This window comes from Squalius cephalus, assembly GCF_949319135.1.
Source record: "Squalius cephalus genome assembly, chromosome: 6".
In the NCBI taxonomy this organism is placed as follows: domain Eukaryota; kingdom Metazoa; phylum Chordata; class Actinopteri; order Cypriniformes; family Leuciscidae; genus Squalius; species Squalius cephalus.
In genome coordinates, this window is record NC_137127.1 from 7,486,265 (window position 1) to 7,558,353 (window position 72,089).

General features: G+C 37.0%; 1 protein-coding gene and 1 long non-coding RNA gene across 2 annotated transcripts in view; both read right to left on the reverse strand.

The window, feature by feature from the left end:
• The window catches only part of rgma (repulsive guidance molecule BMP co-receptor a), a 42,851-nt gene extending 39,683 nt beyond the window's left edge, over nt 1–3,168 (reverse strand). The window contains exon 1 of the mRNA XM_079875069.1: nt 3,099–3,168. The gene's annotated coding sequence lies outside the window, so the exon portion shown is untranslated. The remainder of the gene's footprint in view (nt 1–3,098) is intronic.
• A 9,362-nt stretch (nt 3,169–12,530) lies between these two features.
• On the reverse strand, nt 12,531–43,310 carry LOC307160016. The gene is made up of 6 exons (XR_013821487.1): nt 43,251–43,310; nt 41,387–41,619; nt 22,562–22,706; nt 17,815–17,942; nt 15,934–16,021; nt 12,531–12,634 (listed from the first exon to the last, which is right to left on the reverse strand). It is a non-coding gene; the product is annotated as an uncharacterized lncRNA (long non-coding RNA).
• Between the last annotated feature and the right edge of the window lie 28,779 nt (nt 43,311–72,089).

Genomic DNA, 72,089 nt, shown 5'->3' on the forward strand with positions numbered 1-72,089 from the left:
AAATGCAATAGGTGTTCCAGCAAGAATTTTTTTTCAGTGTACAAATTTAGATATGGCCCAAGACAGAGATCCTGTAAATAGAAAATTCCCATCTTTGCATAATACATCATTACTATAAAGGGCTACAGATAAAAAACCACTTCAGTGTCGTTTTGCTCTGACATTGTGGCAGTGAAAAGACTAGAGCTTTACTATATGTCAGCCATGAAATGTTTAATGAAGGATCAAGAGTTATGCAGGGAGAAGTGGGACAGTGCGTATGGGAGTTGCTTTTCCACATTTTCCACAAGTCTGCCATCTGACTGGCATGTCTGAGCACATTCTGCGGAAAAAAACGGTAGGGAGGGGGGTATAAGACGGTACATTGTTTAGAGGATTACTGTCATATCAATTTTAATATATTTCTCAAACATGTTAAATGCAGGCTGTCCACACTGGGCTGCTTCGTTCACAAAACTGTCCTTATGGGAGAAAAGGTGGCCATCAGAGCTGAAATAGATGGGCATGTAAGAAAGACTGGGGCATTGCTCAAGGATGAGTTGTGTCTGTAAGGGGAAGGAATGCTATAAATCTCTCTGGCAATGTTCCGGTAAATGTCTAGAGTCATCTCAAAGGAGCAGTGGAGGAGATGCCTTATGTGTTTTAATCCAGCAAAACACCTTTGATTCTGAATGCTTATTCTTTTGTTCATTCATTCTTTTTTTTAAAACAGTCAATGAGACTTAATTCAACTTAGCTTAATTTAAAACCATAATCATTACTTCAATACAAACTCCGATGTAGCCATACTACTACTCCAGGAAAAGTGAGAAAAAAAAGCAATACAATACAACTGATAATTAGTGGAAATGAAGATCAAAAAAATGTCAAAAAGTAGAAGAACAAAGAGCTGCCAAATATTAAAGAATATTTAAGTTACAAATTCACTTGCTTTTATAAGCAGCCCAATAATAGAGCAATTTTATATGCATGGTAAGTGGGTTTAATTGCAAATCTTATATAAATAAATTGGTATACACCTACAGTGTGACTAACTTGAAAAGATGCAGTAATGCAAAAAATACATTAATAATACTTTGTTTGGTACTGTAGGTTACGTGGTAAAAAATCCTCTGCTTTCCCAAGAAACAGTCTGCTTGGAAAAAAGCCCAAGCATTTAGTTCAAAACATACTTTATGAATTACAGTACTCGTGGATAGGTTAATACATGTACTTCTGCTCTAGTCAAATTGACTTGCAGGTCTAATCAAATACTCAGATGAAAGAAAAGGTCAAAAAGCACATTAATGCTCTAATAACGCAATTTTTGTTGCATCCCAATGGTGCCGTGATCATATAAAATTTGAAATTCTAATGCATTTACATGAATAATTAAACCAGAAAAAAACAGCGCTACAAACTGACTCAATAAATAAAACCCACGATGCATTATTCATATATGTGATGTCTAAATTGGACTTTAATGTGGGTCAGAAAGCTTAGTTTTGGAAAATAACAACAACTTTGTCCTCCTTGCTATTTTCGCTTGTTTTCTCTAATGGTATTCTAACAGGGTCTCACACAGGCACTGCGATCATGGTAGGAAATCCAAATGAAGGGAGAAGTGAATAAAACTGCTGGGTCTCATTGTGCGAGCATCTCCCGTTTTCATTCCAAGACTGCAGTAACTAAGCATCCTCCAAACCTCACAGAAAGCATCTGATGTGTGCCCTGCGTCTCAATTCCACGGCCGGCTCCTCGCTTCTGTCAATCAAACACACAAACTCATACACACAAAACTATCTCATATAATATATTCAAATCAAAAAACAAGTACAAACAACTAATGTTGACAAAGGACCTCAAGTGACACCACAAAAAGGCTCAATCAGGGAGATCAGCACTGCGGCAATGACAGTTTTGTATGGGCGACAGCTGGTTTTGTTAGAGCCGACTGAGAACAAACCCGGTTGTGCTGGGAGCGTGTAAGAAAAGACCCCGGAGATGTCTGAATTTTGGAATGACGGAACGCCTCTATGCTGTCCATTCAGAGAGGCTGGATGGATTTTCCCAACCTAATAGTTCTCACGCTTAGTGCTGCATCTCAAATAAACCTCCTATGGATTCCCAACTTCAGAGAGGAGGCCAAGGAGGGGTTATTGGGGAGTGGGGGGAGGAGTGGGTCACGCGTAAAAAGGCGTTTTATAGAGATGCTGATTTCTCATTCAGCCCAGGCTGAGGGGGTACGGAGGCCCAGGAAGGAATGCAATGTGGAAGAGAAAGAGACAGAGAATGATCGAAGTTCTCTTTTAGGGTATGTTTACACGACAACGCTTTCTTCTTTTTTTCACGTACAGACGACAACGTTGTCAAAACGACCCCGTTCACACGGATCCGAGATAACGACTAAAAATGCTGTATTCTGCTGCCAGACCAGTAGTTGGCGATGTCACGTGGTAAAGAAACACTACGCGCCAATAGACTGAACACCTAATACGCATGCGCATGACGTCACCGTTTTCACAAATTTGCGTTTTTGTTGTTTACACTGAGACGATAACGGTATCATTTTCAATAATTTGCACGTTGAAACCCAATTTCAAAAGCTTGCATTTTCAGGCTGCCAAAATGCCATTGTCATGTAAATAAATGGCAAAAAAGCATATTTTTTCCCCCATTTTTTAGTTGAAAACTGTGTAATGTAAATGGCCCTTTAGAAGTTATAATATGTAAAGTTACCATGAAATCAAAATAGACATTTCCACATTTTTTATGGAATATTGCTGTATTCATTATAATTTTTTATAGTCATGTGCCCTCGTAATCAAAATAACGTCCCCTCCCTCTTGCAATGACTTTGCAAGTGTTCAACCAAATTATAGGATGATATGATATGATGATATATCTTCTCAGATGATGTGTTTCCCAAAATGAGGGTGAGACAACCTGTTTTTGATCACAGCAAAAACAAACCATCCAATCAATTCCCAATGGACAAACTCAAGTCCCATCCTCCATTTTTCTTGCTCGAGAAGCTGTTTCACTCATATGTCACAATAGGGAAGAAAAGACTATCACAACTGTGCCATGCCGACTTTCAGTTTTGAGAAGCAACTTACCGCTGGGAATGGGGTGGCCTTTCAACCCTGCCTGGGAAAACCAGCAATTCTCTGCAAAAGCATTCAAAGGTAGCTTTTTCTCACATGCAGATAGAAAGAAACAGAGAGTGAGAGAGAGGGAAGGAGGAGGAGTGTTTATCACAAGCCCGGCTCTTCTTTTGCAGTCAGGCGAATATATACATGTATAAGTCCCGCTTGATAATGGTGAGATGTGGATTTGCCAGATTGTAATCTCTTTCATTCAGGAATACCATTGAAAAGGCACACAGAACTCCAGGCCTGCGTTTTTCTCCAACTCACTTCCCTTTCTTCGTTTGTTCTGTGGTAGATCAAGCCGTAGACATTACCAAGCATGAAGATGAGCGTGACAAAGAGCTGTCATCCATGATAACGATCGTAAACACAAACACATCCGCTGTGAAACAGGTTACAGCATAAACAAATGCTTTTCCTCCTTCCTTCATCCATATTTAGCTTGGGGAACCTTTTAAACATTTTAGTAGAAGTGAATAAACTTATCTCTCTTCAGCCAAAAGTTTTACCAAACATGATTAGATTTAACAGTCTGCTCGCTGAGTGTCTGATGCATGTTTCTCACAAAAGTGGCTTTAATTTGAATGGCTATATTATGCATCTTCTTGTATACATATATGTTTACAAGGTGTATCAACTTTAAGATATGTCAAAGCTTGCCAGATCACTGGAATGAAATCTTTAATATTTAGAGTTTTGTTTGACTTAAAAGCAAGTTACACTAGTGTTCAAAAGTTTAGGGTTGATAAGCTTTTTTAATGTTTCTTATCTAATCAAAAACCCAGTAAAAAATTTACTCCAGTTTTCAGTGTCACGTGATCCTACAGAAATTATTGTAGTATGCCAATTTAGCGCTCAAGAAACATTTCTTATTATGGTGATTTTTTTTTTTTTAAATGATTTTTGTAACGGTTTACTTTAATTTTTTATCAATGTGTCCTTGCTGAGTAAGAGTATTCATTTCTTAACAAGCAAACAAACTGTATTATCTGTATTAAACAAATGTTTTTCCATCTCTGTTTTTTGAATAGTTGTGAAATAGCTTGTATATTTATTACATTTTCGGCTGTTTCTCCTGTACAACCATTTCAAGAGACGCCCACACCATTACTATTATAATAATTATTATTTTTACTAGTTTGTTATGGCAGTGTCTATTTATATTTGATGCAAAGAGTATCTTCAGTATTCACATTAAAAAGCATCTAGTTTTTTTACGCTTTTTGTAAATAGCTGCTGTTGTCTATCATTGTGGTATAAATTTCAGATAGCCCTAAATGGCACATAAAATCTAAATAAATTGCATTTAGCTGCATTGCATATCACCCAAATGGTGTCTTTCTGTCTTGGGCGGTTCTTGGCCAGATTAATGTGGATCATAGTTATAATGTTTAGTCAAAAGTCTGGATATTCTCTCATTCTATCACAGTCACTCACATTATTCCCAGTCTTCTCCCTGACATATGGCCAGTTTCTTCCTGTATCTGAATTTGCTAAAAGTTCAAATTATGCACGGACACTGACGGGCTTAACAATAATTTACTTTTCCAGCTGACGTGACTGTTAAGCAGATGTTCGCAATGTGGAAAATAATCCCCAGTGGAAAGACGGCAAAAAAAAAGAAATAAAAGAAAATACAGTTCGAAAGGACGAACACATGGCCGTCAAATTGCAAATGTGTGTGTATGAGAGTGTCTGTGCTTGTGTTTGCATGTGTTTACCTCACCGAAGCTCTGTTTACTGGGGCACCCGCAACGGTTTTGCTCACATTGTACTTCACAAAAAACTAAAACTTTGATTTGACTCAGTTTCCAGATTTTTTAACAATAATCGTTTTTTTAATGCACATGAATCAACTGTGAGACATATCATGAATATTTAGAGCTGATATGTGTCGTTTTTTGGTGTTAAATACTTTTTCCTATCCCAGCTTAACATGTTGTGACAACTGTAAGAACATCTTCCTATACTTTCATAGCATGTACTGAATTTGATGAAGAAGGTGCTCTACCATTCTAGGTCAAATAGATATTTTTTTTTAATTAGCACTTTTGATAACACTTTATTTCGATGGTCCACTTTAGACATTCTAAGTGACGCGACGTGATCTGAAGGCCAAGTATGGAACCCCATACTTGGAATTTGTCAGAACTGAATTCACTCCCCCACCTACATTTTCCTGCTGTTGTTGAGAATCGAACTCGCAACCTTCGGGTTACAAGTCTGACTCTCATTAGTAACTTTGCAACTACTTGTCAATTAACAGTCATTAGTATATTAGTAGACTGTCTGCTTAGTATCTGCTAACACTTTATTTTGATGCTCCCCAACAAACATTCTACTGACTATCAGGAACTTTGCAGCTACATGCCAACTTATTCCAACACCTAACCTTAACCAAACAGTCTACTAATACTCTAATGAGAACTAGTTCACACACAGTTGCAAAGTTACTTATAGTTAGTAGATTGTCTTAAGTGGACCTGCATCGAAATAAAGTGTATAACCACACTTCATCTCAGCAAGGTGACAGTAAAGACATTTATAATGTTAAAAAAAAAAAAAAATCAAATCAGCATATTCAAATGATTTCTGAAGAATCATGTGACACTGAAGACTGGAGTAATGATGCTGAAAATTCACAGGAATAAATCACATTTTAAAATATAATAATAATATTTCACAATATTACTTTTTTACTGTATTTTTGAACAAATAATGCAGCCTTGGAGAGTTTATCAGACTTCTTTCAAGAACATAAAAATATCTTTCTAAGCCCAAACTTACTTTTCAACCATAGATGAACATAATAAAACATACATACTACTGCATATCTGCGATAGCCCTTTGACCCATAATGACTCATGACACTGTGTGGAACAAGAACAATTTAACCACAAAGAACACATTTTTTGTTTTGTTTATTGGTAACACTTCAGTTTAGGTTCAATTCTCACAAACTAGTTGCTTATTAGCATGCATATTACTAGGATATCACCTTTTTATTAGTTCTTATATTAATGCCTTATTCTGCATGACCATATCTACATCCCTCAATCCTTACTAACTATTAATAAGCAGTAATTCGAAGTTTACTGAGGCAGAAGTCGTAGTTAATAATTAGTTAGTGAGAATTGGACCCTAATCTAAAGTGTGACCCAAAGGATAATCAAAACATTGCAGAAAGCTCAACAAGCGATGATGTGAGTTTTTGGGTGGGTCTGTCTTTTTTTTTTCCAGCCAATGACAGACAGGGAGAGTGTTCTGGAAACTTGTTTGAAAACAAATTATTTTTTCAAATCTATTTGGTGGCATTCAAATGGTACACTTAAGCTTAACTCTATAATACTACATTTATCTGCCTATATTGATTAAGAAACGAGTAGGATGGAGTTTTTAGGCTGAGAATGGGTGAGACAAGACACAAGAGAACGACTGACAGCCATTGGACACATTTCGGTTTCCTTGGTTACAATGGGGGTCAATGCGAGCTGTACATACAGGCTCACATTAAAGATTCTCTTTATTCTCTCTCCTTTCATGTGGCCAACCCCACGCTCCATTCACCACTTGTTTTTTTTTTTCACGGTCCACCATTAGACGGCTGTCTAATAAAGGTTAGAGCTTTTCTTCCGCCCTCTCTTTTCAAAGATCTCCATGTCCATTTACTGAATCCATATGCTGCATTCTCACCAAAGATCACAGCAAAAAAAGAGAGTGAAAAAAGTGAAAGAGGAACTTATGATGCGTTTCTAACTGAAATGCGTTTCACTCCAAATATTTGAGGGTGTGAAACATAGTGTCTATCAGGGGAGAAATTGCTATTTGATAAAAGACAAAGTAACTGTTACTATGGGACACTTAGATGGATTCAACCGTAACACTTGGAAGAAGAAGAAGAAAATTGGGCTTTGGAAAACCTTAATGAGCAGATGTGCTTCTTATTTACAACAAGGCACGCAGCAGTGCGCTGAGAGCTTCATGTCTAGTCTGGTAATGTGTTAGGGTGGATGCGCAGTCACATACTCGACGGGGCCGTGGGGAGGCGGAACGCTAGATTCACTGACGGGAGGGCACAAGGGGGCTGTCCAAGCCAAAATAAATCAGCCTGCCAATTAGGTACTGGCTGATTTAGCTTTGATGTGGCGTCCGTGCCTAAGAGCCCTCCGTACGCAGCACCTGAGTCTAGAGAGCAACCGAGGGAACGTGGACTCGATCCAGCGCCAATCATCGACTAGGCCTTATTGTTCCCTAGCTGACCTTCCCATCAATTCAGAGATGGGTAAAAGGAATTAAAATTGTAAGGAGAGGAGAGGGAGCTGAGATGCCTGAGAGCTCCTAATGAGCATGTTGAATACAACAGCGCTAGGCAACTAGCAAAGCCCAAAAAACACAAGGACGGAAGCAGGCCTTGAGTCCCGGCTTGTGACAATAGGCCTCTAATTGGGCGGTGGGCTAGTCTTATATGCAGCACTGTGTACACATGACCAGCCAAGTGTGAGAAACTATATTACTCTAAGAGTCTTAGAGATGGAGAGCGCTCTTGTGCTCTCTCTTGACATTCCTTCTTTGAGCATCAACAGATGGCCATGAAGCATTTGGTTTTTCATTCATTCATTCGTTTATTTCTTTTGGACCATTTGGAAATTTAAATGATTGAACACGAGATGAAATTAGTTATCATTATAAACGAATTTGAATCTAAAGTATCTTCTAAATAAGGAGAGCTCGAGGCTAGTTGTCAGACTTTTTACTCCAGTGAATATTTGAAGTCGGTATCAATGGCCTTGAACATTTTTCAGATTCTCATTACAAACAGATATTTGAAACATTTCAAACATTTTATATTTCGAGAAGAAATATAACCTTGTCCTGAGTAAACAGTTCAACACTTATCTCTGTGACAACTAGCCCCAGACTCCCCTACTTAAATTAAACAATTGATTTAGCAGAAGGGTTGAGCTTTACCCAGTTGAATCCAAATATCTGTGGTAGCTGTCTGTCACTCTGAGCTGATCCCTCATAGAAGTGTCTGCCTGTGTGCTATTTAAGTCATAAGATCAGGTCTAAAAAAACATATGGCGGAGTGAAACCGGTTCCTGTCAGCAGTTTCTAGCACCTCTGTGTTGGCCAGGAGAACTTTATGAGCAGAATGGGCCTCCTGTTTTTTTTTCTGTGTGGTGTTAAAGCATGGTATTTGTTGAGGTCACAACAAACAGCGAATGATGTTTTGAAGTTTTTTGTCTTTCATGTGGCCACAAGTTTAAGATGGACGAAAGTGTGCTCAGAAAGAGAATTTGCAGTACATGTTCTTGGAGAACTACTAAGAAAATAAGCTTATGTTTTAAATAGTAAGTTCAGACCTTCATATATTATCGTTTTTGATTTAGAAGACCTCCAAAGAAAGAAAGAAAGAAAAGAAAATCTTACACTTGTTGTCCAAAAAAACATATGTATGCCATGTTAACCGAAGGGAATGCAAATTCATTGTGGCACATTTTTAGAAAGCCTTGAATAATGTCAGCAATGTAGTTGTTTTTAAACCTTAATGTTGTTGCCTCTTTTGGAATAAAACAACCTCTTGTCTGACTAAAATTACCAGCATGTGGTATGTGGGAAAACGTTTGTCACACAAAAGGCATTGCGTGTCAGAGACTTGGGCAGGTGAGGAGCTTTACTGTGTGGCAACTGCTGCAATAAAACAATGGAGCCAAATGAGCACAAGCCGTCAATGTCTGCCTGTCAGACAGATGCTCCGCTCAAGGGACATTAGTCTGCTAAAGCACGTATCTGTAATCTTATGGAACTGTGGGAAGTTTAGGAGACAATGGATTAACAGTTGTGTTCAAATCTCACACACAAATAAGAGAAAATCTGTCTTTTTCTGTGCGTCAGCCAGACAGATGACAGCCATAGAATATTTAGATATTTGATATTTTACTGTTTTTTTTTACTGCATATATATAGGATTCAGGTAAAATATCAAATATCTAAATATTCTAAATAATAAGAAAGTGAAATAAAATAAAAGACAAAAATAATATTTATCTGAGTTATATGAGTTTTCATAGAATATTTGAAATATGAGAGCAAATTTAGACCTTTTTATTGTTCAAGACAAGCTAAATTAAATAAAAGTAAATGAACACTCATGTATATGTTCTGACAACATTGTGTAATGCATTTGTGCTTTCTCAGGTAAATGTATCTTGTTTTAAAGATGTTTGAATATTTGCTAAACAAGACAAGGAATAAGAATAGGAGTGTTGTGCATAATATATTCACCATGTGGTCACTTACAATGTGTGTAATCTGAGATTAAATCGACTAATAGCAAATGTAAGACTTTTTGTTCCTTTAAGTGAACCTTTCAGTCCTTTGCACATGGCAGCGCCAGAGCTTTCACAACCTGTTTTTTGAGTTTGACTGTTGCTGTCATTGAGTATTTGCGCTCTCATATGCATAAGGGAACTTAATGTGCTTTGGGGGCTGCAGAATGAGACGGCTGTTGAGGTGTGAGGAGTGTGTGGAGGTGTGAACAGGTGTCTGGGTTCACTGGAGTGTAGGAATGGAAGCTTCTCCAGGTGCACAGCTGCAGGGAGGGGCACTGCTGACACAAAGACACATATATATCCTTGGGGGAAGTGTGTTTATGCAAGCATGTAGCTGTGTGTAGGTCTGTGTGTAGGGGTATGTGTGTGTGTGTGTGTGTGTGTGTGTGTGTATGGGTGGGTGGGTGGCTAAGGCAGGTGGCTGTGCATGCACTGCAAAAAAAAAAAAAAAAAAAAAAAAAAATTGTCTTATTTTCCAGAACAAATGTCTAAACATTCTTATAATAAATATTTGAAAAGCAAAATTGTCCAATAATATAATAAGACTTGCTTTCAGGAAATATGTCTTGAATTAAATCTATTATTATTTGTCTAATTAATGTGATTAGTTGTTTCAAAGTATAAATGCAACAAAATGTAGTGAGGTTTCCTTTATAAAAGTAGAAAAACAAGTTTAACAAAAATATATCCAAGTTATTTTTGCAGTTTGTGAAGGCTGGGTTAAAAACAGTGAGACGGAGGCAGTTGTATTTGCCTGGTGTGAATATTTGACCTTTTCCCAGTACTTTTTAAATGAGTTCATAATTAAACTGCAAGTTATTTGCAAACTGGCCGTTCATCTGTTTTATTGGAAGCCCGATGCAAATGCCAAGCGTTGCTGTTTTTCTCACAGACCTCATCCATCATAATTTGGGAAGGGTTACGATTAAACAAGCGCTCTCATTGATAAACACTTACAACCTTCCAGTTGCTGTAAGACAATGCGCCAACAGCAAAGGTCAGAGCTGCGCTCACATGCACACACATACTGGCCCGAGAGAGCAAAGATAGCAGCGAATGGTGTGAAGGAATATTTCACGCAAACATGAAAATTATGCAATTATTAACTCCATATAATCATATTTACATTATAAAAATAATCCATCTGCACACTGCAAATCTTTTGAAGTTACAAAACCACTTTTGATGGAAATTTAAGTCACTGTTCACTCGTATATCAAAATGTTCAATATAAAAAAAGCATTTATTTAATAAAGCTCCAAAAACATCTCATTTTGATATTTATCTGTGACGTCACATGGCCAAATACATGACTGCCACCAGAGCAAGACATCGACAAAAAGTTTTACATCATCTCACCATAAGCTCCGCCCTCTGCTTAAAGGGGTGGTATAATACCCTTTTCACAAGATGTAAAATAAGTCTTTGATGTCCCAAGAGTGTGTTTGTGAAGTTTTAGCTCAAAATACCCCACAGATATTTTTTATATAGCATGTTAAAGTTGTCACTTTTTGAGCGTGAGCAAAAACGCACCGTTTTGTGTCTGTTCCTTTAAATGCAAATGAGCTGCTGCTCCCGGCACAGAGGGCGGAGCTTCAACAGCTTGTATCCTTTTACCTCACATAGACATGCACTGAAAATTTCAAAAACTTTTAGCCTTTAATGTTCAAACCGGAGTCAGACAATGATGGAGAGACTCAAGAAGAAGTGACAACATGTCGAAGCAACAGGACATTTCTGAATGGTTAGTTGATGAATTTATGTGTAGTTATCTTCTAGTCATTGATTAGCATATTCTGTCATGATAATATAAATCGCGTTCCCAGGGGCGGCTTTATATAAATTTTAGGGTTCGTGATGTCACTAACCCGGGAGGAAGCTCGTGTAGTCCCTACCAGACGTTTGTTGTAGTCCTTAAAAAACGATTTCTTTAAAAGCAAATATCTCCCTTTGCTTTGAACTTTGAGCATTGCAACTTTGCAGATGTTGTTTATGCTCAAACAGCAACATTACACACTAACTAAAGTTAGAAAAGTGAAATCATAATCAACCACCCCTTTAACATGCTGAAATTTGCTGGATGTGAGCGTCACGTCAAAAGCATATAGAACCCATTATAATCACTGTCACTGTCTACACTGGATACAGAATACAGAAGCGCACTTCTGAGTCTGTCGACAACAGGACAAATGAAGTGAGAAAGAACGTTCGCTTTGACGTGTCCAGTTTAAATAGCTTGTTTGTGTCTCTGTACAGATTTCAGAAGGATCTCAGCGTCGGAAACAAGTGGATGGTTACTTTAATGGCATCATGGATCACGTCTGAGGATATGTTTGTTCGGAGCATTTGACAGCAGACTGTTTTGTAAAGAAGGCATAGTGTAATGGAGAACATTTTGTTGAAATATGAAGCAGTCAGCTGTATTGAATCTGACAGCAGCTGCATCACACACCAAAAGTAAATGATTTCATAATGCTTTGTAAATTAAGGGTTTTCCGCATATATGCAAAAACTTTATTAACATTTTAAGTGAACCTCAAAGAACATATTAAAATAATAAAAAAATATGACCACTTTAAATTTCATTCCATTCATCAGACAATGCTATAATATCAAAATATAATGTCATATGGTGATTGTCCTTTAATAGTGTTGTTGATGTTTTTTGGAGCTTGACAGGTCAATAGTCACTGCACACTGTATGGATAAAGCAGCATGAATATTTTTAAAAATATCTTCTTTTGAGTTCTAGAGAAGAGTGGAAGTCATATGGGTTTGAAATTAGATGTAAAGTAAATATTGAGAAAATTGGGTAAATCTCTCTAGTTGTTATTTAAAGCAGATGGCCAATTGTCCCGACATCACAGAAGATTTTTGAAGTTAATGATCCTGTAACACCAGCAAGTAAATGTGACTGCCTAAATGCTCGTTTCACTAATATTCCTTCCCTTATTTTAATGTAAACTTCAGGCACTGAGCCAGACACGCCCTAACCTCTGGCTGTCCTTGAGACATACATTCATCATTCTCTCATCCAATGAATTTTAACAACATTTTTCACCTTTTTTTTTCTATTTCCATCCCCCATGCCTGTGGTCTCTCATGCCGTGTTTTGACTCAGCTGGATTTATCTTTTGTTATTATCTTCCTGAACTCCAATTACTGTATGTCCTGTGGAGAAACAAAGCTTTAGCGCACAGGCAGAAGAGCTGAAAACTACAATGCATGACAATATCCTGAGGATTGCTCAGAGCACATAGACGGCTCAGCAAAATTAGTTCTCTGACAAATGAGCATAAGACGGCTAAGCTTCAGGGCTGCCTCTAGCTCAGAGGGACAGGAGACAGAATATTATACTAAAGACTCTTAAAGGGACAGTTCACCCCAAAATTAAAAATCTGTCACTATGTACTCACCCTCATTCTGTTCTAAACCTTTATGTAACTTTCTTTCTTCCATGAAATACAAAAACCAAATATCCTTATCACAAAGAAAATAATCATAAAAGTGGTCCATAAAACCTGTGAACTATATAAGTAGCGAACCATATGATAGCTATGTGTGAAGAAGAGACATCCCCCACCCCACCCCACCCCACCCCACCCAAGTCTTCCGAATACTTAAAATCAATTCATAAAGATAAATAGTTATTTGTGGGAAATGTTTGATTCAAATGTTTTAGTGAATCAGTTGATTCAATTCACAATCAATAAATTGAAAGGTGAATAGATAAATATTAAAATGTATATATATTCATGTATACAAATATTCATGAGAGCATACAATACATATGGTGCATTACAAGACATAATTAATGCATTTAAAATATTTGTATATATATTAAAAAGGCTGTGATTCATATGGAACCATAATTTGCAACAAACGTATGCCAACCGCATGTTTGACCAGTTGACAAGTCATTCTAATCACTCTTTAATAGAATACAACAAGCAGGGATGGTTCTTACCAGCACAAGAAAGTAACAGAGGGCTGTAGAACAGGCCAATGGACAAATGAGAATGAAAAATTCCATTAGCCCAGGTCAAAAAAGTGACCAGTCCTGGAAGTAAAGGTTGTATGCAAATCAGCATTCAGGCAGACAGATAATATGACGGCCTACATTGCACATTTCAAGAATGTCAGAATCTATTAGAAGTGGGAAGCTAATTACCACAGACTCTGAGGTTGATTAAAAGAAATCACTAAGCAGCAGCATAGCGCATTATGCTAATGATCACTCATTTAGATGTGTCATGGTCTGCAGCTTTTAAGAGGATTTGGGTAAGTGTGCTTCAGTCGAACATCATGTTCTGTTTGGAGGCTCATTCAAGATGATATATCCAAGATGATAAGTGTATATTATTGGTGTTGTTTACTGTATGTAGTTTTTTAGGCGAGAATGTAGTTATTTAGACCTCAAATATAGACATAGTGCATATTTGATGAATATTTTAGACGATTTTTGGAGATTGATTGTTCAGCGCTCATGTACCCGCAGAGAGCAGCTTCGTCTCGGCTCTTATGTATTGTTTGAACATGAGGTATAATTTATTTTAGGTATATCAAAATGGGCAATTTTTGGTCTTAATCATCTATTACTTGTTCCAGAGCAATTGATTTGGCTAAGGGCTACGAGTGTGATATTGCTCATATACTGTATGGCCACACTACTATACTATATACTCACATTATATACATCAGTACTAGAAACCAAAAATTTTGATTTTTGACCAACAATATGCAAAATCAATAACATAAATAGCATCAGCAAAGGACAAATGTCAATTTTGTTCAAATTTGTAAATGCATACATTTTGTAAATGTTTTCAATAATTGAAAAAAATAACAGCTTTTATTATTTTCATTTAGCATTGTCTTTCAGAACAGACGTGTGACCCACTTGAGGTCCACTGATGTACTGTAGAAAACATGGTCCTACTTTGTCGGATGTTCAGATTGCATTTACAATATTCATTTGTTGTTATGAAGGCAATAAATCATCCATCTAATCTAAATAACCTTTTCATCATAGTATACTTGCTTATTTTACGAACATGCATCACCACATGACATGATCTTACGGGATGAATTGCCAGAATATTTGTCATTAAGGAAGCTAAATTAGCCTTGAAATATTCCAATGTGAACGAAGCCAATCATCTGCAACTTTGACACTTACACAAAAAGAAAGACAGAAAGAAATCAGCACCATTCAAGTTTCGCCTAAAGGCATTACGAATCACACAAAAGGAAAAGGTAAAGGACTGTCCAATCTACGTTCCAGAGGCTTTTCAAACAGAAGTGTGTTGTAAGTAATGCATTTAGTGCTAAATACTTGTGATGTGTGTTCATGTATTTCAACATCATTCATTAAGTTAGTTATTCACCTTAGAAATTACATACTGATGTCCTTAAAGGCACACTGCTCAATTTGATCACCTATACAGTGTTTCGTCAATCACAGGTGCCTGATATTATGAAACGAATAGTATTCACTGCAAGTACGATAATATACCTAGCGGAAAAAGTTGGCATTAATCAAATATTTAAAATATAGGCTACTGTTTTTGTGTTGTTTCTACATTCATTTGGAGATTAAATGTGAAATTATTACAATATAAAAATATATTAAAAATGTTAGGTGCGATTAATCACGATCAATTACAGAAAAACGTGTGATTAATTAGTTAATTTTGTTTATTCGATGTACTATATATGTATATAGCTACATATATATTTCTCAGTTAATATGAGGTCATAAAATCTTCACACATAATATAATCATAAAATAACTGTAAAAAGTTTAAGTCAACTTACCAAAAGTGTTTTGAAGTACCCTATGTTTTATTTCTCCACATTAAGCAATACGTCATATATCAGGACAAACATTCTATAAACAGTGGGGTAACAATATACTGAAGTAAGCATGTAACTCACTAAAGAATTAAATGTGATACTTTTTAAAGCCCTGAAGGAGGTAAACAGTCAGAGTCAGAGGAAGTCATGAGCTAAAGGCCCCCACACAAGGATACAATCAGTTAGCTATCAGCAATTCGGAACACACATTGTATGCACTTCACACCCATTGTGTTTACTCTGGTTAGTCAATAACGAATGAAGAATAGCAAAGCTTTCCCCTTCATTTGATAATGCAAATAAATACTGTTTGGCAGAGATATTCCAGTTCCATATGAAACTATACACACACGTGTTCACATGCCACGGCCGCACAAACATTTATACTGTATGCATAGTGCACACATGCACACTACAATGATTAAGAACAAACAGGGCCTTAAATAAATAAAACATAAATAATTTCTGTGTATTTGAACCACGTTCGATATTTGGATATTCACTTCCTCTATATGGAGTCCTGTTTTCATCCGCAAAGACGCCGGAACGGGGGACTTTGTTTAGGTTTTTCAACCCTGTAGGGGTTAATCCACTGACTGAAAAGAATCACTTACCACTCTGCCTGCTTCCTTGGCCTTTCACGATGCCCCCTCAGTAATCCCATAATACCCATGCCTTTCATCACGAGTCCTGTACTGTGTGCTGTCTCAAAGAAAGGGATGAGGGAGGGGAAGAGAAAGCAAAACATATCTTGAAGAGGTAGTGTGTTGGGCAATTTGACATGCATACCCCCTTTTTTATATTTGCTCATTCCACAAGACTGGAGCAATTTCCCTTCCGGGGACTCGACCTTATGGACTCAAAGTGCAACAAAGAGAGCAACTGGGGAGTGGATTTCTCAACCACAGATTGCTTCTTTACGCACTGAGTCAGACTATGTGCATACAGAAAAAGAGTGACAAATTATTACAATCGGATACCAACAGAAAGCACTGTATCACTCAATTAGGAAATCCATTATCATGTTTGCTTGTGCAATCCATCAAGTTACTTTAGAGGACAGAGAGAGAGAGAATGGAAAATCATTGCTTTTATGACCAATACCTATTCAGATGACTTTTTAAATGTAAATATCTGATAACCACAACCTGATGAGCGTTTTTGTCACAATAATAATTTAATGATCACTGTACAACTGTACAAAAGTAAAAAACTAATATGCAGTATTAAAATGCTGCTACTAGTACTACTACTAATTTAACAGATTTTAAATAATTGTTTTATCTATTATTGTGTTTAAAAATGAAAAATAAAAAATCATTATACTGCAAAAATGAAAACACTATAACACTATTACATTTTAAAAATAGAATTATTATTATTATTAATTACAACAGATTATTAATGATTTATTTATTTATTATTATTTGTCAAAAATCAGTAATAATAATAATTATTAATCAGGGCTCTAAAAGTATTATTAATAACAACAACAACAATAATAATAATAATAATATATTGTTTTGCATAATGTTTTATATTGTTTTCTTGCAGTCTAAATGGTCCCAAATGAATCTATTATTTGTTAATTATATAATTATTTTATTTTATTATTTATTTTCTTTATTTACACAAAACATATTTCTCACTTGAGAATGAATTTCTATGTAGTTAAAGCTAAATATCGGTAATACCAGTCCAGTGTTCCAGGCAGCGGGGCATTATTCAAGTCATGCCCAAGACAGTGCATCCTCCCTGGGATGACATTTCAATAAGTCAGCCGGTCAATTCCTGGAGGTTTCGTACTCCCAGAGCTCTCACCCACCAGAGTGAGCCTAACGAGCTTGGGTCTCTTAAAGAAACGATTATCGGTTAATCTTTATATGAACACCCTCTATGAATACCTAAAACATTTTGATATTTCAATGACTAATCAAAAACTTAATATAAATCATTATTCTTAATGAGTTGTACCTAAACCTTGTGAATCCTGCTGACATAACGTATTTAAAAGTTCCAGTATTGTTCATGCCCTCAATATAAAAGAGGGCCTAAAAGAGCCTGCTTTTAGTGAGCTGCCACATCTGTGTGGCCCCCCAGAATCCCCTTCATCTGTCTGAGTGCCCTCGGGGCAGGGCAAGCAGCCCCAGCTGCAGTCATGGCTGTCCCGAAGGCCCTTGTGAAGGCCAGTATTGTCCATTCATAGGGATCACTGTGTGAGAGGTCACAGCAGAGAGAGAGGGGGCAAAAATGGCAGGAAATGGAGGTGGTTTGGCCCTGTGGGCTAATGAAGGCTGCAACTAACAGAATAAACAAGCAAAAGACTCTCACGGTTTTGTCTTTTGTTGCCCTGTAAATATTCTTACTATGCAGGGGGAGAAACAGAGAAAGAGAGAGTTGTATTTATGTCACCCGGTCATCTCCCCACCTACATTCTCAGTCTGCTCCTGTTTGTAGCTTCCCACCGTCTATTTGAGGGCAGTTAAGATACACACCATGGTTGGGTCTGTGGAGCGCTTCGCAGATGTGCAGATAAATCTTCATTTTTCAGCCAGTTAAGCAGACGTAGGCTGCCGCCGCCACGCTGGCTCTGGCCAAAGGCACCTTGCAGGAGCCAGATATCCTGCAGAACAAATTGGGGAACAAACAGAACCACAGGGTCACTCGCACTGTCCTTTATCTACAAAGTTAAGAGGCCCTAGTGGTAGGGAGCCACGACTACACAATGGTCAATAACAGACATGTTATGAAAGTACCCCACTGGGGTTGTTAAAGATGACTGTTTATTATAGACTGTTGCATTAGACAGTCTAAATCACACATGATAAAAGATGTCTGGCTGACAGTTTAATGTTGTGAAACATAACTTTTCCAGTAAGACTTAATATTGAGGAAATATATAAAAAAAAAAAAAAAATATTGATCTCCTCAAAATATGTAACCGTTCAAATGTTTAGGGTGACTGTATATTTTTGTTTTGTATTTAGTCACTTAAGGCTGCATTTATTTGATCAAAATACAGTAAAACAGTAGGCTAATATTGTGAAATATTACATAAAAAAATTATTTTCTATTTTAATCTATTGCAAAATGTTAATTATTCCTGTAATGCAACCAAATTTTCAGGATCATTATTCAAGTCTTCAGTGTCACATGATCCTTCTAATATGCTGATTTGCAGCTCAAAAAACATTTATTCTTATTCTCAATGCATGTTGAAAACATACATGTTTTGAAGCTTAATGTTTTGTTTGAAGACATGATACTTTTTTCAAGATTCTGATTAATAAAAAAGTTCAAAAGAAGAGCATTAATTCATAAAAGATTTTTTTTTGTAACAATGTGAAAATGTCTTTACTGTCACTTTTGATCAATTTAATACATCCTTAATAAAAGTATTAATTTCTTAAATTCCCAAACCTTTGAACTGTAGCTATATAAATATAATTTTGATGGTTAATGTAAATATTATTTTATCAATGGTTGTCCAATACAATCGATCGATAGATAGATAGATGGATGGATGGATGGATGGATGGATGGATATTGATGTCTTTGTTTATTATAAGTGTATTAAGGTTATTAAGGTGATTCAATCTAACCAGCATCAAACAATAATTCTAAAGCATTCTTACCTAATTATGATGCATGTTTTTTGATGCATATTTCATGTGATGTAATCATCAAATTGTGACACTCTTTTCACAGAACTCTTCTCAGTGGAGTCTCTAGAGCCCACCGCTTGTGAGGTCTGTGAACAAACAGAGAGTCGTTCTAATCCTTCATCAAACTGCAGTGCTTTTCATGATGCTGTGCCTTAATGGAAAAGGAAGATGTTTAAATACACTTAAAAGACTTTAAAGAATCAGGAAGGCCTCAGATATTATAAAGGCTATTCAACAGTTTGGCCAGAAAACATCAGAGTAATTTGTTACCCTGACAAGACAATTTCAGGAGCATTTGTGAAGCTTTGAGCCTAATAACCCAGTACTACTGCTGGCAGATCATGTCTTGTCTAGACACGGTTGAACACAGTAGTGTTACATGATTCTAATACTTTACAAACCGTGTTGGTTTCTATTAACAATCATGTTCACCCATTTACAGCAAACATAGTTGAGTAATGCTGAGTCTCTAATGAGATTTACAATTAAGGTAGAGTGTTCAACAAAGATTCAACAATAATGGTGGGAACTCCACTTGAGAATGATTGCAAATGCCCAGGTCTGTGGACATAATACACCTAATTACTTCTTTGTAAGCAGTCTCTTTTCATAGACAAACAAAAGCCGCTCAAAAAGGGAGCAAAATACTATGTTATGCCCAGAGAATGTAAGACATGGGGGATTTTAAAGCTCAGCAAGATTTCAAAGAAAGAAAGAAAGAAAGAAAGAAAGAAAGAAAGAAAGAAAGAAAGAAAGAAAGAACATAGAATGTAATGAGACAATGCGAGTTGAAAAAAGAGTTGTGACTGCTGACCAACTGACTCCTCAGTCCAACAGTGACTGATAATAAATCAGAGTAATTATCAAGCCTCTCAGTATGTTTGTTCTGATCTCCAAAAGACCCAGACAGTGATAATTACCCCCCTCACGAGCACACTGAAGCATGGCACAAAACAAAGCATACCAGTTAACATATACACAACTTATGAATACCCATTTTTAGCCATAGAAGTTCTGAGGGTTAATTTGACTTCATCAAAAGCACAAGGTTTGTAAAATATTGATATGAAGAACATTTCACCGGCATGACTTGTATAACTATATATTTGTACTTGTATATATGTACTTAGACTAGCGTTCAAAAGTTTGGGGTCAGTAAGGTTTGTTTTAGTAAGAAATTAGGGTTAACAACCTCATCCCAGCTCAGCTTAGCGTGAACTGGGAGAGGTGAGAATGCGGCCAAAGTTAAGGATCTCTTAAAGTGACAGTACACTTCATTACTAATGTATAATATGAACTCCAAACCCATGCATATCAGTATAATTAAATCAAAAGACAATGCAATGACATAGAACAATTAATAGATTCAAAACTAAAAGAATCACAATAGTTTTAATACAATACAATCATAGGGAAAATTAGGATTTTGAGTGAAAATAATAAAGCCGATTTTACATTGTTTATATACTTTTGAAATAAGCATTAAAAAAAGAATGCATGAAGCTAGAAAAAAATGTGTTTGTTGCTGTTGTTTAAAAGCAAATTCTCTGTTTTTCTTTTGATACATTGCTTGTTCGGATATTCATACAACAAAATATTCTGGGGGCCATGACATTTTTGTGAAAATGATCAAAAAGGCTGGTGGTGGCTGACAACTTAAAAAAAAAAAAAAAAAAAAAAACCCTGGTGGGGAAAGAGTTAAAAGCAGAGGCTCTTAATTTCTTTAGATATATTGCATGTTCAGATATTCATACATCACAATATTCTGTGGGCCATCAAAGTTTTGTGTTGTGTTGTCTAGCAACTTAAAAAAAAAAATGCTGGCAAGGAAAGAGTTCAAATGAATATTCAATGTTTTAAGAAAATAATGCATCAAAAGTTAGATAACACTAATACAGTGACAAGAAAAACTTTTGAATTTAGGTATAAGAATCTGAATTATGATGCAGTGCTTTGGTCTTGACAGTGAAAACTTCACATATCAACATTTAATAAATAATCAGGCTCAACTCCTGTTAAAAGCAACTGTTCTGCTCCATGAACTGACATTTAAATTTCAAAGTGGCTGAAAAGAGACAGCCAGAGCAAATCCCAGGCTGCTGCCATCGTTTCACACTGAATCTCCAGGTGCCAGAGAGAAACCCCAATCATGGCAGCTGTGCGCCATTACACACACACACACACACACACACACACACGACGCACCCCGGGAGAGAGCAGGACAGGCAGAGACCAGGGGGATTTGTTGACATGTCTCGCATTCAGGAGAGAAAATCACATCCACAATTTTTTACATATCCACACAAAAATGCGCAGCCTTCAATGTCACTGCACTTGTTTTATTCCTCTGAGAGAAAACCCAGTAATTACAAAGGTTAGGCTACAGTAAAAGCAGTCTGATGGGCTGTCAGACAACATTCGCGCCACAGCACAGGGGAAAGACTGTCAGACAGTAATCTGGCAATATGAGGTTTTCACATGTCTTTGTAAAGAGATTATGCAGCTGCATGTAATTGACATGGATAATTATGATTGGTTGGACAAAAGGCCATGTAATTTCACCACATCAAATCCCCGAAGGTGATCTAGTGCTCAACACTGCAATCACAGGGTGCTAATTTTGTAAGTCCTGTAAGTGTAGCACAGAGTGTTTTCAGAGATATTCTCCAAACAAACTGTTGCTTTTTGCGTCAGTAGGAACTATCAATGTAGGAATGAAAGATTTACAGATTGGCGGAGGAATAAGATCATTCCAAAACAAATGGGTGTCATTTGTGTCCCTCACACATGTTAAAAAGATTATGTTCACAATCCCCAGCAGATGCTGTCTGCAAACTGAATGAATAACCAGACCCCAGAGGTCTATCAGAAATATATATAATTACTTATTTTTATATGATATTTGACAGACCTCTTGGGTCTGGTTATTCATTCAGTATGCAGACAGCGTCTTGCTTGGGATTTTGAACACTTAATTATGTCATGTCCAAATTTTTTTTTTTTTTTTTTTTTTAGATTGTCATCAAACATTTTGCATAAGAAAATGTTTTTGAAAGAAATCTCTTATGTTAAAAAAGGCTGCATTTATGTGATCAAAAATACAGTAAAAACAGTAACATTGTGAAATATTATTACATATACAGTACATTTTATATAATTATTTTTCATTTAATTTTACTAAGGGCAAGCCTGGAGATCATTTGATCATCATTTGATCAATGTATATATATACACATATTACGACAGGGTGGTAATGACTTCATTTATAGTGGTAGAGATGGAATATCTATCAGTGCTGCCCAATCGAAATCTAGCCCGGTCGTGTCATGAAAGTCTTCCTAAATCAAATTAAAGTTCTCATAGATCTATACAGAAAGTTTGTGGTGTCAACTGAGGCTCAGATTTCAACATATTTCTCAAGGGCAGTTAAAAAGATCAATTCCACCGGTAAAGAACTGTTCCATCTCATTAAATTAAAACTAATTCCAACATAATGTGCTACAACACCATTTATTTAGTGCACCATTGATTTTAGCAGCTCAGTGAAGGATTCATTAGACTTGTGTTCGACTGATACCTCAGTACCACCTGGCTCCTAGAGCAGTCCCTGGCACATCGACAGCTGAAACCTAACGCTGGCGAGCTGCAGTGTGAATAGGCTTTCAGCAGTCTGCTTCTCTCCAATGGCTCCTTTAACTGCAAGTCTCATGGTCTTCACATCCCTAGGTGAATTGAAAAAGTGTCAAAACAGACAAAGAGCTAAGTGCATTTCTGTGATTTGATTACAAATATTTCAGTTAAAGTCCTTATGCTTACACTTTATTTTGACTAACTAACTATAAGTAACTTTGCAACTACATGTCAACTAACTCTCATTAGAGTACAAGTAGACTTTAAGTAGACTGTTATGTAGACTGTTATAGTAGACTATTAAAGTTATGTGTTAGGGTTCAGGTTAGTAGGATAAGTTGGCATGTAGCTGCAAAGTTACTTTTAGTCAGTAGAATGTCTTTTGGAGGAGCATCAAAAAGTGTTAGCAGATATTAAACAGTATAGTAATACTGTAATTGACGTGCATCTTTGTTTTTTTGTTTTTTGTTATTTTTTGTTAATGTGCCCCTAACAAGTCCCTTTAAGACAATTCATTTCACTCGGCAGCCATCTTTAAAACGCCTCTCGGGGATGCAAGTGCAGTTCCTATCTCTTTAAATGGGGAAACATCAATTCTCCTAAACTGTTAGCCAAGCTTACGATGAAATGCATTTTTCAGGCTGGACCAAGCTAATGCGCATACGCAGTCTCATGCGCGCAAACACAAAGCTTCGAACAGCAGCTGCAGTGACGCGATCACTTTACCAATTGGCGATTGGCTCTTTTCTTTAGAAGGCGGGACTTATTCTACCATATTGTGCGTTGCACTTTCCCCCATTCATAGTAATATGAGTGCACCGTCTTTTTGTACATAAAGTCTTTGTCTTTAATCAAAACAATCATTAACTCTCTGATGACATGTTTACTGGTGTGAGGGCAGGGCAACCTGTCACTCACATGAGATCACAGCAACAGCAAATGACAATGATCCAATGAATTCCCAATGGACAAAATCACAGCCCGTCCTACATTTTTTCTTGTCCTCACTCTGATATACGTCACAATAGGGAAGCAAAGACTATAGCAACTTTTGTTTCATGGAGACTTTAAGGGGTACGTTTACTCAACAGCAATGTCCTAAAGACAGAAAAGTTTTTCCTATGATTTTTTTTTTCAATAAAGATGACAATGTTGTCAAAACGATCCCTGTTCACACGGATCCGTGAAAACGACTAAAAACGCTGAATTATGCTGCAAGGCCAGTAGTTGGCGATGTCACTTAGAAACACTACACGCCTATATAGACAGAACGCATGCGCATGACATCACTGTTTTCACAAATTCGCATTTTTGTAGTTTATACAGAGGCAGTAATGGTATCGTTTTCAAAAACCTGCACTTTGAAGTTTTCAAAAGTTTGCGCTTTCAGTCCACCAAAACGCTGTTGTTATGTGCAGTAAATGGACGGAGTCTTCCGTTTTTAGTTGAAAACGGCGTCGTGTAAACGGCCCCTGAGTAATCAAGATAAATTAAATTTGTTTTAATGCCGTCACTTTATTCAAATGTTAAGCAGAAAGCAAAACGTGATTTTTAATAGTTATAACCATTAAATATGAATCATAATTCCCTAACAAGATCATCAAATGAACTTCCATATTTTCTTTCAATGAAAGACCATAAAGCAGATTATTATATTTGAAATAAAACCAAAATGAATAATAGATTAATAATGGGAAGACTTCTAAAGCGAAACCTGTAATGAGATGCAATCAATTCTGACATATCTCTCTAGTGGAACGACACCCTGGTGATGAGCCCAAATCTGAATCTCATGTTCACCTCACACCTGCCTGTCCTCGACAGCTCTCCGACCTGCACACTGCAATAGACATAATGCTCAGTTCATCCACAAATGCTTCATACTGAATGTCTATGTTCAGGAAGGGAATTATAAAGAGAAAGACATTGTGTGAACAAGCCTGGAGACGCTTTGCTGCATAATGCAAGAAAATTAGATTAGCAATCAACTTGTGAGGGAAAAACATCTACCGTCAAATTGAATTTGATTGGATATGTTTGGCAGAAACCTGATATTGTGAATAACAATAAGCTTAGCTTATTTCAAGGGAAAAAAGTGAAATTTCATACAGATGATTCCACTTCATGAACAAACTACATGAATTATGTATTAGATTGAGATAAAGACATTTCCTGCTTTTGAAACACATTGCTAAGAACTTACATTTACAATTTCAATAAACTTTACAGATGCGTTTCTCTAAAATGAATAGCCAGGAAGAAAAATATAAGTAATAATACATTTATTTCGGCAGTTTTGCACTGTATTGATATTTCTCAAACATTTTGATTTTGTCCTAATCCCCAAAAACCATACAGTACATTTAACCTGAACTGCTTAACATGAGCATGACACTCATTAGTTGTGTTTGTCCTATGGAGCTGATGATAAACGTTACAGTGAAATATAGACAGAAAGTCTTTAGATTTCCCAAAAATATCTTCTTTGTGTTCTGTAGGAGAAAGAAATGCATATGCGTTTGGAATGACATGAGGATGAGTAAATGATGACAGAATTTTCTTTTTTTTTTTGAGTAATCTATCCTTTTAAATGTATTGAAATAACAAGCCAAATCAAATCAAATCAAATCAAATCAACCAAAATGGATGAAACTTGCTTTGAGGATGAAAAGTCGGGCTTAAAAAGCTACAAATGTGAAAGTTTTTTATTTTAAATGATATAAACATAATAAAGACCACTGAAACTGGGGTTGAAGGAAGCTGTTATTTGATGCAATTTCTACATAGCAAAACGAATTAGGTTTTTGGATCTGAAGTGGAAGAATGGATCAGTTAAGATGTGGTTATTTGTTTGATATATCCATTCATAATCTCCATTTTAGAACTTGATATATGTGGAAGATTCACCAAATCCCACAAATGCACTATTGATAGTTTCTTCAAACCACAATTTTAGTGCTTCATTGCTTCGGTTTGCATGTAGAGCTCTTTACCTGATGCAGTTTATTGGCCCACTGCAATGCATCTTGTTAAACCGATACAGATTGCTGCTGTTGGACATGTCTCTTTTCATTACCTGAATCCTGACTCCCAGAGGCTTTCCACCTTTGCAGCTTTCTAATGGTAGGTTTACAAGACGGAAAAAAATGTCCTTTGCGTTTTTGCAGATTCAGACGACAACGTTAAAATGATCCCTGATCTGTGAAAACGACTAAAATGCTGTATTCTGCTGTCAGGCCAGTAGTTGACAATGTAACTTTGTATAGACACACTACGCGCCTATAGACTGAACACGTAATATGCATGTGCTTGGTCATCGTTTTCATAAACTCACGTTTTCGATATTGATATTGGTATCATTTTCAAAAACTTGCACTTTAAAACCAGTTTTCAAAAGTTTGTGTTTTCAGGCCCCCAAAGCGCCGTTGTCATGTAAATGAGTGGTCAAAATGCAAAAAAAGTTTTCCGTTTTTAGTTGAAACCGGTGCAGTGTAACTGGCCCCTAGGCTGTTGCCACTGACTACTTTGCTTTTATCAAAGAGGTTTCATTCAAGGATGGCGATAAACCGTCGGTCTTTCAAAAATATGCATAAAATATCTGATTAAGAGAAAGATATAAATTTAATACAATTGAGATATTTGCACTTAAAGACTCATTTGTGATGTGCACATAATATACTCTTGGCTGACCTTCAGAGAACGAGTGTGTCATGCTAAAAGGACAAACAAAACTAGTATGATTAAAATGTAGCCTTTTTTATTTATTTATTTAAAACTTGTAGGGCAAGTGCTATATGGTTTGTTCCATTAATATGATAACATCTATTTCCACTCAGCTGATCTCTAATGAGTTTTCTGCCATTTTCAAACAGAGGTGTAATTGAAAGCTGGTCATGCAAGACACTGCAAAGGAAGCATTCTGTCACATTACAAGCTCCAAGACAATCATTGAAACATTTTATGCTATTTTAATAACTAGTAATTGAAGTTCAGTTACTGAACTTCATTGCTCAGGAAATAAATGTAATATATATATATATATATATATATATATATATATATATATATATATATATATATATATATATATATACACACACACACAAATACATATACATTTACATATATATATACATATACATATATATATATACACATATATACATTTATATATATATATATTATATATACTGAATATATAATCTCTCTCTCACACACACACACACACACACACACACACACACACACACACACACACACATATAAATTCAGAATTAAATAGTGAAATATAACATTTAAAATAGGAGGAATAGTTAGTAATTGTATGTAGCATTTAAAGAATAACATAAATATCAAATATTATATTTTTTAAATGATTTGTAAGTTTATGACTAGGCTCTGGACAAACAATCCTTTTTAGTTTTCTATTACTCTCTCTCTGATCTAATTACATGCAAATAGCTTGTTTTCTCCTGTTGCAACACGTCTATTCTTCTAAAGAGCAAACTGCTGTAACGGTAGCAGTCCATTTAGCAAGATATGATTAAACTGTAAAATGTTTTAATTTCAAGCAGTCAGCAGTCACATATTAAACACTACAGAGAACTATCTACATACAAAGCCAAATGGGGAATCGAGGACATTTCATTTGCATTTTTACAGATGAAGCAACCCAACCCCCATAACCCTGATTCTGTGCCTTTTGAAGTCTACACTGGAAAACCATAAGAGCCAGTGGAAAATCTGTATACATATCCTCTTACATCCTTTTAATATCATCAGGTAGCATTTATACTGCTTATTGTGTAGGTGTGAATGTACTTCGATTTCAGGAAACAAGAAGTATTAAATAACAACAAAACAAACAAAATAGTAGCAACAAGCACACCTGTTATGAGCGTCTATTTAACTTGAATTGATTGAATATTTAATGTCAGCCCACAATAAACATTTTCTGATGTGTATTAAAACCCCTTCTGTCAATTTGTCTTCACTTTGTAGTGTAAGGCGGATATGAAATATTGATGGACTAAGCATCATCGAAGCACTATGGAGAAAGGTCTAGCCCTTTCATCGCCGCAGCACAAAGGGAGCTATCATTTAGTGAAGTCTTTGTTGCTCCCCACCAAATCAATATTCGCTGACATTTTTAGTAAGGGTTGGGCCTATCGGGGGGTGTAGAGCCAAGCAGTGCTGGAACAAAGGCAGTGCTTTTGAAACTATGACAGGCATTGCATGGCCATTAGCTTCTCTCTGAATCCTGCCGAGAGATGGAGGAGGAGGAGGGGGTGGCCGCCATGGAGAGACTGTCATTTCAGGTCTTTCTGTTTCATCAATATTCAACACTCAGTGACACTAACACCTACCAGGATGCAACTCAGTCTATGGAAGAGGTGCAAATAATTAAATATGGATTAAAACACCTGTTTAGATTTAAATCAACAATCATAGCCAACAAAAATACAATTTAATCAAATCAAGTTTTTTGTGCAAAATAATGTAATGGGACCCTGTTAAAGGCGTCATGGCATGGGAAATCAAATTTGCCTTGATCTTTGGACATGTAAGAGGTCTTAAAACATCCTGCAAGTTTCTTTTATTAGATCAAGCTACAATACTGGTTTGTTTATAGATATTGTGGGATTTGTGACGTCACACGGGCAAATACGTTTGCATAATAAACCGATTGATAGTTATACATCACCAAATGGCATGAAGTCGCTTAACGGCTGAAACTCTTGTGTCAAAAGCAAATAAAACCTGTTATAATCTACAATCTAATCTAGCTAGAACCATCTAGCTGTCAGAAAAACTATAACACACAGAAAGGATTTCCATCTTTTTTTCTGCTCCGGACAGATAGCCATATGTCAAGACGCATGTCATTATCTGCCGCAATACATGATGTCCTAGTCCAGTTATTAAGTAAATATAAATCATTGAGTATTAGAAAAAAGAAATTTCCACAAGATTCTGAATTCTGAAGTTGAATTCTAAATGCTGAAGTTGATGTTGTAAAAAATGTGTTTACATTACATAGTGATATGCTACTTATAAATAATATTTATATAATTAAATAATATCAAATAATATTGGGTAGTAATGGGTCCCACTGGTCGTTAAAAAAAGATCATTTTAGACGGAGGGAATTGATAATAATCGTTTTTCCACATTTTTTTTTTTTTTTTTTTTTGTGTGCAAAAAACGGTATTAACATTATAAGTGAACCTCAAGGAACATATTAAAATAATAAAAGAGCCATGTCATGACCCCTTTAATTTATTTAAATCCTTCAGGAGTCTGTCTCATGCAGTATGCTTGGATTATTATATCCTCAAATTAAAATGCAATCATTCATTTAAAGAATCTTAATGTAGAATACAAAATGCATGGATGCTCTCAGTTATGTAAATAGTATTTACATAATTATTGGGCATGAAAATCTAATTATGAACACCCCCTCCCCCCACGCACACACAATAAAAAGTTAATTTAATAACAAAACAAATGACACACAAATTATATGTAATTACAAACCACCTTAGAGTATGATCCCTGTGTAGATTCACCAATACTTGTACATTTGACTCCAGATATCTGGAATAACATATTTGGTATGTATGTCTAGGGGCATTTTTTACTGACATGAAAGCGAGAGATAGCACAGTGAATGTAACTGTGGATTTCAATATCGATTGGTGCTGGAGCAAGAAAGTTTATCTTTATTATGCACAGAGTGTCCCAGGCGAGTGACGAGATCGAAGCCGGTCATACTGTTGGAGTTTGCCACCGGGCTTCCCTCGAGGCAACCTCTCCTGCAAAGGTATAAAGTAATGAGGGGTAGTGAGAGGGGCAACATTAATGATTGAAAATCTGTTCCTGTCAAAGCCCTTGCTGATTCAGTGGAACTTTACAGGGTTTTTTATTAACATGTTGTGTGCTATCGGTGTCAGAGGCTGTCTGCTGAATGGACAGGCTAGCCGTGGGCTACTCGTGTGAGAGGTTGCTGCATTTCTCACTTTTTGACCTCCACACTAGGCTGACAATTCACTCTCTGCAAATGACAAGAAACTGCCTCAGGCCCTTCCTCGCTCCACACATAAAAACATACATGAGCCAGACTCATTTTATATTTATTGGATTGTGAGGTGTTTATCCATGCATTTGGAGAGACCCGTATCTCCTTCCCTACTAAACACAAACATACTGTAGAAGCCTGTTTCTGCCTCGAAGTAAAAAATAAATAAGACAAGATAAAATTGTGAGATAAAATGAAGATATGAGATATGAAGTCACACTGTGAGATATAAAGACATAATTGTGAGATATAAAGCTGCCCTGTCAAGAAATAAAGCCACAATTGCAAGATATGAAGTCATATAGCAAGATATAAAGTCACTTTGTGGGATATAAAGTCATAACTGTGAGACAAAGCCGCAATTGTAAAGTCATTGAGTGGTAAAAAGTTGCAATTACAAGAAATAAAGCCGCAATTGCAAGATATGAAGACAAAGTCATAAACATTTTTTAACAGCAATATAGGTTGAAAATGGTTTTATGTATTTGTTTTCCATTCTTCCATGCAATCATCCAAAAACTGATATTTAATCCCACCTGATGTCCCTAAGCAAGAGCACATACCTATTCATTTACAGAGGCGAGAGTATTCTTCGTGTGCATGGCAGATGAAGGTTCCAATATTTCACTTGTGCCAGTGAAACCTGGGAGATAATCAATATGACATGCCAAACAATAGAACACAATGATTGGAGTTTAATACCCTCAACTCGAGAATCGCTAATGTTCCTGTTGTAGAAAATCGATCCTTCTAACACCACAGCAATTCGAACTTAAACGCACACTGCTGGAGGATTAGAGCACCATCGATGAGTCTCAATAAAAAACAATAGTAATGAGATTGAATATTTTAAAGGGGAAGTTTCACCACAGTAACAAGGGCATTTCTCTTTTATAAAAACAAATGCTCAGCTCCTGTTTATCAAGAGACTGTGAAACGTCCAGAAAATGGTATTATGATATGTGCCTGAGGGATTGATACAGAGATAGACGAATGAGCTGTCATTTTAAGAGAGGATACTGTAATACAATATATTTACTTTGTCTTTCGCTCTTGATACAGCTACAAATCTTATTATAAGCTCTTACATAAAAAATACATTTGACTAAAACTAAGCCTGTTGCACTACCTCGCAGTCTTTAAAGCTAAAAGATGATGTGTTCAGACATGTCTTTGGGATTAAGGGAAGCGTTTAAAGAGGGGCTCGATCAGGGGGGCTACAGATAATTAATTAAACACAACCAAGGGGAAGCTGATGACAGCCATATTGCTCTTCTTCTATAATAGGGTGTTGAATTCCCTGCCCCCGAGGCGGGCTGCCGCTCTAGAACCTTTTTCCAATATCATGGAGGTGATAAATATTCAATGACGCAGAGACTTGTGGGCAACAATTGGATCCATTTCTCTCCGCGTTTGAAGGAGGGCGCTGGCGGAGTGACATAATGTGGTGATTCTGTGTGAAAGCTGAAGTCAAGACTTTTATCAACGCCCCCTGGGATACTTGCTCTGATCTCCAAATCCAGAGACGCCAGTGACCAATCCCCAGATGTCAGTAACCAAACCCCAGAGCTCACTATTCCTACTCTTCACTGGCAGATGCTAAACACACTAGTATTACTGATAGACTGGTCAGAAAGAAAAGAAGAAGAAAAAAGAATTTTTTTTTTTTACTTTTCACTGCTTTTCCTTCATTCCAGTGGACTTACTAACAGCTGTTAGTGTTAAAGCTTGAAGTCTGTTGATTAAATGCTGCTACTTCACACCAAATCTGTTTATTTTCCTTTTGTTTTGTTCCTTAAAAATGCTGATTTGACAGTCCAACAGCACTGGGATTTTTCTGTTCATCCGCCTGTGCAAAGATAGAAGTAGCTAAACATTTAATATTTGACAACAGTTTTAGGATAGAAATGTTAAACTACTGACAGCAAACTACTTTATTTGGTTTCACTTTATTTTGATGGTCCCTTTAACACATTCTGTTGACTATAAGTAATGTTGCACCTACATGTCTACTAACTCTCAGAGTGTAAGTTGAGTATTAGTAGACTGTTAAGGCTAGATTAAGTTGACATGGAGTTGCAAAATGACTTATAGTCAGTAGAATGTCTGTTGGAGGACCATTACAATAAAGAGTTAGCAGATATGAAGCAGACAGTCTACTAATACTCTAATGAGAGTTAGTCGACATATAGTTGCAAAGTTATTTGTCAAAAGCACGTTCAAAAGGGACCACCAAAATAAAGCGTTACCCTTTATTTTCATAAAATTTCACCATTTTGAATTGAAAATACATAATCTACGTGATTCATGCAATGTAATTCGTAATTATCAGTAAGATGAGACAAGAAACATTAACAGAGCCATATGAAACATAATAAAAAAAAAATTTTCTACTCGGTTGCAACTCTATTTCACTATGAAATCAAAATGGACAATTCTTATTTTTAAGTAAATGATTTTAGCAACATCTCTTCTCTTCTCGGATAATATATTTTTCAGCGCGAGGGCGGGACAACCTGTCACTCACATGAGATCACCGCAATAGCAAACCTCAATGATCCAAACAATTCCCAATGGACAAAATCAAGTTTCGCCCTACATTTTTCACAATAGGGAAGAAAAGACTATTTCAACTTCCGTTTCATGCCAACTTTAACTAATTGAGCCAAAATCCAGAATTTATTACATTTGTGGCCTTTATCGCAGTTAGAACCAAATGTGATAAACCTCAGACCTCTGTATTTCTAAAACCAATCAATGTCTTTATGAGTGAGTCATTGAATCTGTCCCTTAATCGATTCCTTTAAAAAAGCTGATTAATTCAGAAACAGAAGACCACTGCTTGGAAATGCTCAATTATGCTTTGACTTTGTTAGGATGTAGACAGAGAAAAAAAATTGTTTTTTAAAAAATGTTTAAACAGTTTAACAACTGTTTTATAAAAGCAATATCACACTCACAATCGTGCTGTAGGTCAGAATTTTTCTTTTTTTCAGAACAACAGCACTCTTTGTGTAATATTACTTCAATGTATAGCACATTTTTTAATTATCAAAAAGAAGCACTGAGTACACCTTTAAGATTATGGAAGGAAAGAAATCTATACAAGTCGATAAAAGTAAAGGTTTGCACTGGAAAAATCATTTCTTGTAAATGTAATGGGTTAATGGATGTGTGCCTGGCCTTTTTACTGACTGAAGTCACTGGCTGACAGGCTGATCAATAGAACAGATTAGTTCCCACTGTCAGCTATCACCTTTCTCTTGGTGTAGGGTATTTGAGCTCGGACCAGTGGTTTTGGGAAGAAGGGGTAGTTGTAGGAGGATTTGAAAGACAGGACAAAAGAAAGAGAGAGAAAACAGGGTGTAAATGAAAAAAAAGTGTTATGTTACTGTTGAACTACTTAAAAAAGTTTCAATCCAATTTCAATGCAGAACTATAAGAAAATAATAAAAGAAGAATAAATTCAATTCCTAAAATGAATGAAGGCGTTATATAGGCGAATGTAAGAAGCATTATAAACAAAACTGGTAGAAAAAAGCATTAATTTTTGTTACTTGACAAAAGCATATCTGGTGCTGTCACATGAACAAAGACAGAGTATGAAATGCTGATAGCGCCCATCCCAGACTGCTTTTGTCCCTCAGTCGGCCAGTGTCCCAGACTCTGACCCTAATTAAGTCATCAGACACAGACACTTGACCAGGGGTCGCCCTCTCCACTGCAGTCTGGATCCATGCGGCTCAGTCTGAATGCTAAAAACACTTATAAATCAGCTCTGATAACCTGCTCTTCTCATCACCTTCCCTGTCAGCGGCTCTGGTTGTGCTCGATTACAATAATCTTTGGGTTCACTGACTGTATTACTTATGCTCCGAGTTTTAATAAAATGTTTCATACGTACTGAGAATGAAAAAGCAGCTTTAATTATGGCTCCAGCTTGACAAGGCTCTGACCCTCTCATTGGGTTCAGTGCCATAATCAAATGATCAACAATAAAGCTGTTCCTAATAAAAGATGATGAAATGATTTGCTTTTATTAAAACAATGTGGCGTAATTTCAATATGTTTATAGTGTAATCATGTACACTACCATTCAAAGGTTTGGTGTAAGTAAGATTTTTAAATGTTTTTGAAAGACGTCTGTTAGACTCACCAAGGCTGCATTTATTTTTATCAAACGTACAATAAAAACAGCAATATTGTGAAATATTATTACACTTTAAATTTTGTATTTTTTAAAATGTAATTTATTTCTGTGATGCCAATCCAAAATTTTTGGCAGCCATTACTCAATTTTTCAGTGTCATGTAAAAAAATTCTAATCATAATCAATGTTGAAAACTGTTGTGCTGATTAATATTTTAAAATGTTTATAATATTATAAATGTCTTTACTGTCACTTTTGATCAATGTAATGTGTCTTTTATGAATAAAAGTATTAATTCCTTTAAAAAACATCTTAATGACCCAAATTTTATAATGATAGTGTACATTTCCTCTACATGTATTCTTTAATCTCTTTAGGGTATAAAAGCGGTACCGGGTCTTGAATTACATTACACTCCTATGGAAATTTAAGACATTTTCAGAAGAAAATATGGGTAGAAAACATGAGGGGTTGTGGAAGGTTTCCAGGACATTGCTAAGTCGTTGCTAGCAGTTTAAAATAGATTTTTAAAGGATTGCTATGCTGTTGCTAGGGTGTTCTGATTTGTATATAATAAGCCTTAAGGCACCCACACACAACAAGATAATCGGGCTGATTTTGGGCCCAATTCTCCCCTTCTGACAATCCTAGGCAAAGTCACGATTATCTTGATGGTTCTTATCAGATTTTCCGGAATCTGCTCGGAATAACGTTGGGCCCACACCGATCTCGAATTGTAAATATTCAACATGTTGATCAGAAGTCCTGTTGTGTGGACCCCGAGGACAAACACGCACACACTTTGTAGATTGTCACGTGGAATGAAACGATACCCAATCAGAAAGTGAGTTGACGAAAGACAGAAACATAATACGACTTCAACCAAACTTTTTTGTAAAAAGTAGTCCAAAGTAAACGCCTTTTCTTCTTGCCCGTCGTCCGCCATGTTTGTTTACTCTAAAGTCACCTTTGTCCGCGAGAGATTTTGCGAGATTTCCCATGTTCACAGTCGGGACTCTGGTTGTTTGTGAATGGAATCTGGTGTGCTGTCTTGGTCACATTGTGGCACTCCACACACAATAGGAACAAAACTGTTAAATCTATGTTTTTTTTTTTTATTGTCATGTTTGTGATCTCTCACTTTTTGAAAAAATCAAAAAGATTAAAAGATTTTAAAAATCTTTTAGTGTGTGCCAGCCTTAACTGTCTCAACTCAAAAGAGCCCAACACCCATTTCCCAAGGGGCCATTACATATGGTCAGATTTGCCTTTGAGGGCTGCAGTCTTCAGTACGTAAGACAAGCACTCACTGCTTAAAAAAAGCTACACGATTAATTCTACAATAGTAATGCTGGTAAACAATCAATAAAACAAATCAACAGCAGAGATAGTAGCCCAATACATCAAATATATCATTACTAGAACAAAATTAAGATATATTTTTCACTCCATAATATTGTACTTTAACACAACATAATACGCCGCATGAAATAGGATCAATTCATCCTAGCATTGCTGACAAGCAGTTTTCCTCATCTAATTTCAGTTGATCTGGAGAGTGACCATATGAAGGGGTAAAACACAGCAAGTTCTTTGCACTATAATCCTATTAACATAGATCACTAACACATTGTACACCAACAAGTCAATGGGAACAAGGACATGTGTAATCGCATTGCTTGAGAAAAAGAGAGATTGCCCCGAAGATACCTAAAGCGGTGTTTATTTCATGCTATTGATGCAATGGGTGGAGGCTTTTGACACACACATAAGGAGCTGTATGGCTGCTATGTCAAACATTTAATCACATCCACTAAACGGCAATTTACAGTATTTAAAATGTGTCAAAATCACAAAGAAACACTGTAATTACCATTCACCTGCACCATTATTTGTCACTCACATTTACACTGGTTTAGTCTTATTGTATACCAGAAAATTCAGTGTTCTGAGTCCCTCATATGTTTAGGAATCTATATTAGATTTACCTTTAAACAACATCCACCCTTTGACCTGCATCATATTGATCGCTGCTTATCCTGCACCTTCTGTTTCCATAGTTACAGTGTTAACCCTTGGGAATGACCTTTTAACAGACAGGCACTATTGGTTAGTTTTCAGTTTGTAGGACAAGCACTCATACACAGTTCAGGTGTCAAAATTGGCAATGCATTTAATTACTAGCTGATTCATCTCCATCCAAACTGTGGATAATGGTACCGGTGACTAATGACTCCATCAGCCTGTCATCCATGACACCAAGCATCTGCATATGATATGACAAAGAACTTAGCTACAACAGGACAGGTCAGCTGTATGACCCCTATTGACCATCTCATTGATTTGAGAGCAAGATAAAACCCAAATGTCTTTATCTAGTCTTGTATCTCCATAAAAACAATAATATTTGACACAAATGTGTTTTAAGCTGGTAACACTTTACAGTAAGGTTCAATTTGGCATTAGGTTAAACATTAAGAAGCATGAACTAACAACAACAAACTTTTTTTTACAGCATTTATTAATTTAGGTTAATGTAAGATCGGTGAAAAGTTTGGGTTCAGTAAGATTTTTTTATTACACAGACCTTTACAAACATTTACATTGTGGGGACACAAATTAGACTGCACTCTTTTCAACATTGATAATAAATGTTTGTTGAACAGCAAATCAGCATATTAGAATAATTTCTGAAGGATCATGTGACACTGAAGACTGGAGTAATGATGCTGAAAATTCTATAATTTTTAATTCTAAATATTAGAATTTTACTGTATTTTGATCAAATAAATGCAGCCTTGATGAGCAGAAGAGACATCTTTCAAAAATATTTTTTAAAAAGCATTACTTTACTTCGAAAGGTAGTGAATATTTTCACTAAAAAAGGCTTGTTTGGGTAAAATATGGACAAACCCAACTGTTGGGTTTAAAAACTTAATGTAACAATTTGAACCAACGGTTGGGTTTGTCCATATTTTACCCAAACATGGGCTGATACAACCCAGCATTTTTATATATAAATATATACTTAATTTATATTTTATTAGAATTATCAGTAATGTATATTTATTATTTATGTCCTATAATAAATTATACATTTTAATAGATTGTTGTTCATTGTTAAAGACCAAAACAAAAATATTGTAATTCTGTCATAATTTTGTCATCATTTACTCACTTTTGGGTGCACTATCCCTTTAATTCAGGCTTGTTCATAATAAATTAACTATTGTGAAATGTAATGAAATGTAAAACACATTAAATGGAAAATGCTATAAAAGAACTGTTCTTACCGTATGCATTGATGTTTTGTGTGAGTTAATTGAACCTTATTGTAATGTGTTACCATTAAGCCTAACTTAAAATCAGTTTCTTAAAACTAATTTGTGGATTACATGACATTTTAGAATGGGATTAATGTCCTCAGCAACATACCATAGAATTTCCACCACAGCTTTTTTGTGTGTGTGTTTGTGGTAGATTAGAAAATGGCTTTCCTGGATTCAAATACCAAGAATGGAGGCTCCAAATGACAGTCGATAGCTGTAATAGTAAAAATTTTCGAGAGAGTTCCACATGTAATGCTAGCTATTTCATATGCAAGCATATAAGCCAATCACAGCAGTGGGCGTTTACACTGAAGTCTCAGAGCAGACACGCCCCTTCAAACAGAGCGCTCAAATCAGAGGCTAAAATCAGGGTATTATTTCTAAATTATGACAATTTTTTTTGATCTAAAAAAAACACACTAACATTATAAGGGCACCCCAGGTAACATTATAAAATAATAAAATAATACATGCCATGGGACCTTTAAGAAAGAAGACCTGAGAATAAATGTACCACAAACCACTGGAACAGTCGAGAAACTAGCATGAGACACAGCCTGCAGCTATGCCTGTTGTTTATGAGTTAGAGAGGAAAAGAAAAAGAGAGTGAAAGAGAGAGAGTTTTATAATTAATCTGTCTGACTGTGTGACTCAGATTTAGGTGACAAGAATCAAGGGATGAAGGGATACAATGACCCATATAACTGTGGATAAAAGCCAAAGTAAGACATGCACTGTAGCAGATGTCGTTGATTACTGTGTTTTCCTCCCAATAACAGCTTTAAAAGCCTTTATTAAAAAATTATAAAAAATAAAAAAAATCCAACAAAAGGTCTTAGGACGTACCTTGTTTATGATATATGACATTAGAGGTGTCGAGCATTTTAATAATACAAATTTTCTAGTGTATCGCTAATGTTTCTGTCACAAGGCTGTTGGTGTTAAAGGGATAGTTTACCCAAAAATGAAAATTCTGTCATTAGAGATCCCTTCATCTGATCTGATTTTTGAAGGCAGCATAGATGTATCCTTCGCTACTTTTGACATCCCACATTCCTGTGTGTTCCATTCCATGACAGTTGGACTAAAAAAATTAATATGGCTTCTAAAAATAGCTGTTGGTGGTCAGTTTGAGACACTTACTTCCTGTTGTGTGCACACGCTCTCAAGTGGCCAAGACCGCAAGTGTGGGTATTTAGACAGGCCCATTGTCTGGCCCTTGTCTTGAGTTATGGACTCACTTACCTGGATACTTACTTCGTGAGTCTTACCTGAAAGATCTCCCACGCTTTATCTTCGATATTTGTTTCAAGTCATCTCCTTGTCTCCACGTCTGCTTCTGGTGATCCTGCCCACAATGTTACTGCATGTCGTTGGTTCAATAAACGTACAATTATTGCAGTACTCCCATTCCTCTCGTTTCTGTGTCTGTGATATATCCTACATTCTCTTCTCTGATAACGAGTTTTTCGGCACAAGGGCGAGACAACCCATCACTCACATTTGATAACAGCAATAGCAAACCACAACCATCCAACGATTCAGTCAATTCCCGATGGACAAAATCAAGTCCCGCCCAACATTTTTTTTCTTGTTCGAGAAGCCGTTTCACTCGGATGTGTGTCACATTAGGGAAGTAAAGACTATTGCAACTTATGTTTCATACTGACTCTTAGTCAATAGAGGACAATTGAAGATGAGTGAAAATGTGAATGTTAACAGCTAAGCTATGTCTAGATAATACAAACCTTCTTGACTAGCATAAAGTTGGGACATCTCTGTTAATTTAGCTAAAAATGGAAAGTGAGATACAGCATAAACTGATAGTTCTCCTGTCGAAAACGTTAGTTCTGGAGCCAACTATCTCAGCTGTGGTGCTCAGTTATGCTAATGAGCTATGGGAGTTTCTGATTCAGACAGTATTTGGACTTCCCTAGCAAGCACTGAATATGTGACATGTTTTTAAACTGCCAGTTTGACATGGAAAGTCTGAGTGAAGACATTAATTAATTATGTCTATAGTGTCCATACAGGGGTGTCTTTCTATGCCATGGCTGCAGACTACATGCAGCTCTTTCATTATTGTACTCCATGGTGTCTAACCTCACATAATGAACTCCTTGTTGGTGCTAATGGTTACTATTATAAGAAACTGTCAAAAGTTCCACTTACAACAGCCCTCTATTACATTTACATCACAAATGTCTAAGAAATTACCCACACTAGAGCAGGCTATTGTGAAAGGCTTTGTGTCATGAATTTAATCCCTATACCTATTTGTTTTCTTTGGTTACATAATCAATACTTTTTTATTTATTAAAGTTGCAATGTAATATAGTGTCAGATTTTTTTTCTTCCACATTGTGATGTACATCCAAGTGAAGTGGATTAACCAAGAAAAAAAATAAAAATAAATGTTTCTCTCCATCGGTTGCTCATGGGATAAAGGCAGATCTGAATGAGTTTGCAGTCGATTGTAAGAAAGGGGCGGGGTTTAAGCAGACAAAATGATTGGAGAAGTCTGGCATACGTCACCAGAGAGAAAAGTGACATTTCACTGTAAGATCGAGTTATGATATTTTGATTAAATAATTAGGTACATTTTCTTTTAAATGCACAAATGAATTGTGAACTTTCATTTAATGCCAACTGCAATGTAATAGTTAACTAGTATTGCAATATTTCTGTTTGCTCATGTTATTTGCGACTGCTCAAAAGAGAAATTGTTCTATGGTAAAATATGCATAGACTCATTTGCTTGAGTACTGAATCCTATTTAAATCCCCCTATTCAATGGCCTCTTCAGATGGCCTGAAATGCAAATTGGCTTAAATACGGGTGTGATTTCTATTATTTGTTTGGGCACTAGAGAAAATGCAAGTGGTTCCACTTACAAATATGAGAGCCCTTCAGAATCCCTGTTTTATATCCTATGCTTATCCCTTCTTGTGTTCAAACACCATTTTAGGTTTGATGACAATTTCAAATGCATTCCTACAAATTAGACTGGCACCCAGACACATCACACAGCAGGGAAGACCGGGACACAAAAATCAGCATCACAGTTTTGCTATGCTAGAATAAAGGGATTATCATAAAAGCTTTTAATCTCCTCTAGACACGAGTAAACATTCATTCTTGCATTGCTTCATCATGCAATTAGTTTTCATAGTTTTCATCCTGTGAAAAGGAAAATCTTAATCGATTACAGTTGAAGGGGGGCAGTTGAAGAGTTTAGTTTGGTTTATCTACAGTTGCCTTGATAACTAACTGAAATGAAAAAGTTTAGGTTGAAGTATTAAAATTACTAAAATTAAAACTGAAATAAAAATAAAGCTAAATAGAAATATTATGCTGCCTTCACGTGCAATCGGAAATTTCTTACTTTCCACGCATTCGTCACATTCAAGTGCTTTGTTGTACATGAAAGAACAGGAATCATTGAGTATACCAGGTTTATTCCTGCCTATTTATTGGGAAATTCTTATTAAAGCAAAAATTATATTTAAGCGTCGCATTCATTGACAACTGTAAACATTCACCACACTTTCTATCTGGTCAGCTTGCTGACAATTCTGGAATTTGGGTCAAACACAGGCTATTTTTGCTGTGTATAAAGCATACACTACTCTTCAAATGATTATTCATATATAAATATGCACTACTTCAGTGACAACAACACAAGGCGATGAAGCTGCTGTGGAAAAAACTACAGATTACCAATCCCACCAGCAATATTTAAAGCCCTCCAACATGTTTAAAGTTTATGGCCCGCCCAACTCGGGAACTTGGGTATCAAAATTGTTCCCAAGCTTTCGTTCATGTCCAATTTTTAACTTCTTTAAATTCTTAACAACTTTAAATTCTGATAGCATGTGAAGGCAGCATTAAAAAAACGAAATGATTATTAATTAATTAATATTAATAAATACATTCATATTTATTAATAATTAAATCATATTGAATAATTAATTAAATTAAACTTTAAACAGATTTGAAAAAAGCACAATAGTGATTTACCCTTGCTGCAAATTTTAAATAGGTTAAAATGATTTTGTTAAAATTCGACAACACTTTCAGGTCTCCCCTACTGCAGTCATATAATATGAACAGGGCTGTAAAGTTAAAAATACTCTTTTCTTGTGTCTTTTTCTATTGCTTAGCAAGAACATGTATGAACAAGAACATACCCATATACAAGTATTATACACACACCTCATCCGTTCCATCTTCTCACTCTCACACTGGCCCCATCTGAAAAAGCTGGTTTGGCAAAGCAGCCGCATGTCCTCTGAGCACCTGCAGTCTGTCCAACAAGGTCATTGGCAGCATAGAAGAGGCCTGTCTAAGGTTTGCCAGCAGCAGGACAAATGGGAGGAAAGTGTTTCTTGTTCCAATCCAGCTCTCCAGCAGAGGTGACAATGGTTAAAGCAGCATGCCAATCGGCTCTGTGCAAAGAGACAAAATCACTTGAATTTTTGATATCTTTGGCCACCTTTAGAGATTTCCTAAATCAAGCCTGTTTCAAAGAGCCTGCGGAACTGTGATTTAAAGGTCTATGAGAAGCCAGTTTGATTACAGACCTCTAAAAAAGACATTAAAACAAACTCAGTGCCTTTATCATGGTAAGTGCATTTTACTAATGCAATTTGTGCAAGTGTTGCCAGTCATTAGTTAGTGCAGATAAAAGTTTGCATTATCCATCATATTTGGAAATGGAAGTCATTTGATTGCCAAGCACAGTAATTGCAAACAGGTGTACCGGCTAATTAAATATAAGAAAGATCTTCATAAAAGCAACAACTTACAGTATATTAGATTCTCAGTATTATTATAATTCCATAAACACTGAGAGATCATTGCACTTGTACTTTTTGTGGTTTAAGTGGATCAGCATGAGTGATGACTTAATTATAGGAGAGATTTTGTTTGCATTTTGTGCGGTTTTCACAGTCTCTGGCTATGTTCATTATATCATATCACCACCTTACTGTTTCTGCAGGAAATAGTTTGTATAATGTGGATAGTATGCAAATGTATGAACTACATTTATTAAAGTGTGTAGTATAGCATACTATACAGTACATCAACTTGACCTACACATTTTGTGTTATTAATATAATATAATCTATGTATAAAGAATGAAAAATAACATGCATGTAATGAGATTGTGACAAACATCATAAGGTGATAACAATGTAGCATATTGTTTGAAATGTGTCTCGCTGCATAATGCATTGAATTCCACATATGTTTTTTTTAAATAGTAGTCAGCATTCAATATATGCTGCATGTAGCAGTAGGCTAGTAAGAGGCTGTGGTGCAGTCCTATTAATCCCTATCAAATGTGCTTTGATTTGAAGGCAGGCTACAGTTTATCTTTCCCGGAGGCTTGTGGGTTAAAAGCGATCCTCTTAGAATCTCTCTGAATTTTGGCTGAAGGAATATTTTTAAGGAATTATATGCTGATCCTCTTGAACACTCCAGACGACACATGTGCATGAAAACAAAGGAACAGAACTCATGACCCAATCAGAAGAGCAGTTTCTGAGAATTCTTCATATGGATGCAATCCAGAATTATCTAAATGCTTTGCTCTAACCAGCCCATGCAAGTGATTTTGTGTGATTAACATTGAAACCATAACGCAATGACAGTAGTAGTTTGAGGTCTGGCCATGATATAAATACTACTATCATCTTTTCCAACTGTCAGCTTTTATTCTGTTCAACATGCATGATGTTATACCATCATTCTCAGTTTTGTTTTCGTATAAGAACAGTATTTAATTCACAATGTTAAGTTTATATTAGTGTTGTCACTCATACTAAACATGAAATTTGTCAAAAATGTGTAGAAATAACTGGTCTTACTTTAGTGTTTCGTGGTAGTTAAAGGGATAGTTCACCCAAAAAAATAATATGCAAGTCAATGACTACCGTCACTTTGAAAGTAAAAAAAAAAGCATATGCAGGCAAAACTAAATTAATACCCGTGGCTCCCGACGATACACTGAGGTCTTATAAAGCGAAACGATCGGTCTGTCCAAGAAACTGAACATAATTTACAACATTTTTACCTGTAATCCACAGCCTCGGCATGCGGTCCTGAGCGCGTGGGAGCGCGAAGTCCACAGTAGTCGATTGTCGAGTTCACGCGCATAGGTTTAGTTACCTATGATCACGCGCGTGAACTCGACAATCGACTACTGTGGACTTCGACCGAAAACAGGAAGAAAATACAGGTATGTGCGCTGGCTGAATTAACATCACTTTTATTCCTTTCACATCTACTGCAGTCAGATTCACCGTGTTCACTCTGAAGGAATCACTCACATGGCTGGGCACTTGTAATGACACATCAAGGATGTTAAGAGGCTAAAAGCAGGTTTAAAACTTGCCCCATTGAAGTCAACAGGGTGCAAATTTTAAAAAGAGGATAACACGGTGTAGGCAACACCGATTTTTGTCGTTGTTCTCTGTATTGACAGCACTCCAAATTTACAAAAAAATGAGCTCAATGTTAAAATTGACCGGAGTTCTCCTTTAACAAGGTCTCATTTGTTAACATTAGTTAATGCATTCAACTAACATGAACTAACAATGATCAATTCATTTGTTACAGTATTTATTAATCTTTGTTTATAAAAAAAATAGTTCATAGTTCATGTTAGTTCACAGTGCATTAATGTTAACAAATACAACTTTTGATTTTAATAATGTAGCCTATTAGTAAATGCTGAAATTAAGATTAATAAATGTTGTAGAAGCATTGTTCATGATTAGTTCATGTTAACTAAAGTAGTTAACTAATGAAACCTTATTGTAAAGTGTTACCAAAAAAAATATTGTAATAAGTAATGAGATATGAAACGTATTTTCTGCTAATTTTAAATTAATCAAATTGAACCAAATTAACCATTTACTTATTTAAAAAGTGTCTGCAAAGTATACATGCCAAAATAAAATAAATTATAATCACAAATTTGTAACTTTAGAAACTTTGCAATTTCCAGCTGTCTTCCTCAAAATCAGTCCAAAAACCAAAACTGAAACATTTTGGTCAGTAGCTCAGGTTAAGTTTCATCCTTACTACAACTACTACCACTGAAGTAGATGAAAAAAAAGTTTTTTTTTTCAAGTTTTTTAGAGGGTAGAACTCAAAAGTGATCAAAGGGCATAAAGAGAATTTCTATTAAGCTATATGGCAAAGCACCTAAATGGCTACACTTTACACAGAGCAAGCAAAACTTCAATTTGCTGAAGAAACTTTAAAATAGAGCCCAGAGGTACTTAGCTAAAAATATAGCTGTTTACTACACCGAATTGTAACAGATCATGGACAAAAAGCCATTCTAGCTAATGTAGTCCATCTCTCAGACGGCCAGGCCACACCCAGCCAATAGTCCTTTCTCTCGTGTCCCAGTATGTCTATAACCGCTGATTGATTGATCCCTTCAGGCAAAGCAACTAAAGATCCTTAGCTTCACTGCTTACAAAAACTGGAGTATAGAGTTGCACAGCTTAGAACTTTAAAGGGTTAGTTCATCCAAAAATGAAAGTTTCCATTAAATACTCACCCTCATGTCGTTCCAAACACGTAAGACTTTCACTCATTTTCGGAACACAAATTAAGGTCTTTTTGACCTAGTGGTAGTTGTGTATCTCTCAACGGAGGGACAGAAAGCTCTCAGATTTCATCAAAAAGTGTTCCGAAGATGAACGAAAGTATTATGGGTTTGGAACGACATGAGGGTGAGTAATTAATGACAGAATTATCATTTTTGGTTGAACTATCTCTTTAAAGTGATTGTATATGGAAAATTATCTAGAGTTGATATCCCAATAACGCATATATGACAGTATATTTTCACTTATATGTTGACTTATGCAAATGGCCATATAAATAACATTACATTCAACATTACTTTTACAAAATAATATACATTTCAGATTCACCCAGTACTTTGAACATGCTTTAATCTATTTGTTCAAACAAATTCTTTGTAGCTTTACTCACTTTGTATTTTCTGATATGTGACTTATCTTGATTCTATTCTTTTCTCTGACTCCTTTTTCATTAATCAAACAAGACTTAACAGTGATAACTATGTTTTCAAAAGAGTGAGATCACAGGTATAGCTCTAATGTTTGTTTAGTCCTGCCAAAAATGGATGAATTGCAATGTTTCCATTATGATGCATGTTTACTTATGATGGTATTTTACTCATGAACAGATTTTCTGGGTCAACTTATACAAACTTCTTACCTAATTAATCTACAAGTAGTTGTGCAGCATGAATGGTCTTGCCCCTGCAGGTTTGAAATATTAGAATGGGAAAGAGGTATTGGGATTTGGCTGGGTGGAGGGTTAGGAGAGTCTATGGGGGATTACTTTTTGTTTCATATCAGACTCTGTTAACAGCTGTCATTCATCAAAGTTCAGCGATCTTCTTAAAGAAGACTTGGACACCAGCGCGTTTCTGTATTTGGTTGTGTTGTGAGTATTTGGAGCACACAATGTGTTGTAAAACTGATGAAGATGTTTTCTTAATTTGCGGGTATTTTTTCTATTTGCATGTGTTTTCTTCAGATGCAGCGTGTTGAGCTCTCTCGGCCACCGTACAAATGCAAACCCATCTTTAGTCCAAATACCAAGTGTCAGCTGTGTTGCCTTTATATGGAGAGTGAAATTTATCTCTCATCTTGAAAGCATCAGTGTTGTATAAAGTGCATGATGAGCATCAAAAGTCTAATTAATTGCATACGTCTGCCTGTTAATAAGTTTCCAGAGACAGTATTATTCCATTAAATAGGCTAACTGAAGCCTCAGTCTCTGTTAACTGGAGATATTGGGGTTGCTGCTTCTATGATCGTTTCCATCCAGTCAGCCATAGTGGACTTTTGACATTTACAGAAATGCAGTTTTGCAGTCTGACCTTACTCTGTTTGGGTTATACTTCAACTGAGACCCCTTTCATTGGGTCCTTCTTTCAATAAGAAAGGTCTTAGATGAAATTCACATTGGCCTTTATAAAGGGCAGGTGCTCAGAAGAGTGATGGTCACCAAAAGATTTCAGAAATTTATTTATCCCATATAATTAATGAGTAAAGACAACATATTTGGGCTATGACTTATACATTTCAGGATTACAGTTTTGTACTATAAATACTGGGCCAGATTACAGATAAAGTCCCCATATCCACACAATATTATCATTAGAATCCTCAAATTTTATATAGAAGAAAAAAGAAAGAAAGATGCTTGCATCTCCTTGCCATGACCTCTTCAGCTGCTGTAAGCAATCACAACATTACACTGAATTTCAATGAAGCTATTTTCTCTTTCTTTATCATTGTGTAAAATACTGCAGAGCTGTTGTTTTACATGTCCCTCGCTCTGTCTTTTGTCCATTCATGTTTTAAAAACGTTAATATTATTATTATTATTATATTTGAACACCATACCATAGTGACCACCCTGTCCTGGACAGTCCCGAAATCGTAACGTTTGTCTCGCTTCTTGTAATTAAAAAGCAATGAACCGCATTTAAATTTTGGCTATATGATTTAATTTCCCCATAAAACTACAATACCACAGTAAAAAGTTAACAATTACAAAATGGAATTATTGGTGGAATTATCGGCGATTTGTGTCGCCGTCTAGTTAGAGCGGGAAAAATAGCCAACCAATGCATTCGGAGAGGTTGTTTTTGCCAATGATGGCTTCGTGGGCAGCAAAGGAACAGAGCCGGTGTGAACCTTATCAAAAGTGAACTAGTGAAGGTTTGCTATAGGACATACAGTATACAGACACATCCTGGATGAGAAGACTCTGCTTGAAGCATAAGACCATAAGAGTGAGCATAAGAGATTTCTTATAATTAAAAAAATAATAATTCTTACCGATCCAAAACCTTTGAACGGTAGTCCAGCATTCAAAATAGTACCAAGCAAGCTTGACACAAAACTGTGGACCTGAACATCTCCCTGCGCATCTCCATTACAAACATCTGGCTAGAAAAACAAGGAAACAAAGGAATTTTATTGCAGATGATATTAGAGTACATCACCTATGGTATTCTACGGTCTGTTTCTGCAACTTCATTTTGAAACTGGATGATTACTTGAGGTGGTAAGCTGAGCAGCAAGAGCAAAATGTATTGTTTTGGATTTGAGCAACATACAGACACAATCCCACAAGGCATTATGATGTGGGTAGTAGAGTTTATTCGCACACAATCGCACAACCCTGCATGTGTGTGGAATATTAATTTAGGAATTGCAATAACTTGCACAATCCCATAGGACTAACCAGGACCAGCAAGTATTCCTTCCTCATAGAAAAAAACAAAGTAATATTTTGCCATGTTTACTTTAGGTATTGGTTTTTAGAGTCATTTCCATCGACAGAATTATGTTGTTGTGGTAAAATGAGCCTTCTATGATGCTTTGTTTTGCAAAGCTTTTTGTCAAAGCAGGGCTGCAGTGAACACTAGACTCAAGAACACTTTCCATCCCACTCACAACCTCAACAATTAACTGTAGTGCACTTTTTATTGTATTTAATGTTTATTTGTTCTGTGCACTTTACAAAAATACAGTAAAAACAAATGTTTTATATTTTAATGTATTTTAAAATGTAATGTGTTCTTGTGATGCAGAGCTGAATTTTCAGCATCATTACTCCAGACTTCAGTGTCACACGATCCTTCAGAAATCATTCTAATATGCTGATTTGACACTCAAGAAACATTTATTATTATTGTGAATGCTGAAAATGTTGTGCTGCTTAATATTTTTGTGGATTGTGAAGTATTCATTTCTTTAAAAAAAAAAAACTTTTAAAACTTTAAAACTGTAGTGTAGTGTATGTGTATTTGCGTAACACATTTTAGATGGTTTAACTCTCTCAAATACTTGATTCTGATTAGTAACAGCATATCTGTAAATTGCTAAATGCCATTGAATGATTAAAAACAATCCAAAGATTTTGACTGTTTTTGTTAATATTTAAAACAGAACCAACTAAAGCCTGGGACTAACTGAAGGATTTATATGTGAACAACAAGAATATATGCAATGCTGCATTTTGTTGTAGCAGAAGTAAATGGTCCCCTTTAATGAACAAATGGTCTTCATAAGTTTCTGACTAATTCTCAGGAAAAATAGACGGTCATGTCTGAACAAACTGTTGCCATGGCAGCAAAAAAAAAAAAAAATCTAAACTTTTGATTGGACAAGTCTGTGGTAAGAGCCTGTGTGCCTAGCAACTACGAACTTTTGTTTAGTTAGCACAAACAAAAACACAACTGTCACCTGTTGACACAAAAAATTGCTACACAGAGGTGTGGCTAAAGCTATACTTGCACTGCAAGTGCATGTTAAAAAGAGAAAGGTACAGGTAAAAAAAAAAAAAAGGAAAAAAAAGTTAAATTATCAAATATTTGACTAAACTAAAATACACCTAAATCGAAACACAGAAAGCTATTACTTAGATAAAAGAAAATTAATAAAATCACTTAGTTTAATTATGTATTAAACTGCATATTAACTCATTGTAATTATACTATATTTAGCATTTTACAGTACGGTTACTGTATATATGTTTACATTTGTTAATTCAATGACTTCCATTAAATATAAAACCAACAATACTTTTACAGCATTTATTAATCCTGGTTAATGTTAATTTCCAAATATATATTTTTTAACATTTTAAGTTGCATAATTGAACATTAGTAAGTGTATTAACAATGTTTCATAAATTAACATTAATCTAGATTAATAAACGCTGTAAATAGTGATACCTAATGCATTAACTAATGCTTGCAAATTGAGCCTTACTGTAAAGTTTTATCAGTATTTTTAGTTTGATTTGAATGGACAAAAGCAGTCGTATCCCCACAGCAGATTTTGAAATCAGACCTGTTCTGTGTTTTCCTCAGAAGTGAGTCGAGCACTGGAGTGCAAAACAGTGTAGTGTGTGCAGTGGAGAGGTCCTGAAGTCATCTATTTATTAACAGGGCCGGCTGGAGGAAATCCTCAGGGGCACAAGGCTCACTTTCAGAAGGAGGGGAGAAACACTTAACACTGAAATAGACATCCACGCTTGGCATACATCCCCCAAAGGGTGTGTGCTCCAGGGTGGGTTGGGTAACTGCTATGGCAGAAGGCAGAAGTTAACAGTAGGAACCTTTCACGTTTACAAGCTGTGCTTAATTAATTATATCAGGTTTATTTTGATTAGCTTAACACTTGAAATTGTTAAATAGAAGTTCATGATGAACCCCCTGGTGCTCTTTGGTCATTAACTCCTGATTACGTTCATGGAAATGGTACAAAACTTGGTGTGGTACTTGCTATATGAACACACACACACACACACGTTGGGTTTCCATGTTTTATGGGGACTTTCCATAGACATAATGATTTTTATACTTTAATTAAAAATGTATATTCAATCCCCTAACCCTACCCAATCACAGAAAACTTAACTTTTACATTTACATATTTTACGAGTTGCCCAATTTGTATGAATTCTTATGAAGGACCTTCCCCTGACCCCGCCCCTAAACCTACCCATCATGGGGGTTTAGACAAATCACATGAATTCGTACGAGTGAGGTCGAACGAATACGTACGAATTAGCCACCTTTTAATCACTCGTACAAATTCGTACGAATTGGTCGAGAGATAGCGTTGAGATAATCATATGCTTCTAACTATGGTTGCAGATGCAGTCAATTTGCTCTCGAGTGTTCACATTGACTGTTCCAATATATGTATATATATATATATATATATATATATATATATATATATATATATATATATGGCTAATAGCTTACAACGCTAATAGCTAATGCAGATCTTACAAAGATGCTAGTTGAGGAGGTTTTTTAACACATTGACTCTAAAGATGTTATGGGTGTGTTTTAATTATTTAGAGATTAAGAAATGCTTGGAGTGGGCTTTATGAACCCCACAAACACTACATATTTTCCTAAACTCACATCAATGCTTAGTCTAAAAGACTATGTAATTGGATCTCAATGGGATATTGATTTCAGCAGGCAAACAATTAGGCTTAATTTGTTTCTGGGAAAATCAACTCTAAACAGTTCACACATTTTACCAAATGTAGCATTTCACTCAAAGGCCTTCCAATGGTTTAAATACCACTTACAGTGGTGCTGATTGGCCCACATATTCTAAAACTCATATGAACTGTATAAACTAATGAAATAAACATAGTGTGCAATTATTGTGAAAAGTACAAGTCACCTCAAAAGCATTATTCTACAGTTCAATGAAATAAGTGGTGTGGTTTAATTAAGTACGATCAGATTGACTCACCAATGAAGTTCCTTTGAAAGTGAAAATACTGCAATGGCTTTCCTTTCAGGATCTGTCTGTCCATTTATGAATCCATTAACATTTGAAAACGTTAAGCAAATGTGTTTAACCTCAGTACTCATTGTAGGAAACTGGCCACTCCAAGTGTTTAGCATGAGCAAAAATGGTTCAGGCAATGAGAAAGAGCAGAATTTTATTGGAATGGATGAAGTTCTTCTGGAAGTGACCTACTTCTTTTATTATCTTGTATCTGCATGGATGGAACATGTTTCACATGGCTTGAGGAATGTATGCAGAGCTAACAGTAAGATCTCCGATGAGTTCCCAAATGCAAATTCCTCTTGGGAGCTCACAATTACCATGGTGGGACTGTGCGTCTTAGAGACTGAAACTCCTGGTATTTTACTGACACGTTGCATATGTCTCAGCTGCCAGAGTCAATGTGTAATGGTCAGAAGAACAGCATATCCAAATTTGACTTAAAATGCACAACAATGCATTTCAAGATGTTCCCAAGAAGACTCTCATTCTCATTCTCTCTCCCTCTCAGAGATAATTTTTTTACAACGTCATTTTCTTTGAGTTAGAGGTATAATCAGAGATGAAAATGTGCTTATTGCTAAAAAAGCAGCATGTATTAGCCTGCTCTTTGGGTAGACCCACATTTATTATTACACTCTTTTGGATCCTATTACATTCTCTGCTCCAGGGTAACCAAATAAATGATGTGTGCAAGAGAAGCAGAGAGCTTCACACTTTCATTTAAGACCCCTTCCGCCGGTGTGACAAGGTCCATCAGTTTTAAGACCTATCTGCTGTCCAGCTCAGGCCCAGCAGCCTCAGCGAAGGGTGTTCAGGGTAGCATGGTGACAAATTACATTTCATAAAGCTTTATATTAAACTAGCCTGCTATCCGGGGATACTCGTGGTGTCCCTGGAGAGAAAGCCATCGTTCATTCCTTCCTCTACAACACAATCTAACCTCAGTTAATGCAGCAAATGTCTCAAAGGGGTGTTTGTGTCTCCTACATTCATATAATCCAGCATGACATGAAATGTATTAGTTTAAACCACAAATCTCAGTTCTACTACTGATCCTGAAGCCTGTCACTGTCTTGACAGTTGTCATGTAATTGGAAGGATATCGCAGTGAAGTCATAATGGTGAAGAGAGTAATTTTTGGGCAAGCTGTTATTTCCTTGTAAATGTAACATATAGGAAAGCCTCTCTGGTGTTCAACCTGCAGATATTAAAGTGAGAGAGAGAAAGGAAGTATATATCTGAATCTCTACAGCCTGTACAGAATCTGCACATACAGTTGTCTCTCTATTACTTTCCACCGGTTTCACAGACAAGGCTTGAGCTAAGTCTCAGGCTAACATGCTGTTTTAGTGCATTAACTGAAAACAGCTTGCACTGACATATCTTAAAATGTCACTGGCATTGTTTTGTCTCAAGATGCACACCAGTAATGTTTTTTTCTATAAGGCCCGTTTATAAAAGCTATTAAATGTCCTAATTGAACTAAGGTCTAACCCTGGCTTAATCTAAGCCCTGTCTGTGAAACGAGGCTATTATTACGTGAAACTTATAAACATGAATGAGCTAAAGATTATGAGTTGCTCACCATAAACCTCTGTGCCTGAGCAGCTTCACAAGACTTTTCAGTTAAACATTATAGCAGGAAAAGTGTTTGCAGATGTTTGATCATTTCAGCTCTGAGAGTTTGATGTGTTTCATGAGCAACTGTAGACTTGATAGAGTTGCAGTTTGGATTTAACTCAATTCAGATTCTTTACATTTCATTCTGGGGACAGTGAGCAGTGCTCCTAACAGATGCTGATGTAAACCAGCTGTTAAATAGCTTTAAATTCCTTTTTGAAATATATTTCATGTAAGCTGAGAGTATATACATAGCTACACTACCGTTCAAAAGTTTGAGGTCAGTAAGATTTCTTACATTTTTTGAAGATTTCTCATGCTCATCAAATACTTGATCAAAAAATACAACTGTAATATTGTGAAATATATATATTTAAAATAACTGTTTTCTATTTTAATATATTTTAAAATGTATTCCTGTGGCCATAACTCCAGTCTTCAGTGCCATATGATCCTTCAGAAATCATTCAACATTAAGTGATAAATGGTTAATATTACAATGAACTCAAAGCTAAAGTCAACCATTTTAAATGCTACAAATGAGTTTAGACATGATTATAATTACAATGTACAAAAAAATGAGAAATCAGCATATTTAAACAATTAAACAGCGAAATAAATGATCCAATAATGGCTAAATTAAGATAGGACCAAACATGTCTTGGCCCCACAAAACAGTTCTCTGGCAATGATGCTGTATGGTGCTGTTTTAGGCAATTTTAGGTATTTCAAAACATCTGTGTACACAGAATGCCTCACTAAATATCAAGTTGAGTTCAGAACAGACAAGTGAGCAGGGTAAAGTCTCAGCTGAATGTACCAAAGCCATATGCCTGCCATGTTTGACAGACGAACCGTTATACTTCATCTAGACATTTACAGTGTCTTTCTACACAATGTTCTTTTGCAGTCTGGTACAGGCTGATCTCTTGACAGAAAGTGATCGCCACAGTCGTTCCTCATGATTTAAAGACTCCGTATCATGGATTGTCCTTGCACTTTTGAAGTAAAAGATTTTAAAGTACTACCTTGACATACTCTGAGGTACTGTACACAATGCACAGCTTTATCCATCCCCAGTCCATTTACTGAAACGAAGCTGCAAAAATGGCTCAATTGAGTCTCAGAAAGTCTCAGAAGAGATCTAAAAATGACTTTGACACTGTACAACAGAAGAAACATACAATGATCTGGAGATCCAGAAAATGATGATCATAAAATCATGCTTAAAAGAGTCTCTATGGCATTTCATTTTTAACTTACTAAATTGCGCACATGCAAAATCATGGTCTGTTTTATGACTTTACTTCATAATTGCCATCTTTGAGTTGACTCTATCCATTGTTGAAACCACGTTTAGTAGATGTTCATGTGGCGTTTGGACATTTGCCCAATCAAGTTCAATAACAGCCCCTTGCTAAGGCTCTTCAAAAAGTCACTTTAAGTTAAGGATTAATGCTGATGTGAATTTTCAAGGGAACATATTACCTTTTAGTAATGATGAGATTATTCTGCTTTTCTTGTTCGCAGACACAATGGTTACAACAGATTAAATCCTCAGTGTATTGTGAAATCAGTCAGGTAATAAAAAAGGCACGTTTGTGAAATGAACCGATCTGAGCTCAATGGATTCGGCTGTTCTCACAGTGACGGTGTGAGTGTATATGAAGATGTGCAGCTGTCTTGCGTTGACAGTATTACCGGCACATTACTGCAGCCTCCCACTGGCTAGATCAGGTGTCTGCTGCTCAGGATGTGGTGAGACAATTCATCCTCAGATTGATTCACTTCCTATTGAATTGCTCTCCAAACCTGAGGTGTAATTTAAGCTGTCCTTGTGAGTCATTCTGCTTTGCTTCACTTGAAAAGATGAGGTTATGTTTTCATGTTGTCTTTTTTCTCACCGTGCCTAACATAAGCTGAAAGAAGATAATATTTGTCTGCAGTGACAAAATTTTCTTACGGAAGAACGATCAGCGGCAACAACAAATATCAGGGGTTGCATGTAGTCACTAAAAGAAAAAGATGACCGTAATATCACACAGAATAAATTTGCCAGATTCTAATTATTTTCAAGGATATGCATGTTGGCTTTTGTTCAAATCAGTATCAGTTTCATTAAATGAGAAAGCTAAGCTAATAAATGTATCTCCTTAAGGTCAGGAATTGTCAGGCGGAGTGTGTGGTGTTAATTTGAGCCGAAGGCATTCAAACTTGGAAAGTCAAATAATGCGTCCTACCTGTGAGCCGCTCTCTGTCGATGAACATCGCCCCAGGCTGCTGTTTTAACTTATGCCAATTCTAGATTACTAATGGGAGATACCTGTTTTCAGTGCCTTGAAAACACACAAAGCTAAACAACAAAATCAATGGAGCATTGTGCAAAGTAAAGCAACATTAATATTAAACACCATCTGGGATAGTGAGTCATTGAGAAAGAATTGCTTACTGAAGTGGTGAACTGCTGTACAAAATAAAAAAAAGGAGCAAAACAGCATGTTGCTTGATGGCAAGATTTATGTATGCATCAAAAGGGAACAGAAAGTGTTTTAGTCCCTGGCTCATGTTATTCCTGTTTTTTTTTCAGCAATATAATATCATAGTTGAAATATAACATTTTTAAAATTCACCATCTTCAAGAATTGTACAACTTTGATTAAATTCCGAGAAAAAAAAAAAATCCCATTATTATTATTTTTCTTCTCCTTGCCAAAGAAACCAATCGGCCTTATTCATGAAACAAGGATAATTCATTTCTGTGTAACTGTAAACTACTCGTAAGTTTATTCTTGAGTAAATAGCCGCATTGAATGTGACAATTTCACCTAAGAATAAACTTAGGAACGGTTTACACAGAAATCCGTTCTGCTCGTGTTTCATGACTGAGGCCCATTGATCATTTTGAGGTGTTTTCTGACCGTCCAGAACTGACAGAAACTGTACAGCTTATGTTAAGTTGTATGATTAACCAATAGTACTTCAACATACTGAGCGTTTGAAGGCTGTCCTCCTCACAGCTCTGCACTAGGCCAGCATTGCATCTTCATGCTTTTCATTTCACTTCCTTCTTTTTTAAGTTCTTCATTCTTCCATTGCCAAATCCACTTACTTCCATGCCAAACTAAATTCCAAAATGCTATACAACAAAAGAAAATGGTAACCCAGGTAACAACACCCTTCAAAGGCAATGCATTTTTCAAAATCGTCTCATCTCCATTCAGAGAGGACCGGGGGGCGTGAGCATGCGTTGCTCTTTGATCTCTCTGGGTTCTTTGCCTTTCGTAACTGCCTTACAAGCTCATGGAGGAGCCATGACACTCTCACTAATTCGACCTGAACGTGCTGCACTGTAACCTCACCTCAACATTCCTGAAAATAAATCATCACCATCCAACCATCCAAGAACAATTATTCACATTTCATCTTGAGGACAGACACAGCCACAGTGATCTTCATGTGAACTGAAATTGTTAATATTATATATATATATGTATGCATATAATATGCAGACCAAATGGTTTAAAAACATACTAAACAGTGTATGTTTACATTACAAATGTTTTTGTGATGGGTAGGTTTAGGGGTTAGTTTAGTGTAAGGGGATAGAATATACAGTTTGTACAGTATAAAAATCATTATGTCCATGAAGAGTCCCCATAAATCACATATACATGTGTGTGTGTGTGTATCCTGGAAAACCCTACAATATAGGGACAAAATGTCCCCACAAAGATGGATATATCCGAAATCCTTGTCCTTGTGGGGACATTTTTTGGTCCCCATGAGGAAAACATCTTATAAATCATACTAAGTGATGTAAAAATGTTTTCTGTGATGGGTAGGTTTATAGGGTTAGTGCAAGGGTTTAATATACAGCTTGTACAGCTTGTAATATACAGCATGTACAGTATAAAAATCATTATGTTTAGATCCAATTCTCATTCTCCTGGATCTGTCTGCTGCCTTCAACACTGTGAATCATCAGATCCTTATGTCCACCCTCTCATCACTGGGCATCACAGGTACTTCCCTCCACTGGTTTGAATCCTATCTCACAGATAGGTCCTTCAGGGTTGCATGGAGAGGCGAGGTATCCAGAGCACATCAACTGACAACAGGGGTTCTTCAGGGTTCAATTCTTGGTCCCCTCCTCTTCTCCGTCTACACCACATCACTGGGACACATCATACAGGCACATGGTTTCTCTTACCATTGCTATGCTGATGACACACAGCTCTTCCTCTCATTTCAACCAGATGATCCCACAGTAGCTCCACGGATCTCAAGTTGTCTGGCGGACATCTCGGCATGGATGAAGGAACATCACCTGCAGCTCAACCTGGCAAAGACTGAGCTTCTCGTCCTCCCTGCCAATCCGTCTCTACAGCACGACTTCACTATCCAGCTAGATTCATCATCAATCACCCCATCAACGTCGGTCAGAAATCTTGGAGTAATATTGAATGACCAGCTGACCTTCACAGACCACATTTCAAAGACAGCTCGGTTTGCACTGCACAACATCAGGAAGATAAGGCCTTTCCTAACTGAGCATGCAACACAACTTCTCGTCCAGGCCCTGGTCATTTCTAGGCTTGACTACTGCAATGCTCTTCTGGCTGGACTTCCATCATTTGCAAATAAACCTCTACAAATGATTCAGAATGCTGCAGCTCGTCTTGTCTTCAACGAGCCAAAAAGGGCCCACATCACTCCTCTGCTCATCTCTCTGCACTGGCTACCTCTCGCTGCTCTCATCAAGTTCAAGGCATTGACGCTTGCTTACAGATCTATCACAGGCTCAGCTCCCTACTTTCAATCACTCCTACGAGTCTACATCCCTACCAGAAGCCTACGATCGGTCAACGAGCGATGTCTTGTGGTTCCATCACAGAGAGCCACAAAATCACTTTCCAGAACATTCTCATTCACGGTTCCATGCTGGTGGAAAGCTCTTCCCACCCTCATCCGGAATGCAGAATCCCTGACAACATTCAAAAGACAGCTGAAAACCCATCTCTTCAGTGAGCACTTGACCTCAAAAAAAAAAAAAAATAAAAAAAAAAAAATATATATATATATATATATTTCTTTCCTTTCCTTTAATCCTTCCTTATCGGGCTTATGCTGATCTGAACAATGCCTGAACTTCATATTTTGAGCACTTCTTGCGTTGTTTTTTGCCTCTTCACGATGACTCGCTTAATTTAGTCCTAAGTCGCTTTGGACAAAAGCGTCTGCTACATGACTAAATGTATGTCTATATGGATCATTATGTCCCCATAAAAGATGAAACCACAAAATTATATATAATATCATTATATATTGTAAAACATTAGACCAGTTTTGCTTAAGCAGTTTGCAAGTGTCTGAGTAAAATGGTAACTTTTAAGGATAGTGAGCTCAGATGCAGACGCTATTTTTTTTAATAGTTTTATGTTATCTAAACTGCGCAGTGAATGTTCTCGTAAAATGAGCAAGCAAATGAGAAAACTGGTGCAGGGGTTTTTAATTGCAGCTAAAGCACTTAGTGATAATTACGGCACAACAAGTCAATCAGAGAAAAGCAAACATGCCTCAAGGTTTGTTCAGAGGAGCACCAGCAAGGCTTGCTGGGGTTGCAGGGGGCTCTGGGCCTCTAGAGATGTAGGCTAATTAAACAGACTTTTGTGGTGATCGCTGGGAGGGTATGCTAAAGGTTGCAGGATAGCAGGGGGAGTTCTCCTCTAACATGAGCAGATTTTGTAGAGGATGGAAGGGGGGAAAATGTTGCCTTCTGTGGCAGTGGGAAATGGTGGATCATGCCCACACTGGTGTGCACAATTTGCAGCAATTTCCTGCTGCTGTTTGTACAAAGCTTGAGGCTGTGTTTAAAGGGTTAGGATGGAAAAGCAATCCTGACTCCCACCCGGGCAAACTCCCTGTGTGCCCACACCAACATGTAACCCAGACTAATTCAGTATTATAAAATATATTTTTGTAAATGAATGGGGTTCACAAAAACGTAAATAATTAAAGATTGGTGATGTCAACAAACCCTTTTCGTTGAATAAATTATGTGGGAAAAATAATTTGTAATATTTAGGGTTATTGGTTCAGCCAATCAGAATACTGTTGATGTGATCCGCCCACTGAGCAGATGCGCGAGACCGGAGAGTGGAGAAGTCTGAGAGAAATTCGTCTAGTTTAGTCATAAAGAAAATTGAGAAATAATTGAGTAAAACTATAAAAATAGTCTTTACATCTCTTCAGGATTGTTAAAAGAGGAAGATATTGAGTGGATTCTGTAGTTGTTTTACTCCTGTGACGATCGATGGGTTAATTACATCGTCGTATTGCTGGAAAGTGAATATCTGGATGTGGTGAGTTCATTTATGTGTGTATGCTGAATTTAATGTTTAAATAAGAAACACAACACTACTTTTGTGAGAAAAACAGAAGTTTATTTCATTTGTTATGTTCATAAGATTTATGTTGTATTTTTGGAGTATTTTTATTTATTGTACAATTTCATTGTGCTGAGTGAGTTCAGTCATTTTCAATTGGAGTCAAATTGCTTCACGTGCATGTCTCGTGCGCATGCCTGAAAAGAGAAATGTTTATTAGCAATGTAATATTGTAAAAGGTACAATATTGTAAAACACTGATTACTTTTATTTGTATGGTTAAATGTTAATTTACTCTGATGATGAGATACTTACCTTATGTGATGCCATTGTTGACTAAATGCGGTGGTGCATTTCTGGCCTTTTGAACAGGTCAGGTTTTTTTTCTGAGTGGAGTTGATTCTCATGGATGGCGAGCCAACCTAATCGGATACTGGACGAAAAAGAAGAAAATTCATCTTAAAGGACCAAGAGAGTATCTTGATTTCATATTTTGTTTTCCCTGCTCAAGGTAAAACTTTTCCTGCACAGAGACTGTTTTTTTTCCTTCTCCATACGGGACTGAGAACTGAGATATCTAATAGAAAAGACTGATATCAGTGATTGAGTATTTGGAAATTGAACCTATCGTCGACGTGAGCGTGATATTTCAAAATTATGGTTGAGTCTGAACAGGTTTTGTCAATTTGCTGTTGGGTACATTATTAATGTATTTCTAGTGTAAAACTGACAGTGATTTGTTCAGTGACTTATTCTATTTCTTTTCATTGAATTTAAGTAATTCACTTCTAATTGTTTATTTATTTTATTTTATTGTGTTTACTTTAAAAGGGGAAAGGCCTGTGTGTTCAAACAAACATTTATAAAAGTTATATACTTACCTTAACTGTGGTGTCCTGTCATCCCTCAGCAATAACTCTCCATCTCCGTAGTCGAACATAACAATCTTCTGATCTCCTAATTGGTTCATAAAGTGAAGTCCAAATTTATAAGTAATAACCCGTTACATAACATTGGCGAGCCAGCCAGGAGATGGCGATGTGTTGCTGAGGACAGGCAGCTGAAATTTAAACCCATTTTAGTGCTCAGACAAATCAACCAGTTCACTGTCAAAATGGATGTAATTGACCAAGAAGGTATCAAAATCCCAAATGCTGTAATAGTTAGTGGGGTAACTGGAACAACAGAGGATGACGAACTGATAAAACTTCTGCAAGAACATGGTTCTATTGATAGGTCAGTGAAAATTCAGGACCCTGAATCTGAGTTTTATCATGACTTAATTATTGAGTTTGACAGTGGCAGTGCTTTACAGTCGTTAGAGCCCATGCTGCCATTTACTTACCAACTAACCAGTGATCCAAATGTCACTTACATAGTGAGATCATTATCTAGTGTTTACACCCGACAATTGGGGGGTAGTGCTACTAGATCTTACCTCAAAGGGTTAAAAGAAATTGCAAAACTCAGTGGGGCAAATTTTGAAGTGATGCTAAGTGAAATGCTGGCAGAAATGAGTTCTGTGGTTCTCCCAGCAAGCACTACATCTGAAGCTGCTGACAAAGACCCGATTAGATTATCTGGTCAAGAACCGCTTGAAGGCAAAGCAACTCCATTCACCGCTCAGCCTTACAAAGGAGGAACCCAGCAGACCCAACCTGCTGCTTCTTATGTGGCTGACACCTCAGTTCTTACCTCTCCCACAATACTTAACCCACCTGAAGTCCAGAGGTTGGTTGTTGAACACGTGGTGAGGAGTGGAGAAGCTATTACTCAGGTGCACGCGCCTATGCGACTCAGATTATTTTCTGGGAGAAAACCTAGACCTGCCAATGAAACGGATTATGACTCATGGCGTTCTAGTGTTGATCTTGTTCTGAAAGATCCTGCAATATCTGATCTTCATACGTCAAGAAAGATCCTGGACAGTCTTTTGTCTCCAGCTGCTGATGTTATTAAACACTTGAGCCCTGATTCTTCTCCATCAGCTTACCTGCAGTTACTGGATTCTGCTTTCGGCACAGTAGAAGACGGTGACGAGCTCTTTGCTAGATTTATGAATACCTTGCAGGATGCAGGGGAGAGACCTTCAGCTTACCTGTCTAGGCTTCAGGCAGCCTTGGGTGTAACAATTAAGCGTGGTGGTGTTTCACCCAGTGAAGCAGACCGGCATCTCTTGAAGCAGTTCTGCCGGGGCTGCTGGGATGATGGCTTGATTACTGATCTGCGACTGGCACAAAAACGTGATGATCCTCCACCCTTTGCACAGTTGTTGTTGATGCTACGGACTGAGGAAGATAAACATGCTGCAAAAACCATGCGTATGAAACAACATCTAGGTGGTACTAAGCAGCGCGCACTGATGCATACCCAAAGAACCTGGGTGTCTGATGAAACTGACCCAACTTCATCCACCAATGTGCTGTCGTTGGCTACAGAAGCTAAAGAGCTAAGAAAATAGATAGCGACTCTCCAGAGCCAACTAGCAAAACTTACCTCTAAAGCTGATGCCCCAAAGAAATCTTCATCGCAAGCAGTGGATCGGAAAACTTTTTCCACAGAGAAAAGATCAAGCAAACAGAGTGCTGTAGCCACAATACCTGTGAATCATAAGCAAACTGACAAACCCAGGCCGTGGTATTGCTTTAAATGTGGGGAGGATGGCCACATTGCCTCCTCCTGTGAGTCAGAGTCCAACCCAACCCTGGTGGCTGAAAAGCGGAAACTTTTGAGGGAGAAACAATCCCAGTGGGAAATTCAAAACAACATCACAAAAGGCACTTTAAACTAGAATCAGTTCCTGTTGTGGGACAACCAGGGACTGAAATATTGAACTGTCCCCTTCAAACCAAAGTCTCCACACAAAACCATTGCTCCAAGATGAACATTTCCAGATTGCCCAAGGGTTTGATTGGCGAAAAATGTATAGCACAAGTTACTATTTCAGGGCAGGAATGCAATTGTTTGATAGACACTGGCTCACAAGTTACCACTATTCCTTTGTCTTTTTATGGGCAATGTCTTTCAGAATATCCTATCAATTCCCTCTCTGATTTGTTGGAGGTTGAAGGTGCGAATGGTCTTTCTGTACCCTACATTGGGTACATAGAATTGATTGTGACCTTCCCGGCAGACTTCATTGGTACAAGTGTTGATGTACCCACCGTTGCTTTGGTGGTTCCAGATCCAAAGTCCCACACCATGCCTTTAGTCCTGATTGGGACAAATACTTTGGACACCCTTTATGAGGAACACTTGAAAGTGAGTTCTACCACATTCCAACCTTCATTGTTTGGCTACAGGTCTGTTCTGAATACCCTCAGATTGCGGCATGAATATGGCACAACTGGTGTTCTCGGTCATGTTGGGTTGAGGGGTAGGGTGCCTGAAGTCATGGCTGCTGGCCAAACTGTCGTTTTAGAAGGGATTGCCCATGTGAGTGGAGTTTCAACTGATAAGTGGGTTGTAGTGGAACACCCCTCCATATCTTCCCTACCTGGAGGAGTTGTTGTAAAAAACTGCTTACTTACCCTTCCTTCTAAGAAATCCTGCCATCTTCCTGTAGTTCTTACAAATGAAACTGATCATGACATCACTATTCCGCAGAGGTGTGTTATTGCAGAAATCCATGCGTTGGAGTCGGTACTTTCTTCTGACAGTGCTGTGTCTAAGTCAGCTTCTCAAAGTAATGAGCACACGGCGGTCAAAGAGGAAATGTTCACTTTGAATTTTGGTGATTCTCCACTATCACAGGAGTGGAAGGACCGAATCACCAAAAAGCTATGTGAGATGCCAGAAGTCTTTGCTCAACACAATCTGGACTTTGGACATACACAGAAAGTGAAACATTCCATCAAATTACATGATGAGACCCCGTTTAAACATCGCGCTAGACCAATCCATCCACGAGACCTTGGAGCAGTAAGAAAACACCTTCAGGAGCTTTTGTCAAGCGGAGTCATACGTGAGTCGGAATCCCCTTTCTCATCGCCAATAGTGGTGGTCAGGAAGAAAAATGGCGATGTACGACTCTGTATAGATTATCGGAAGTTAAATCTTCAAACAGTCAAGGACGCTTATGCCTTACCGAACCTTGAAGAAACATTTTCAGCTTTAAATGGTTCGAAGTGGTTTACTGTTTTAGACTTGAAATCTGGGTATTACCAGATTGAAGTTGCAGAAGTGGACAAGCCCAAAACTGCTTTTGTGTGTCCGTTGGGGTTTTGGGAATTTAATCGGATGCCACAGGGGGTAACCAATGCACCAAGCACTTTCCAAAGGCTGATGGAAAAGTGTATGGGAGACATCAATCTAAAAGAAGTGCTTGTGTTTTTGGATGACTTGATTGTGTTCTCCAAAACCCTAGAGGAACAAGAGAGGCGGCTGCTGCAAGTCTTAGCTCGCCTGAAGGAATACGGGCTCAAACTTTCGCCAGAGAAGTGCCGTTTTTTCCAGACTTCTGTCAGATACTTAGGGCATGTGGTATCCGAGCGTGGGGTGGAAACGGATCCTGAAAAGATTGAGGCTATAAAAACCTGGCCATGTCCAAGAAACCTTAAGGAGTTAAGGTCGTTTCTTGGTTTTTCAGGCTACTATCGTAGGTTTATTAAAGCCTACTCACAAATAGTAAAACCCCTGAATGACCTGACTTCTGGTTATCCACCACTGAGGAAAAGTTGTAAGAAGGCTGATAAAGAACGTCAGTATTACGATCCCAAAGAGCCTTTTGGTGGTCGTTGGACGACTGCTTGCCAAGAAGCATTCAAGACCCTCATTGAAAAGCTTTCCACCGCTCCTGTCTTGGGTTTTGCGGACCCCAAACTTCCTTATGTTGTTCATACAGATGCCAGCACCACAGGACTGGGGGCTGCACTGTACCAAGAGCAGGATGGGAAACAACGTGTGATTTCATTTGCCAGCAGAGGTTTATCGCGAAGCGAGTCCCGTTACCCAGCTCATAAACTTGAGTTTCTTGCCCTTAAATGGGCTGTAACGGAGAAGTTTCATGACTATCTTTATGGCAGCACATTTACTGCCGTAACAGATAGTAACCCATTGACTTATCTTCTGACAACCGCTAAGCTTGATGCTACTAGCTACCGGTGGCTCGCTGCACTTTCCACATTCTCATTTAAGCTGCAGTACCGGGCTGGTAAACAAAACATTGATGCAGACAGCTTGTCAAGGCGACCACACAAAGAGCAGTCAGAGGATCAATTGTCGTCAAAAGAGTATGAGAGGATCCAGAAGTTTGTGCAGTACCATACAACGGGTGCTGAAACCTTACAGAGTACTGATAATGATGCAATCAGAGCCATCTGCGATAAACATTCTATCCAACAGGCTGATGATTCTGGTGTTACCTTGGTTGAGTCCCTTGCGTTTCATCCTGAAGCAGTGCCTGAGTGTTTTGAGCAAGAAAATAACTTAAGTGGGTTACCTGCTTTACCTGATTTGACGAAGGGAGAATTAATAGAAAAGCAGAGATCTGATCCAATCATTCATGAGGTGATAATGTGTCTGGAATCAGGTGAAAAACCTCCACCTGCATTAAGGAAGGAATATCCAGATTTTCCCTTTTACTTACGAGAATGGGACCGTCTTGAGTTGATGGACGGAGTTCTGTATAGGCGGCGACGAGATGGGGACTCTGTCAGTCATCAATTGGTTTTGCCAGAAGATCTCAGAAGTTTTGCTATGAGCAGTTTGCATGATCAAATGGGTCATATGGGAATGGAAAGGACGCTGGATCTGGTCCGCTCCAGATTCTATTGGCCAAGGATGGGAGCTGAAGTAGAGCAAAAAGTTAAGACCTGCAATCGTTGTGTCCGCAGGAAAACTTTGCCACAAAAAAGTGCACCTTTGGTAAACATCCAAGCCACAAGACCCTTACAGCTTGTCTGTATGGATTTTCTTTCTCTTGAACCAGACAAGAGCAACACTCGTGATATCTTGGTGATTACTGATTTTTTTACCAAGTATGCTGTGGCTGTACCAACACCAAATCAAAGAGCAAGAACCGTTGCAAAGTGCCTATGGGATCAATTCATTGTGCATTACGGTTTCCCTGAGAGGTTACATAGTGACCAAGGACGAGACTTTGAGTCACATACCATCAAGGAACTTTGTGCAATTGCTGGGATCCAAAAAATCAGAACAACACCATATCATCCTAGGGGGAATCCTGTGGAACGATTTAACCGGACTTTGTTAAACATGCTCGGAACATTGGAAGAAAAGGATAAAAGCCATTGGAAGGATTTTGTTAAACCTTTGGTCCATGCATATAATTGCACCAAGCATGAAGCCACAGGATTTTCCCCGTATGAACTGATGTTTGGCCGTCAACCTCGGTTGCCACTTGATATTGCTTTGGGATTACCTGGTAAAGACAGTTCACAAGTATCTCATTCACAGTATGTTCAACATCTTAAGTCTCACTTAAAAGAGAGTTATGAGGTTGCTTCACGAAATGCACAGAAAATTGCTGAAAAGAACAAAATTCGATTTGACAAAAATGTGACCAATTCTTCTTTGGAAGTTGGAGATCGTGTGTTAGTCAGGAATGTCCGTATCCGCGGGAAGCACAAGTTAGCAGACAGATGGGAATCTGAAGTCTACGTCGTTGTGAAACGCGTTTCTGACTTACCAGTTTACACGGTTCGTCCAGAGACAAAGGATGGTCCGCTTCGCACTCTTCATAGAGATCTTTTGCTTCCTTGCGGGTTCCTACCTGTTTCTGAAACCTTAGAACCAGCTGTGAGTAAACCTACCACAAGGCGCAGGACTCGGCTGAATCCTGATTCACAAGGCCCTGATGGTCTGGATTCTGCTCTTGAGACAGATGATGAAATTCCTGATCCTGTACAAAGTATATATCCAGTCAATGAAACAAGGTTTACTACTGTTCATAAAGTTCTTAAGCCGAACAATCTGAAGGAAGATTCTCCTAATCTTGAGGTTGTCCATTCATCCTCAGCAGATGATGCAGCTCTGAAGGTTCAGAGTAGTGACTTACCTGTAGATGTTCAAGAGCAAGCTTCACCTACTGGAGCTGTAGGGGAACACTTACCTGTTGAAGTTCCAGTGGAATACTTACCTGATGTTGCGGAATATGTAGAGGCAAGTCATTTACCTGATGTAACACCAGTTAATGACCAAGTAAATGCTGAAGATGAATGTAGTGGACACAACCAGAGTTCCGATGTGGAGAAAAATGAGCATTCAGGAGACTTACCCAGACGATCTGTTCGACGAAGAGAGAGGCCTAAAATACTTACCTATCCACAGCTTGGAAACCCCTTGATACATGTAGTGCAGTCCTTGTTTCAAGGGTTAAACACTGCTTTCGCTAATGCATTGAGCGGCACTGAAAGTCTGAATAGTTTAGCTGAGATATCCTCAATACAGGATGTATAAAATGTGAGTCACTCTTTATTGTGTCACGGGACGTGCACAGTTAGGAGGGGAGGATGTAACCCAGACTAATTCAGTATTATAAAATATATTTTTGTAAATGAATGGGGTTCACAAAAACGTAAATAATTAAAGATTGGTGATGTCAACAAACCCTTTTCGTTGAATAAATTATGTGGGAAAAATAATTTGTAATATTTAGGGTTATTGGTTCAGCCAATCAGAATACTGTTGATGTGATCCGCCCACTGAGCAGATGCGCGAGACCGGAGAGTGGAGAAGTCTGAGAGAAATTCGTCTAGTTTAGTCATAAAGAAAATTGAGAAATAATTGAGTAAAACTATAAAAATAGTCTTTACATCTCTTCAGGATTGTTAAAAGAGGAAGATATTGAGTGGATTCTGTAGTTGTTTTACTCCTGTGACGATCGATGGGTTAATTACATCGTCGTATTGCTGGAAAGTGAATATCTGGATGTGGTGAGTTCATTTATGTGTGTATGCTGAATTTAATGTTTAAATAAGAAACACAACACTACTTTTGTGAGAAAAACAGAAGTTTATTTCATTTGTTATGTTCATAAGATTTATGTTGTATTTTTGGAGTATTTTTATTTATTGTACAATTTCATTGTGCTGAGTGAGTTCAGTCATTTTCAATTGGAGTCAAATTGCTTCACGTGCATGTCTCGTGCGCATGCCTGAAAAGAGAAATGTTTATTAGCAATGTAATATTGTAAAAGGTACAATATTGTAAAACACTGATTACTTTTATTTGTATGGTTAAATGTTAATTTACTCTGATGATGAGATACTTACCTTATGTGATGCCATTGTTGACTAAATGCGGTGGTGCATTTCTGGCCTTTTGAACAGGTCAGGTTTTTTTTCTGAGTGGAGTTGATTCTCATGGATGGCGAGCCAACCTAATCGGATACTGGACGAAAAAGAAGAAAATTCATCTTAAAGGACCAAGAGAGTATCTTGATTTCATATTTTGTTTTCCCTGCTCAAGGTAAAACTTTTCCTGCACAGAGACTGTTTTTTTTCCTTCTCCATACGGGACTGAGAACTGAGATATCTAATAGAAAAGACTGATATCAGTGATTGAGTATTTGGAAATTGAACCTATCGTCGACGTGAGCGTGATATTTCAAAATTATGGTTGAGTCTGAACAGGTTTTGTCAATTTGCTGTTGGGTACATTATTAATGTATTTCTAGTGTAAAACTGACAGTGATTTGTTCAGTGACTTATTCTATTTCTTTTCATTGAATTTAAGTAATTCACTTCTAATTGTTTATTTATTTTATTTTATTGTGTTTACTTTAAAAGGGGAAAGGCCTGTGTGTTCAAACAAACATTTATAAAAGTTATATACTTACCTTAACTGTGGTGTCCTGTCATCCCTCAGCAATAACTCTCCATCTCCGTAGTCGAACATAACAATCTTCTGATCTCCTAATTGGTTCATAAAGTGAAGTCCAAATTTATAAGTAATAACCCGTTACAAACACAACCTCTTCGTTTCAACAGGAAAATGACACTTAAAGCGTAACGGCAGTAAATGTAAATGAACAATAACCATGAACAATTTTTACTCGTTCTTCGTGTTACCTAGACCAAAAATTCACGTGTATTTGTCATTAAACGTCAACCGGATAATTCAAATCCATCATCCGGTCGACTTTTGACAGAGCTTTTGTGAAAACTACCTTATACTTCTGCATTTTTGTATCCCCACCCACAGACAGTCGGATCGACAGAAGGCAACAACTTTCTTACCTGTACGAGATGGCGTTTTGCTTCAGGAACAGGAATTGACAGAATGGCAGTTTCTTTTAGTTTTGTCCCTTTGGCTTAAAAGACTATGTTCATGGTCATCTAGATGTGTTGACAACAAACATGGACGTTTTTCAGATTTTTCGTTGCTGCGTTCTTGCCGTATTTATGATTATTTGCAGCCTTCAGCCGCTGCCTAAGACGTGTTGGATCATTCACTGGAAACCAAAATTAATGCTAAACGTTTACTCTTTGAAACAACACAAGTCGACACCATTATGACTAAAAGTTTCCTAAGAAGTATTTCCTACTAAAGTAAGGCAGTATTTGACTCTGTTAAGCGTATTCATAGCAGACTAGTGGGAGTGGCCTTGGACGGCAAAATGCCCAGTGCATTATGGGTGTTGAAATTTTCCTACCTATTTGGCAAAAAGGAAGACAACAGCCATTAGTCTTTTTCTCTCTTGTAAGGTAGCACCGATTTAAAAAAATAAATATAAAATCGCCTTTCTTTTGTAGCCTATAGGCAGCCATGTTTTATTGAAAGCCCATTTTTGCCAGCGGTGAAGAACCCATTTAACCATGTAGAAGTCTGTTACTCCATAAAACAAACACATTTTGCCCCCTTTACTCTTTTTTTATTGCAAAAATACAACTAATAAATAGAAGGAAAAAAAAAAACAGATTTAGAAAATTATTTTATAAGAAAATAAGAAAAATGAAAAAAAAAAAAAGAAGATATATACAAAATATTCGCATACATAAGATATATGTTAGGACATGGCCATAGATGAAACTGAAGGAAAAAACCTCCCCCTTTTAATTACATTTCAACGATTACATTTATCAGTGACCCACTTGATAAACTTTCTCTGCTTGATAAAGACAGTGCGGCACAGAAGCACGGAGGGATGGACAGGCTAGTTTGTGAACATCACACAGAAGCCGCTCTAATCAATAATGAGCTTATGACAGTGATGGACTGCCTGAATCTCCAGAGAAACAGGAGACAAAAGTGTTCACTGCTCGCAGTTCTGTGCCTGCCCTTGGGCCAAGGTCGTCTACTTTTTCACACTGACTGGAAACGAATGTCTGGATAAGGCATTTTTTTATTACAGTATCCTCTATATAACATTGACCTGAAAATGACAGTACTGTATATTTTTGACATTTGTAGAAGTTTGGTGACCTAATGTAGCTTATTAATGAAATCTAATAATATTTTCTTTTCTTTTTTTTGTGGACAATTTAGCTCTTTATAGCAGCCGGGTGGATTAGCAAGGGCAAAGGCAATCATAATATATTGTCAGTATTTATAGCAGACTGAGTTTTTGTCCCATCTCCAGGACTAAATTGAGGCTTTTGAACAGGAACCACATTATGGGATAAATATATTGCATGGGTTTGACACTTGACCCTTAATGAAAACAAAACAGGCAGAAAAGGATGTTTAGCTCACCATGGTGCTGTAGCACTGAAATTTATTCCCTTTTATTGGCCATAAAAATAAATTGGCTCCCTATCTATTATTTTAGCGAATAGAGACTTCTTTCCCCTGCTTCTTTTTGGAGCTACAAGGTAAAAGCTCTTGCAGCTTTCACACTGTCACATCTTTAAAACGTTTGAATCTTTGATATTCTGTTGTGCACATCAGAGAAGGCAACATAAAAATGTCACCTCAAAACGAATGGCAAAGAACTGAGAGAATGTCTCTGATTATGCCTGAGGAGAATTGAATAAACATGAACTTCATTTCTCTGAAGAAAATCAAAAAGTGGAATCACCTTGAAAACATGTTATACTGAACATAAAATGTTTCAGTATGACTTACTGTCAACATAAGTAATTCAAATTCTGTGCAAATTGGTCTAGTTTTAGTTTGTTTGTTTGTTTTGAGGAAAACCTTACATTGGACTACTAATGTTGGCAGTATCCCAGCTGCATAACAATATGAGTGACTGAGTAACAAGACATTGCATGTTACAAACAGTTACCAAAAACAACATCCCTGTATGTCAAATACTTTATCTCAATACTGAGGATCTACTACTATAGTACAGCATAGCAATAGCTACTGCTTTCACATTACCACATACAGTATAATTAACCAAGCAATGTAATTTCACACAACAATTACCTTAATGGTTGCTGTGTGTTTGTCTGTTTTTTAACATTATGGTGCAAAGCTAATTTGTATTCTGGGCCATGGATGATTTTAGAATGTTTCCTTTAAATTGGTAGCATATGCTTCAAACGCTCCGACTCTAGACATGATAAATTTTTCTGCCAGAGCGCTTTGCATACTTCTCATTGCATGGGGAAGGGCACAGGCTAATATAACCCAAACTGGTTTTTAACAATCCCTCCATTTCCAGCTGTGTGTCCTCAGCATGAATCCCACAGAAAACACTTTAAGCGCTTTACTTTTTCACTGGATAACTGAAACAATTAGAAAACAAATCTTGTGTTTTTTTTAAATACTGTATTTCAATGAAGCTGAAATGTTTTTCATCATCTATAAACAGCCATATCAAACTCCTTTAAATTAAAAAGAGACATTCTACCAGAATTTAACATTTTAAATATTTTAAAGGGATGGTTCTCATTTAATCATATCATTTACTCACCCACAAGTTGTTCCAAACCTGTATGAGTTTCTTTCTTCTGCTGAACACAAACAAAGTTTTTTTCTACTTTAAAAGTCAATGGCTACCATCAACTGTCTGGTTTCCAACATTCTTCTTTTGTGTTCAACAGAAGAAAGAAACTCATACAGGTTTGGAACAACTTGTGGGTGAGTAAATATTGACACATTTTTTGGATGAACTGTCCTTTTAAGCAATGGTAATAAAGAAGCTGTAACTTTATAGTATACTATACATTTAATTTTACATGCTTGTTTTTTTTATTTTAATATTTAAACTGTAACTGCAATATCTTACAATTTCCAATATGGTACCAATCCTAATAATTAAGAGACATACTTCCATTAATACATTTAACATTATATTGTTTTTAGGATAGTGCCAATGTTTAAACCAATCAGAAGCCAGCATTACAATCTGTCTTTATTATCTGCAATATAATATGTACAACACTGATAGTGTCTCTAAGCATTTATAGACTGTGGGAACATTGCAAAATCATGTGAAATACAGTGCTTGCCTCACAAACAACACACACACGCATATCGACACACCATTAATACAGAGCTCTGAAGCTCAGTTCCAGTGTTGTTCCTATAGGCTGATTTTATGGCTTCAATATTGAGCTCCAATGCACAGGCCAAGAAAGCAGGAGTTGAGTCTGGCATGTGCTTGCTCCATAACCATCACCCACACCTCAGCAGATTATGAATCTGAACCCAATGAGCCTCAGTAGAGATCAGAGGTGGCCACACACAGAGGTCGACCTCAGAATCCTCCCATCACACAGTTTTTTATTAAAGCTATATTTCAAAAAGCAGAACGTGGTGAACGCACGCACAGCTCCAGCGAGCCACACTCTGGCAAGCAGCTTCGTATTAACAGAGACACCGTAAAGGGAATAGAGAGCCATCCTTGGACAAACTTGAAAACAAACTCCGTCAGATTTCTAAATAATGCACAGCAGAGAAATAAAAGCTCAGAGGACCGTCTAGCCTACGAGGAGTCGTAAACACAACACACATGGTGCGAAGCCTTGATAAAATATGCATTCGCTCCAAGTTGCAGACTGCAGGAATTTTCACTAAAGCTCAAAGCTGGAACTTGGGTGACAAAGACATTATCAATCGCTTGGTGTGTATTTAGCCTAGCAAGTATACACTCTCATGTTCTTTGATTTTCTGGCATGAAGTGGGTTTCAAGACCATAGTGTATTGCTTTTCCATAGGCTACACTTCACTTCAAATTGCAGCTGTACTCTAAGAATAAAGGATCTGCAAGAGTGAGATTGAGGTTTATTAGGCATAATTCTCTCTGACCGTATGGAGCCATAGCCATGAGAATTATGCTGAGTCTTAAAACCAATGAAATATGGCTGTTTTTCTCTGAGCTTTTCAAAATTGTCTAGTTAAAAGGGAAGTATTTCACCCTGCCATATGCGAAAAACTTACAAACAGTCATGTCCCTGCTTCTAGCGTGTAAAAGAGAATGAAAAGCTACATGAAAGCACAAAATACGCCAAAAATAAATACTGCTTTCTCTCTCATGCTGGGGGAGGCCAAACCCTTGCCAGGAGATAATTAAAAGGGCATAAATCACGTTGATAAGGATGATGTAATTAAACACTAACACATTTTGCCCAGAGTGTCTTGTGTTGAGAATGCACAACA